Here is a 71,541-nt window from a genome sequence, read left to right as displayed (position 1 = left end):
ATTTTAGATTTGGCTTCTCCCTTCCCCATTGAAATATTGATTCCTATATGTTCTTTTTTCAGCACATCCTTAGCTATTTTGTCAGCCACTTCATTCCCCTTTATCCCGACATGTGCTGGAACCCAACAAAACTGAACCAATATTCCAAGGTTCTTTATATTCAATAAAATATGTCTTGCCTCTATTACCAAGTCCTCTCTTACTGATTTTCCTGTTTCAAAACTGGTTAATACTGCCAAGGAGTCAGTACATATGACAGATCGTAGTGGCTTGATTTCTTCAATCCACCTCAATGCAGTTATTATTCCTGCCAGCTCTATAGAATATATTGATAGGAAATTATTCAATCTATAACCATATTTTTTCTTAAATGTAGGAATATATATCCCAATTCCACAATGACCATCTTGAGGATCTTTTGACCCATCTGTAAATATTTTAATAAAACCATAATATTTAGACAGAAGATGTCTTTGGCTGTATTCTGCAAGGTTTGCTTCATTAGGCTGTTTTGCTTTTTCCTTCAACAGTTCTACATCAATGGATGGCACAGGCAGCATCCATGGAGGAACTGAACTCAACACTAGAGCAGGGCTAAACTTGAAATCTAAAATTCCATACTCTCCTGCTGTATTTGTAATGTGCCATCCAAAACCAGAACTCTTTGAATGGTATTCCCAACATGCATTAAGGATTGTTAAGGCAGGATTATTTACACTTCCTTTAAGTCTCACCCAATATGTTAAGGACAACTTATCAAATCTAAATTTAAGTGGAGTTTCTTCAGCTTCAACTAATAGAGCACAAGTAGGAGTTGTTTTAAACGCTCCTAACGCAATTCTTAAACCTTTAAATTGCACTCTATCAAGTTTCCTGAGAGATGTTGCACATGCAGAACTATATACTATGCATCCATAATCTATATTTGATCTGATTAATGCTTTGTAGATGTTCATTAATGATTGTTTGTCTGCTCCCCATTGCTGCCCAGAAATCATCCTCATAAGATTTAGTACTTTTTTACATTTAGTTTCTACATGAACTATATGATGTTTCCATGTCATTCTTTCATCCATGTAGATTCCAAGATATTTAAACTTATTCACTCTTTCCAGTTGCTGATTATATAACATAATTTTAAAATTCTCTGGAACCTTCCTTCTTGTGAAGAACATTATCTTCGACTTAGGTAAAGAGAATTTAAATCCCCAGTCTAGTCCCCATTGTTCTATTATTTCTATTTCTTTTTGTAACCTTCCAACAATATATGGAACATTCCTCCCTCTTTTCCATACTACAGCATCATCTGCATACAACAGACCTTCACCTCCCTTTTCAAATAAATCATTAATCATAATATTAAATAAAATAGGACTGATAACGCTCCCCTGGGGAATTCCACTTTCCACCACATATTCTTCTGATAACTCATTACCTACTCTGACCCTCAAAGTACGATGAGATAAGAAATCCAAAATGAAATTAAACATCCTCCCATTTATTCCAATCTTTTCCAACTTAATTAATAGACCCTCTCTCCACATGGTGTCATAAGCTTTTTCTATGTCCAGAAAAACGGCTACCATCACCTCCTTCATGACTAGAGACTTTTCAACTTCATTACACAGTTTAACAAGAGCATCTGTTGTTGATTTATTTCTTCTAAATCCTGTTTGGTAACTTTTAAGCAGGGATTTCTTTTCCAAAAAATAATTCAAACGGCCCACAACCAATTTTTCCATAAGCTTTCCTAGGTGTGAAGTTAGAGCTATGGGTCTATAATTACCTGGATTACCAGCATCTTTCCCTGGTTTAGGAAATGGGAGAATTATAGCCTTTTTCCATATCTTAGGTAACTTTCCTTCTTTCCAAATTTCATTAATTAGCTCAAGAATCTTTTCCAGTACTTCCTCAGGAAGTTTCCTGAACATAGCATAGCACAGATTATCACATCCTGGTGAGGAGTAACCTGTATTATTTACTGCCATTTTCAATTCTGACATATTAAAGCCATCATCAAGTATAGACTCAGTTTCAGATTTAGCATTTAAAATACCTTCATTCGCCTTTAAAATTTCCTCTTTCCTTTTTTTAAAACTATCTTCCAAGTGCTCTCCTTTATGTATTTCAGCAAAACATTTCCCCAACATATTAGCCTTTTCCTTATCTGATATAGCTTTACGATTTGTTTCATCAATTAGTACAGGAATATTTGCTGTTTTATATCTACCTGACATCTTTTTTACCATCATCCACATCTTATCTAATCTAGTCTCCCTTCCAATTGTGGAGCAAAACTGCCTCCAAGATTCCCTTTTAACCTCTTTAATTACTTTCCTTGCTAGAGCCTTCTTTCTTTGGTATTCTATAAGATTATCTGTAGTTAAAGTTTTACGCAGTTTTTTCAAAGCTTTATTTCGTTCTTTAATAACTTCTTTACATTTATCATTCCACCATGGAACATTGACTCTTTTCTTCTGGCTTTTACTTATAGGGATGGCCTGACTAGCTGCATTCAAAATGAGGATACTTAAATTATCATTCCTCTGATCTATAGTTTGTTCTACATTTGGAATATTCTTAACCTTTTCATTGCAATTTGTTAAATATTTCTCCCAATCTGCTTTCATAAAATGCCATTTATGATGAATGTAACTTTCTTCAATCTTCAGTTCAACTTCAATTTTACAAAAAATAGGAAAATGGTCACTACCAATACTTGTGTTCTGATCAGTCTCCCATTCACATATACTTGCTATTTTCCTATCAACTAAAGTCAGGTCAATACATGAGGTTTCATTTTTGTATATATTTATTCGTGTTCCACTACCCTTATTTAAACATACTAACATTCTGTCATTCATCATTTCCTCTACAGCCTCCCCATTTAAATCTGTATGTTTACTTCCCCATAAGCTATTGTGTGCATTAAAATCCCCACACCAAATTTCTCTGTGAGACCTTTTAATAATGTTCCTCAGCAACTCATTTGTTAGAGCTTTACATGGATTATAGTAGTTAACAATTGTGTATTTGCCATTATCCCCATTAAAAATTTCAGTCACTATACATTCATGTTCTTTAGCTGTACCCAACTGTCTATATGGTATTCCTTCTCTAATAAAAGTCATACACCCTCCTCCTCTCTCTTTATCCCTGTCATGTCTGATACTGATATAACCTTTTAAAACAAATTCTAACTGTGGTTTTAGCCATGTTTCCTGAATACATATGATATCTGGTTTATTATTTAATTCATGTATATACCTTTTAAACTCCTGTCCATTTGCTATTAGACTTCTTGAATAACGCTCCTTGGTCAGACACCGGTTATTAAAATTCTTCAGTGGATAGTAATATAAATGGGGTTTACAATTTTGAGTTAAAAAAACAAGAGATGGTCACCCATTGTCAGTGTTTGCGATATATAATATCCCTGTAGGTCTATTTTGGTCAGACTAAGATTATGGTTGTGTTGTATTCAGGAGAGTTTCATGTTTATCCATAAGAAGCATTGACAGAAGTCAATACTTCAGGTGGAAGCTGGGGCAATGTCTCTTTTTATTTTATTTTTATTTTTTATTTATGTATGACATCTGGAATATAAAATGTACAGTATACCGCATGCTGTATGAGCTCTTTACCAGTTGGTGGCGGTAAATCGATGTTTTTCAGCTGCCAAGAATACGCCTCGAAGAAGAAGAAGAAGCTGTCGCAGGCGAAGAAGAAGTATATGTGCGTCACACACAGCGGGGACTGAAGCGTCTGTCCATGTGAAGGAGCCATGTTGAGGCACTTTGTAATGCCTTGTTTTTAAAAACGCCATGGGGAATATGTTATCTAACTCTTTCGCTTAACGAAACCCGGGGAGTCTGTAAACCACGCCAAGATGTCGGCGGACGACTTTCAGACGAAGTACTCGTCTTTCATGGAGAACATGATGAAGAGTGCCGTCGAGGAAACCAGGAAACTTTTCGAAACTATGGTGGACGAGCTGAAGGCAGAGATATCCAAAATCAAAAAGGAGAACGAGGACCTTAAAACAAGATGTAGCCAGTTTGAGAAAGCGAAAAGTCAATCGGATGTGTACACCACAGAGAACAGTCCTCGTCCTGGGCAAAGCTGCGGCTCTGAGAAACGCGACACCGCCGTTCAGTGTGGTGAGTTATATAATCCATGTTAGCTACGACAAGATACATAATCCCAACCCGTTTAAATAGCTAATTTCACAACTAGTGGTATCTGCAACACATGTAACAGTTCCTTTCCGGTGTGTCTGCTCATCGGTACCATAGCATAGTCTTATCTGGAGAGTGCGCTCCATAATTGGAGGGAAACCATACTAACGGTCAGTTGGCTTAGGAACAGGGGGCGTAACAACAGTCTCACAGCATTTTGACTGTATTCACCACTAAACTGCTTATTTGCACATTTATATGCATTTAAATTACACAAAATCTTCGCTGTATAAAAGATGGAAGGTTGACAAAAATATAAAGGTTAACACCAGAACAGAAAGCACATAAGACATACCATACTGACTTGTTTCCTGACCCCTCCCTGTACCTGTACCCCAGTCACCCCAGATCACCCTTCACTCTCTGCTCGAACCCCTTAATAATGCCTTGCGAAAATGCAGACCTCCAAGCAGTATTTTAATGGATGGTTGATTAACTATTTACTTAGACTACTAATGATTTTGTTAACTTACAATTAAATATATTTACATATAAATAAGTTAGTTAATAATAACTAAAATAATAATATTTCATGTTTGTAATTAAATGTTCCCTCATAATGGCACATTGAGTCTAACCTAATTAGGAAAGATGCTATATTCTGCCGCTGAAATCCACCTGTGTTGATTACCTGTAAAATGTTGCTTACACCAATTTAGGGCATACTGTTATTGAAGGATCTGTTATTTAGTGTCCTTCCTTAAATAGATTGCTTGTTATACCTATTTGGTATACTGAGTGTAGCTACAAGAAAAGCCATCAATAAAGCGTAATTTATAGTACTGTGGCACATTGAAAGCGTAGCTACGGTGTAGGGGGTTCCGTCGTCGAAAGCATTTATACCTGCCTGAATGAACTTTCTCTATGGCAAAGGCCTTAGTTTGTAAAGTTGTAAAGAGAGGGTCTGTTCAGACTTTGCATAAAGATTCGATCTGGGTAATCCGATCTCGAGTGGCCAGCGTAAAAGACTGGTGGGAACACTCTCAGGGTGCATTGAGACCACATTTGAGAGGTCTGATCAGTGACTACATTTGGGGGTGGTCTGAGTTGCATGTGTCCCCATTTGTCCGCATTAAAGACCCCCTACTCAAGAGGGGTGCTCCTGCGTAAGAAAAAAAGAAAAAAGCCACATTACCCGCTATTATGAATGATTGCCCATAAATGAAAAAGCACTGTGATGTCTGTCCATTACTAATTAGAACCTTTTAAAATATTCTGTCCTTGTAGCTGTTAATTTATTAAGTAATAAATAAATTTAATCAAGACTAAACAAATTAAAGTATTTAATATATAAACAGCTGCGTGTGGTTAAGTACTTATTTCTTCAATCACCGGTGCATTTACCTTTATTACCATAGATTACGGTGTGTATGGAAACATCCAGGGTTGGAGGCATAATTGTGTTTTGTGCAGGTCTAACTAACGTCAGGGCGGAGATCAGTAAAGAATAACGTGTGTGCCAAAGTCATGGCGCCCACACTAAAAACAGTGCTGTTCTCAGTTCTGGAGCAGTGGTAGAGTAGCTCTAATATTCTACTGTGCCACAGATGATGGTGCTTATTTACATACAGAGCCCAAAACTGAGCTTGCATTTGGAAATGCATATTATTACCAGGTCTGAACACACGTACCTAAAGCTGGCCACTTGTGATCGGATTGCTCAGATCACATTAAGGTCATCAAAACCATTTGGTTGTCGGGTCATAGTCAGTTCCCAATGGCACGACTCCAGACCAACTTTCTGCCGCAGGTATTTAGAGGGCTGGGAAAGTTGAGCTGGCTTCCAGGCTACAACAGATGAAGACGTAACTATCACTCTCAGGCACTTACACCTAATGATGTTATGTTCTGAGATGATCATACATAGCAATTGTGATGCTGTGATGCAGCCTTTCCTTTCTTTTTCTTTTTTTAAAACATCCGTTTTATTAGGTACTTGTTAAAACAATTCCCACGCTTTTCAGAACTGGGGTAGGGGTTACTTCACCACTAAGCACATTGTCTTTATTTTGAATTCGGTTACTTGGCTGCATGGAGAGCATGTCATCACCACGTCAACAGGCAGGGGTCTGTATTGAAAATAATTTATTAATACCAGTGCCATTATTGATTCTGACAATCAGTTCAATACTTTATCGATTCCCTTATTGATTTCTCATCAATTTTATGTGGGGCTGGGTGCTGATAGGCATGTCAAGCTGGCTAGCGTTTTATAAAATCCTCTAAACTTGCCTGCATGGTTCTAATGTTATTGTTACCTAGGACATTACTTAAGAGCTGCTTGATTGGGACTCAGTGGCACCGTGAAGCATACTTTTCAAATACATCGCCTGGAAATTAAGCCTTTATTGTACAGGACAATGTTACGACTTAGTGCTGGTGTGTGGACCCTTACTTGGATTAACATTTTACAGACACACAACTACCACTGCTGTCTTTCTTCTGTTTTGGCATAATACTTCTCTTTAAGTTTCCAGCACCGGAGACACACAATTTGACATTGTTTTGTAAAATACAACAGTCAGAAAAACACAAAAGCAAAGAAATTGTTAAGTTTGGTGACATGCGATTCTGATATATCTTGAGTTTTGGCAACGATTCTTAACCGCAACCAGGTTTTGATTCTTATCCCTGGCCCAAGGTGATATTTTGAATTTGCTTCAACTGCACAACTAACTCTCCAAAACCAGAGATATTGAGGTTAATCTTCCATCTGGGAGGAGACTTTTGATGTTTGCTAAAAAAACAACAGAAAAATATAAACTGTTTCAGATAAGTGGTTGCACAAAAAATTTATAGTTTCAGCTCTAGCTCTTTGAAGGCCAAATAGTAACTTCAAATAACATAAACTGACCTAGCACATGTATCATAACACTTGCACGCCAAAAGGTAAAAGCAAATCCAAGCAAACAGCCTGATACAGTTTTACCGTACATACTATCCCGCCACATACTTCAGTGATGTTCAGCTTGAGTTATTATCTTTTTTTTTTTTTTCTCTGAATGATAGTCTGAACGTCAGGGGTTGTACTGTGTTTTTGTGTTTTATTTTCAGACCTAGTCCCTTTCTGCACCATGCTGGTAGAGCAATGTCAACCACTGAGACATTCATCATCACAAAACAAAGAGCAGCAATACGCTTATGAGCAGATGGAATATGGTTTGCAGGATCATAACGCTATCAGTCATGAAGAGGGGAATAATCAGATGGCAATTATACTTGTCAAACAGGAGGTACGTGTGGAGCATATCACCATAACATTATTTAGCCATTTATGTGTTCTCAGAATTTTTGTTACCCCCCATGCAGGAATCACTTAGCAATTCTCCACAGTTTGTCTTCAAGCAAGAGGAAGTTGAGCCCCCTTTGCTCCGTGGTGATAATGCAAGTGAGGAATTTAAACTGTTTAACATATATTGCAAAGTCTTCAATATTTGGCAAGGTTTACTACTGAACCATCCTCAACAGTTTCTTTCAATTCTGTTCATCCCTTATGTTGTTATCACTGCTATGCCTAGGTTCGACACAGACGTCTGTTAGTGGATCTGAAAATGAAGTACCTTTGATCATCAAGGAATGTTCAACGGAAGAAATGATACCTCCTCAAAAAGAAGAAGAGACTGCTATTGTCTTGGAACCACCATGTTTGGGAATGGATAGCAGTTTACAGAGTGTCCCAATCCAGTCACCTAACCCTGAGGATTCACTATTTTTTTCTCTTGCTGCATTAAAAGATGATGTTAAATCTGGTCAAAAGATATCAGTAATAGGAGCACAGGAAGAGCTCCCAGCATCTGAAACGCACCAGCTTGTGCCCCAACAGTGTCAAAGAGATGGTCAAACATCAGTAAAGCTGCAACAATTCGCAGATGTGCACTGTACAGAAGAACAGTTAGCTGGCTCCACACTGGTCAACAAAGAAGTAGAGCGGCAAGACTTAGTTGAAAATGAGAAAATTCAGGCTCCGTCCACTAATGTTTCATGTGCAAGTGAAACATTGAACATGCAGCCAGTGGAGTCTCCAGAAGCAGCATCAGTTCAGCTCAGGGAACCCAGCACCTCTGTTACTCTTCAGGATGCGATGCTGCTCGTTGAAGCAATGAATCAGTCAACAGTGGACAATGAATACTCTCCGCAAAGAATTGCACCAACCTTGACTCACTGTTCTCCCCTTGTGGGTACCTCACAAATGGGGGATAAGGCCCCAGCTGAGACGCAGACACCTCAGCTTCCTGTTGAAACTCAGTTCACAGTAGAGGACACTGTTGTCACTGCTCAGACTAAAGATGACACTTCAGCCAATGATTCTTCAGCCCACTTTGCCATTGCCTTACTAAAACAACAGCACACCATAAATCCTTTCAATACTACTACATTACCAGTGTCATCATCAACTGCTGCAACTCAAACCACTGCACAGTCACATCGCCATCCTCTCATGAAATCAACAGCACCCAGTGTCCCAAGTAAATCAGGGCCTCATACAATAGTTCTTGTACCAAGATTTATGTCTCAAAAAATTGCAGCGTCTCCTCGTGAAATCTCCACCATTGTGTCAGCTGCTGTACAGAATAATGGTTTACTTCCTTCTACTGGACTTGTGTCACCTCCTGAAACACAATCTTTTGCACTACCTGATCTCTCTTCACAGTCGACCACTGCCTCAGCAGATCAACAGTCAGTGAAACCACACCCAAAAATAAATATAGTTTCCAGACAGTTGTCAACTATGCCACCAAAGACACATTTGCCAGAAAATCCTATCACAGAGTCAACAACGCAGTCAGTATCCACATCACAGAAGTTATATGCTCCTGCTTCTAACCTGCAAAAAAAGAATAATGCAACTGCTAACCCAGAGTCTCCCAAACAAACTGTCCCTGTTGGTTTGGTGCCAACATCTAATTTTCCAGAAACTATAGAACAAAACCTCTCTGCAATGGTCAGATTAACTAGACTGCCATTTTCAATATCAACCAAAAGGTCAGTCTCTGTATCAAAACTGCTTTCAGAAAGATATTGTGAATGCTTCACACCAAAGAAGCCATTAAAAAGAACAATCTCACTTATGGAGATGCCACTTTTATCCTCTGACATTTATTCCAGTTTACCAGAAAAACCTACTCTGGTGTGTTTGAATACGTCTTTGATGTCAGAAGAATCAAGTGATATTCAAGAGAAGTCATCACTATCATCTGAAACATGCACCACTTTGGAAGAGGCATCTACACCATCTTCTGTGTCAGTACGAGGCTTGATGAAATCAGCAGAAGTCAGCAGCGTGAGTGAGCCCTTAGCTGAACCCAGTATGGCTGGTGAACCGACTCCTGGTTTGGGCAAGGAAACAATCAGCAGTGAAGTGCAAGAGAAACAATCTGCTGACCTCATAGAGCTAACCTCTATCATGCCCAAAGATGCATCTGACCCTCACCAACAAATGAATAAAACCCAGTTCCTGGCAGAGCTAGCAGTGTCACCAACAGCTCAAGCCCCAAAAAAGGTAAACACCCTTCATGGGGATATATTACAAATTGCACAGATTTGTTCACTATGGCCCAATGTATGGCGAATACTTAAAGGCTGAACAATGAATCATGAGATGGTGTTTGTCTCTTCTGTTTTTCTAACACATCACGGAGACTTAAGTGAAATTGAAGTTTTTTGTGAGTTATATTGAAACACCATATTGAAAATTTAATAGAGTTAAGAGTTTTTTAATTGATGGCCATCCTGTTTTTATGGAATTGAGGTTGTATGAGTTTAATTAATTTCTTCCTTCCATTTTGTTACAGGCCAGATCTAGTGACCTTGCAGATGCTAGAGCTTCTGTCAGTGATACCAGTTCTTGTGACAAGAAAATCTCACAGAAAAACTCTATTATGGCCGGACTGCGGAGTCGCATGAAAACACACTCTCAAGCTAGAAGAAATGAAACAAAATCAGACGCACTCAAAGAAGCTGAAACCAATAGCCCTAAGGAACCTAGAATAAAGAACGACGGTCTAAATGATGTTGAAGATGTATCCTTAAATGAAATTAACAATAACCCATCTTTTATTAGTCCTAGGAGACCTAGACTTTGTAAAGATAGTGTCAGACTAAAGAGGCGTGTTACTGAACCTGCTTCTGTTAGCTCAGAAATGTCAAAAGCTGCTAGTGATTCCAGCCCTTTGAGTTCATGGAGGTCTGATTCAGATAGAGATGGTACAGGCTTCAAAAACAAAAAATTCACATCTGTGAGCCCGAAGAGGTCCAGATCAGCTGAAAGAAGTGGTAGTGCTAAAAAGAGTAAATCAAACTCTGTGAGTCCTAGGGGCTCTATTTCAGGTAGAGCTTTGGCAGGCTCTAAAAATAGGAATTCCAGTTCTGAGCGTCGTAGGAGGCCTAGCTCAACTAACAAAAGTGAATCTCATTCTATCTGTCCCGGAAAGGATAGCTTAACCACAACCAGTGTTATTACTAAAAGAACCAGCAGTATACATTCTTCAAGTGGCAAGTGTTCTGAAATAACTAACAATGGTATTGGTGCTAAAAGGACTGGGTCTCCTGCTAAACCTAGACTAATTCGAGAGAGGATCGGTCCGAAGTTGAGTTTTAGAGTTGCTAATGCTGTAAAGTTAACAGCAAAAGCTAAGACGATAGTTAGAATAAAAAATTCAAATAAATTAAAATTCCAAACATGTCAGACACAACAGAACCAAACCCACTGTGAAGTTGTGAGAAAATGTAAAACTAATGGTGTGTGGTTTCCACCTATAATGGATGACAGCGAAACACCTCTAGAAGAGGAAAATGGGTCATCGCTATTACCCGTTAAGACTGAGACAAGCTCCCACAGTGTTTCTTTCCAGCCGATACTTGTCAGATCATCACCTATTGTATCACCTTTACAGCCACTGTCAGTCATAGGTAGGCATCTGTTGAGGAACCAGTGTGGGGAGTGTGGTCGTATCCTCAGCAGCAGTTCTGCACTAGAGAGCCATGTCAGTCTTCATACAGCATGTCGGCCTTTCTCATGCACACTCTGTGGAAAGAATTTTCCAGACTCCAAAGGTTTGAAACGGCATGGCCGGGTGCACCGCAATGGTAAGATCCATATCTGCCAGCAGTGTGGTAAAGGTTTTGTGTACAGTTTTGGCCTCACCAAACACCTCCAGATGGTGCACAGCAGGATAAAACCTTTTATTTGCCAAATCTGCAACAAGGGATTCTTCACAAAACGAGATGTGGAAGTCCACATACGGAGCCACACTGGAGAGAAACCATTCCATTGTCACCTCTGTGAAAAAAAGTTCATAAGAAGAGTAGAACTAAATGTGCATATACGGTGGCATATTGGAGAGAAGAGACACTGGTGTCCATACTGTGGAAAAGGGTTTTTAGATTCCAATAACCTGAAGAGGCACAAGTATATCCACACAGGGGAGAAACCGCATCCTTGCCCACACTGCCCCAAGCACTTCACACAGACAGGCCACCTGAAGAAGCATGTTAAAAATGTACATAAAATAAAATAAGAGGTTAACATGCAATCTACCACTGCATTCTACTGAGAACACTGATGTTTACAATAAGGTAAAGCATTGTGATAGGAAAATACATTCTGTGAATCAGTTCAGTTTTTCTTCAGCGCTATATATTTGTACAGAAAATGCAAATGGAGAGTTCTTGGCTTTGAGGTTGCATTCATCATGTTTTTGTGACTGCTCAGAGGAGCAACTTGTGTTCATGCCAGGAAGTGCCATAAGAAGATAAATATTATTGTTCATGCGTTTAACATGGAGTTGCATACAGGAGGTGAATAGTTAATTATGAAGACGAAAAGTAGGTTTCTGAAAGCTGCATATGGTTTGTTCAAACCCAAAAATAAGTGATATGTGATGGTAGAGAATGTTACAGGTGTGTGCTGTAGCTATTTCTGTTTGCCTGGCGATTTTGTACTCCATGTTTTCATTTGTTGTCTGGCAACCTTATAGTGAGTAAGAGATTGGGAAGTTGTTGTGCCTATACAAGACATAGTTAATATGTAAATTATTTTTTCATTTCTGTACAGAGTTAGAACAAATGTAATGCAACATGACTAGTCATTTCTAACTGAGGTTGCCTAGGTGAGAGAAGAAACCAAAACAGCTTTCTAAAATCTTGAAGATTTCTGTATGGCAATGTGTGCTTTTCACAGAGAAAAATAAAGACTGGAAACATAAATGAATTTATTATTATTATTATTATTGAAGTTGGGAGAGAGCTGCATATGCCAGAATCTACACATAACAGTAATGTTTGTAATTTTATAATTTTAAAAAACAGACTATGTTGAGACCTCTCCTTTCCCTTAAAGTCTCCCTTTTCTTGATAAAGGTTATTTAAGTATCTATATTTATCTTCATCAATCAGGCACAACTTTATGACCACTGACAGGAGAACTAAATAACATTGACCATCTTGTGGTAATGCAGTCTTCCACTTTTGGATGTGGCATTCGTGTGGCTGTTACTTGGATATGTACCACCCACCTAGACCAGACCCGGCACCCCCACCCTATAGCAATGACACCCCTTAATCGCATCAGCCATGCCCAGCAGGATGCTGGCTGACACGGGCACATGCAAAAACAGTTTTGGAACAACTGAAAAAAACATGAAAAACAGCACAAGGTGTTGGCCTGTCCTCCAAATTCACTAGATCCCAAACTGATCAAGTATCTGTGGGATGCACTGGAACACATCTGATCCACAGACGGCCCTCCCGTCAACCTTTAGGACCCAAAGGCCCCCACTAACAACATTCTGTTGCCAAACATGGGGACACCCTCAGAAGGCCTATGTCCATTCTCTGATGAGCCGAGTTTTGGAGGCACATCGAAGATCTACACAGTATTCAGAAGGCGGTTGTAATGATCAATATGAATTTCCTGACGACACCACCATCATTGGCTGCCTAGCAGGCGATGATGAGATGGCATACAGAGAGGAGGCTAGATTGACTGCCTGGCCCAAAAAAAGTCATCATCTGGATTTAACTAATCAAACAGGTCAGAGCCTCCTATTGGATAATTACAGCATGGGTGATTAGCTTTCAGCGACTAACAAGTTATTTAACCCCAACTGATGCAATGAGTAACTTCTCATTTCTTAAACAACCATGTTGAAAGACACATCCCGTGGTCGTGGAAAAGATGTTAGTCTGTTTGAGAAGGGTCAAATCATTGGCATGAATCAAGCAGAGAAAACATCTAAGGAGATTACAGAAATTACTAAAACTGGGTTAAAAACTGGAAGGATAGTGGGGACCATCGTCTTCGAGGTAGAAATGTGGTCGGAATAAAATCCTGACTGATCGGGATCGACAATCACTTCATGTGGTCTAATGAGTCCAGATTTACCCTGTTCCAGAATGCTGGGGGCATCAGGGTAAGAAGAGAGGCAGATGAAGTGATGCACCCATCATGCCTAGTGCCTACTGTACAAGCCTGTGGGGGCAGTGCTATGATCTGGGGTTGGTGCAGTTGATCAGGTCTAGGTTCAGCAACATTATGTGCCCAAAGAATGAGGTCAGCTGACTACCTGAATATACTGAATGACCAGGTTATTCCATCAATGGATTTTTTTCTTCCCTGATGGCACGGGCATATTCCAAGATGACAATGCCAGGATTCATGGGGCTCAAATTGTGAAAGAGTGGTTCAGGGAGCATGAGACATCATTTTCACACATGGATGGGCCACCACAGAGACCAGACCTTAAACCCATTGAGAATCTTTGATGCACTCTCGAGAGTATCCTGGCTGGGAACATCGCCAATTGGTACAGAAGCTGTACCGCCAATTTGAGTTGGCTCCGTGCATCTGCGCATGCATAATGCTGATTAACAATCACAATTGACCTTTGGCTAAGCCCCGCCCTAGAATGTAGATTGACCAATCACAGCCAAGAGAGCTCCCACAGGGGTCCGACACTTTTTCCACAGCGCTCCATTGAGTTTAACGCAGGCGTCTCATATTTTCGGTCTCGGCAGGCTATACTGTCGGTATATATCCAGCATCCAGGGTATGGATAAGCCCAATGATGTGCGCGCAAAACCCTGTGGAGCTAACCAAAACATCACCGTTACAGCTTAAGTTGCATAGTTGTTGATACGCAAGCACACGCTGAAGAAATACAACGTTATACGTACGTAACGTTAGTCCGTTTGCTTTGTAATAACGATTATAGAAGTGAATAGAGACGTACCCAGCTTTGCATGAACAGTGTTGCTCCTTGATATTGTCAGTCCCAGCCTCCGTCTCCATTAATAGGATATGCGGTGGTTCATTTTTTGACTGTGACCGGTATGCTTTTGCCTCTATTTGGATGCCTTGTTGTTCGTTGCGTTTCACTTGTATGTCCTGAATATAGCCTTCGAACGCATATTGCAGCCCCTTTTGCCTACTTCTATCGGACACTTTATTTGCTGCTTTATAAAAGTTTGACAAAAGTTCAGCAGGAAGAGCTGTCACAGCATAAGCCATGTTGATACCAGAGCCTTATAGATACACAAGTCCAGTTGTCAGCTTGTTCAGCTTGTTTTCTCATATTCTGCAATGTCCCATTAACGACCCAGTCCACCTCCACTGTTAGATGGCTTTCTTTACTCCTCTATCAAGTCATCTGTCTATTCTGGCTAAAATGTAGGTGTCCTCAAAAGAGTGGCCCTTCTGTTTCAATTGTTCAGTGCTGCTTAAAAGTATTTGCAGTTCTGCCACTTTGTTTTTTTTTTTTTTTTTTGGTGCTTTTATTTTGAAGCGCAGTTCTTCCTCATCCGACTTCCTTCTCCTTTCTTATTATAACAACGTTCTCTCGTTGCTCCAGAGTTGGTAAAACATGCAAACAAATTATTTACTCGTCGTATTCTGTGTTGAAACTTGTAAGGACTGTCACTGCGAGGTATGTGTGGAATATAGGCTGCCAGCAGGCTGAGCTCAAACTTAGCACCCTTGGAAGCAGAAGGAGATAGATTAATGGTGTATTCATTGTAAAAAGAATGGTTCATTTTATTTAAAACAGAAGGAAACTGTCATTTTTTATTTAAATAAGAGCTGCAACTTATAATAGTTTAAAAGGCTACTTGCATATAAAATTCATTATTTAAGTTTAAAAATGTAAAAATGATTTATATGTATTGCAGAAATATGGTACTATGGCGTTTGTATTTTTTGTCCATTTTCTAATTTTCACGGTGTCAGAGTACCAGTGGTAAAAAGAGGAGACAATTAAAGTTGCACCAGTCGAAGTTCTCTGCATCTTGTTTGGTCAATCCAAGTGGCCGCTACAGATAGACGTGCTTAAATGTGAATTTACGGTTTCTCCTTCCACAGATTCACAGACAGCCAAAGATTTGTTCCAAACAAGACTTTAACTTTATTTTCACTCATGCAGCAAAATTAACTAAATTCTTTATTAATTTCTTTGACACTTTTATTTAAGCAGAATATATGAGCAAAATCTGGAGAATAATCATCACTAGAGTGTTTCACTCCAAAGCTGACACACATTGTATTGAAATTTAATTGAGAAAGCAGACATTGCAACTAAGCAAAAGCTCTTCAAGACCTAACAATAAAGGCTGATACCAACAGACAAGCCCACAGTGGCAGCAACAGCGTCAGAGCAGGAGGGCCTCCAGAACGAGCAATGGAATGATAACACTTGCCCACATTGCCGAATTTATCTACAGCTACCAACTCAACAATCTGCGAGCAGCATGAGGCTTTGTAGATTGCCTTAACACTGGGAGCACTCAGAGAGGTGTGGGAGAGTTTTCCACTACCCTGATTCAGGAAAATGCTCGCTATCCCGGTGCCGTTTCCATCAGTCAGAAAAGCTGAGAGCTCCCAGTGGAATGGTCCACACTGGGACTCATCACGGGGACAATCATCAGTTAGCACACTGACCACTTTGCACTGTGGTTGATCGAAATTTGTACGTGCAATTGAATGATAACACTTGCCCACATTGCCGACTTTATCTACAGCTACAATCTCAACAATCTTTGAGCAGCAGGAGGCGTTGTAGTTTGCCTTGACATTGGGAGTGGTCAACACTGTGTGGGAGAGATTTCCATTACCCTGCAAGGAAAGAGTCTCTATCCCGGTGCCGTTTCCATCAGTAAGGTTAGCTGAAAGCTGCCAGTAGAAAGATCCACACTGGGACTCATCAAGAGGGCAGTCATCAGCTAGCACGCTGGTTACTTCACACAGTGGCTGAATGAAATCTGTGATCTGGACAAAGAAGAGAAGATAGTTGGGGATTTTGACCATGAATATGCATGAAAGTAATCAACATGGTTCTTTATAGATCAGTAGATGACATTTGTAAGAGCCATATGTGGTTACCTTGGTAACAACAGACAATCTCAGAACAGCATACCGTAAATCCTCTAATAGAGGCCCGGGCCTTTATTTGACTCAAGCGCATCACGGCCCCGGCCTTTATTGGAAGGAGGCCAGAATTAGAGGCAGGCCTCTATTTCTATTTGAGCAAAACAAACTACCAGTAGAATGAATAAAAACAAGATTTTCTGTCTATTTGAACCTATAAAATACTACTTTATTGAAAACGTACAGTGGCTACATAACATGGTAGAACATTAACAACAACAAATACCGGAAATTCACGCTAAATTCCAGTGTAGAAATATGGTAACAAAAACGTAGCAAACATACCGGTAGTGCATTAACAAAAAAATTAAAATTTACTCCTCGTCCTCCTCAGTTTCCTACTCCTCTTCATCTCTCCCTGTATTCTCCTCATCACTTGCGCCAGCCTCTACAACAAGTTCATTACTGTACAGTTCCTCTTTGTCCTCCTCATGTTCTGCTGCGCATCTGTTCTCATCCTCGCGCAGGCGGGCAGCAGTCAGGGCCTGACGTCCAGCAGCGCAGGGCTGTAAAGAACGATATATTTTAGTTTGGCCGTTACAGTGGACAGGCTCGCTCACGAATGGAATTCATGTAATGGTAGAGAGAGAGAGCGAGAGAGAGAGAAAGAGAGAGAGACTGATAGTGATACGTGAGTGCTAATTTCAACATACCTGTCCCTCTCGGAAGCACAGTATGAGGTCGTCCTCACTCCCGTCGGGTTTCACAGACTGCCCACACACTTTGAAGGACTTGATGATCAGGTCCTTGTCCAGCTTGTCCCAAGCAGCGAGAACCCAGTCCACAAGCAGACGGCGAGACGGTGCTTTTAGGTTCCCTCCGCTTGTGTATTGCTTCGTCTGCGTCCCCAGCCATCCACTCATCGTAAGAAGCATGTAGGCTCGCTTTGAAGGGCTGGTTCCACATGACGTCGGGGGCTTGTACATACTTAGTGCAGCCTCCTGGGATCACCGCGGTTGTGATGTTGTAGGGCCTCAATTCCTGTTTGGTAGAGGTGCTGATGTGACAGCGGTAGGCATCCCACACCAGCAGGCGCGGGCGAAAACTGAATTTGCCTACCACTGATTTGAGCCACGCTGTGGTCAAGTTGTCATTCATCCAGCCGTTGACAGATGTGGCGATGACTGCTCTTGAGATCTCTTGCTGCATTGCCTTCACTTCACGGATGGCCCCCCGGAAGACGACAAAAGGCTTGAGTTTAGTGCCATCAGCCTTGGCAGCAAGGACAACAGTGAGATGGCTTTTCTCGTGGCCTGTTGTTTTGAGCGCAACACTCTTCGCGCCTCTTACGTCAATGGTACTGGGAGACACCATATCGAACCAAACGGCAGTCTCATCCATTGCAATTATGTCCTTCTCTAAAATTCCTTTCAAGACGACAGTCTTGCTCACGTAGTCGACGAATGAGACAAGTTTCTCTGTGAGGAGATCTGGGTCCTTCTGAGCAATTGTGGTGCGACGTCGCAATGCAAAGCCATTTCGATTTAAAAACTTTTGCAGCCAACCCCTGCTAGCCAGAAATCGTGCACCTCTGTCATTCACTGTAGGGTATATTTCCAGAGCCTTGTTTCGGATCATTTTTCTCGACACTCGGTTATGACTGTCCCTCATTGAATGGATCCACTCAGAGAGTTCTGTGTCCAACTCCTCGCTAACTTTTTTTCTCCCTCCTCCTGGCAGTCTTGCTCTCTTTTTGTTTGCTGCGGCTAGATCCATTTTCTGCTTTTTCCAGTGTCTAATTCTTTTCGGGTCAATGTTAAAATGTTTAGCAGCTTGCTCCCCAGAGTGCTCTGCAGCATATTCCAGCACGTTCTCCTTGAACTTGATGTCAAATTGTCGTCTCTTCTTTGGCTCTGCAGCTGCCATGGTAAACGTTAGCCGTTAGCGGTGACTGAAGTCTCACGTGCGAGTCAAGAGTGAGGTGATTGACATGACCAGGCTACTAGCTATAGCTATTAGGGGTGCAACGGATCAAAAAACTCACGGATCGGATCGATCCGCAGATCAGAGTCACTGATCGGATCATTTTTCGGATCAGTAAAAAAAATAAAATAAATAAATAGACAAGACAAATGAACACAAGTTTTGTCTTTTTGTTTATTAACACTTAAATTATTAAATTAAAATAAATAAAATCAACTTAAAGTGCACAAGGCATAATATCTTCTTTTTAACATAATTAATGAAAAAATATGGCTACACACCGTCACGGTTTTATCCACTAACCTCATACAGGGGATTTAAATGACGCGGGACGTCATTTAAATCCCGTGGCGAGCGTTCCTCCGGTCGCCATGACTACGCTTGTGTGGACTTAACATGCGCACAATTTTTTAAATTTTTTTTAATCATTCCGCGGATCACGTGTGTTCCGAACCGAAGACATTGATCCGAACGGATCACGGATCAATGATGATCCGTTGCACCACAGATCAAGCATAATGGTGAGGCTGAGGCCTGCCCAGAAAAATGATGGTTCTAATAATAGCCCCCCGGCCACTATTAGAGACCGGCCTTTATTTACCTCCGCTGACAGCGAGACCGGCCAATATTGGAGACCCGGCCAGTAATTGAATACAGGCCTCTATTAGAGGATTTACGGTAATTGGAGTCAACACCACTGGTTGACTTGGTCTCAATGGTCAGAGTGATGTCAGTGCCTGATAGTGTGTTGGCAGGTGGTGTTATAATCAATGTAGCATCAGCATATTCATCAGTTGTCAAGGTGAGGCTGTCAAGAGAAAAGAGAAATACACTTTCAGGTTACTGGAACTGGATTTGTAATGGAAATATTAGATGTAGCGGGAAGGGGATTGGTGTTGAGTAACACCTTTGGTGATAACATGTGCCACTCACCCTAACCATTACTCCCATGAAAGTAAGTAGGGTTTTACAATATAATCCACACAGATTTGACTTTGCCCCAAGCTACAGGAAACTGAGATGAGTCAATAAATTATCCACTTTTATAGTTTTATAGTGTTCATTGGAAGAAACTTGTTTGGCTTGGCACAGGATCACAAGGCTTCTTGGTAAAAAAGTTATAAGTAATAAAGTTAAATGCAGAAATACAATTTGCCAGTCATGTACGTCATCTGAAATACTCAGTGGCTTTCTGAAAAATGCTCAGAAACAAGAAGCCTATTCCGTTGCAACCTGTTTTTGTGCAGTTTAAAACAGGTTGAACTGCTGAACAGACATCAATGATGCCCATAGTCTCCCACGAGAAATCAAAGTAGTGTTTTTTCCCCAGATGCCAAACTATACTTTGAATGTTGGTAACATTTAACAAATGTGTAATTAGATCCTTCTTCTCACCCGGCTGGGTAGGTCATGGAGTAGTTTCTGTCATTTCTGGCGCAGATGGAATACACTTGAACCTTGAGTCATCACATTGAAGGCGAGCGTGAAGGGTTTTCCTGGCTCCAAGCTGCCGTTCACCACAGCCTAGACGTGATAAAGGGAAGAAACAGATGAAGAATTTTGATTTGAATCCTAATGTCCTAAAAACTTCGGTATGGCCACACAGGATGTGAAATGGAAGAAAAACAGACCTTGATATCCACTTTGGAGGTTTGGTTTGATTCTTTGTCAGTTCCTTTCGGAAGGACCACAAACTCCCCCTCAGGTACTGCATCAACAGTCACCAGAATGTCTCCATTGCCCATGTCAGTCAGTTTGCTACTGGTAACAGCCTCTGGTCCAGACACTATTACCAGGCCAGTATCTCCAACTGTAATCAATATCTCCAACTGGACCTTTCCTACCCATTACTGAGAGCATCAGGGTGGTAGGCTGGCCTGGGATTACAGAGGGAAGAGGTGAAAAATCAGTGTAGAGACAGATGAAGAAAATTAAATGATCCATTGTGAATTTAAAAATATGGCAGCTTAAAATGTGATCTCAGTATCTCACTAAACAATTTTACAATCATTAAACATTACTTTCAGTTTCCTTACAAACTGGCAAAAACAATGCAAGATAACAGATCAGAGACGAGATTCTATTACCACTAGATGGTAATATAGCTGCATATTTTGTGCACATGCCTAAGACAACTCATTCAGCACTTAAAGACAATGGAGGCTTTAGTTCTCTTTCTGAGAAGGCTGTCTGATAGTAAGGAAAATGATAATTTTGATGTTTGGATATTGTTAAAACTTCAAAACCTTTTCTGTGGTTGTAATACAGATAAATCAAATACAAATCCCAGGTACCTGGGCACAGAAATAGACACTTCCCTGTCCTTTTCACAACACACAGACACAACATACAAAAAAGGACAACAACGTCTCCACCTGCTCAGGAAACTCAGAACTTTTCAGGTCAGCAAGGAGGTGTTAAACTTGGTTTACCGCTCCCTCATCGAATCAGTTCTCACTTTCAATATCTCTTCCTGGTACAACCAACTCACCATCAAACACAAAACAAGACTGTCACGCATAGTGAATCATGCTGCCAAAATAACTGGCTCCCCCCATCTCCCCCTATCTGAGCTGTACAGCCGCTCTGTGATCAGGAAAGCCAACCTGATCACAGAAGATCCCTCCCACCCCCTCCATCACTCCTTCCAGCTACTACCATCAGGGGCGCTGCCTTGTCCCGCTGGTGCCGGTCGGGTGGGCGATGAGGGCTCCTCTGGCCCTGGCGGGGCCCCGTGCCCCGATCCTCCTCCCGGTTTGGGTCTCTCGGCCGATGTGCTGCTGCTGTGGTTGGGCTGGGTTGCTTTGGGGGGTGTTGAGGTATGGGGCTGACGGGGGCAGAGGCCCACTGGGACGGTTCAGGGCCCTCTAGCTGCAGTCGGTGTGGGCTCTGGTCGGGCCTGCGGTACCTGCCGGCTGTATCGCTGGGGATCTGCTGGATCCGGTGGGGACCTCATTCTGGTAGGGTGGAAGGGGGCGGTCGCGGAGCTTGACCTGGGGGTGCGGGCCGGGGATAGGTGCCATTGGCCCCTTGGATACCACGGACCCACCTCTAGGTGGCCAGGTCCTGGTATGGTGGTAGAGAGCGGTGGTTGGGGGACTGCTTGGGGGGGGGGGAGCGCGGTGGGGTGGGGCCCTGTCGGGATGGGGGGGTCTCTTGGTGCTTGTCTGGCCGGTGTTAGAATGAGGGAGGGTGGGAGTGAGTAAGCTGAGTGCACGGAATGAGTGGGAGAACCTGGTGGAGGGAGTGAATGAGTGAGGAAATGAGAGGAGGGATGAGTGGGATGGATGGAAGTGTATGAGTGAGTGGGTGTGCAAGTAGCTGGCGGGGGAGGGCTGGGTGGGTGGGAGGAAGGGAGGGGGGGTGGGGGTGGGTGCTGCCGGGGTCCCTGGGCGTGTGGCTTGGGCGCGGGGGCGGGTGCTGGCCCATCCCGGGCGGCCGTCTGGGGCGGCCTGGTCCTTGTGGGCGTCGGCTGGGACTCGTGTCTGGTGGGGGTGGGGGGTGCTGCCCTCGGGCTCGTGGGGCCGTGGACCCTGCTCCGTGCCTGTCCCGGGTGGCCGGTTGCCTGGAGAGGTCGGTGGCTGCCTTTCTTGGGCCGCCGGGGCCTGCTCGCCGCAGCTGGGGGGGGGGGGTTCTGGCCGGGGGCCTCCTATGCCACCATCTGGATGGAGGCATGTCCCTCTGTGGTGTGGTGGTGGGGACACGCACCCTGGGGTTGCTGCTGGTGGTCGGGGTCCTGGGGCTTCCTGTTCATCCTCTGCTGTCCTTGGGGGAACGGTTGCACCATCACAGCCATCTTTAAGCCATCTTTAAACACTCTTCACCCTCATTCTGCATGGTGACACAGTCACTGCATCCTCTGGTGAACATTTAAACCGTGTATACAAACCGTGAACATTAAGGACTACTGTGGTTTAGTTATCTGCTGTGTTATACAAACATGTATGTGTAGACTTAAACACGAGTGTATGAAACTTTTGTGCCATGGTTGCTGTCTACTCCAATGTAATCTTTCTCTGTAATCTTTCTCTTTTGTGTGCCTTTCAGTATTGTCAGCTTGCTCTCCGGCCGAGGCCGGGTGATGTTCTTTGTTGTGTTTCTCAACAGGTGTAGCAGTTGCTGCCTGGCGTATCCCTCTTTTTCTCTCCACCCCCCCCCCCTCAACTCTATCTATCTTCTCTTCACTTTCTCTCTCCTTGTCAGGTTCGGCAATATTATGTAAAGGTCCATCCATCAACATGTATAAATAATAAAATAAAATTAGATAAGTTTAACTTAGATTATCAAGAGGAGCCTTATGATCCATAAAGCTCCCCTTGGCAAAACAAAATCTGCTCAGCACAATATAATGAACAGACCATTATTCTGCTTGTTTCGATGCTGGACAGGACAAAAAAAAAAGAAAAAAAAAGTAAATTAACTACATCTGACCTGTGACTTTGAGTGTATATGGTTGTCCGGAGTTGATATTGATCTTCCAGGTTCCTGTCTTTTTTTCGGCGTTGAGACGAATTCTCCTCAAGTTACCAACCGTCTGAATGGTGCCCAGTTTACCAATAGCCTCACTGTTACTTTGGCTCACACCTGTACATTTTACACATGAATTATTTGTTGTGAATATCTACCAGCAAGACTGTCAGACACAAATGTTCTTAATTGATCTCTACTGGAAACGGTGGGAAAACTGAGTTACCAGTGGGGTCTGTCAGTGTGAAAGTTATGGATGTCCCTGTGATGTAGATGGTGATGTTTTTAAGTGATTCATCCAACATGAAGGGGAACGTCTCTTGCTTCCCAGGGTTTCTTGCTCGCTGAAGAACTGTCACCTGAGGGAATAGTCAAATGCATATTTTAACTTTTATTCTTCATACTGGTCAAACCATTTTCATACTGGTCAACCCATTTTGAGTCTTACCAGAGCTGAAGTCGAGGTGTCAAGGATAATGTCTGTGGCCTGTTGCAGCTGTGATTTGGATACCTGAATGGCCTGTCCACCTGAGGCCAGAGCTAAATCCTTGTAGTCTTCAAAGGAAGCTGCTCTGAGTAAACGACGACGTCTCCTGCTAGCCCCAGTCATGAAGAATGAAACCTATGGAGATCAGTTAATGTGGAGATTTTACCCTCAGCCTCCTCACCAAAGTAGATGGTGTGAACTGAGTGTCTGTCAGCATTTACCGTTGACTTGGTACTCCTGATGAGAGCAACAATAGTATCCTTGAGGTGGATATCTTTGGCTGTGGCATCAGTGAAAACATAGATGTGGGACGAGGAAGGAGCTCCAGTGAGAGCTACCTGGATGAATGAAAGGCAGTAGTCTTTACAGGATCCATGGCTTTTTGAAAAATAAACATCCCAAACAATCACAATGCCTGCTCAAATTTTAAGAGCCATTCTTTGTAATACCTGAAGTCCTGACAGGCACATCTCAGGGGTATCACCACCACCATTTGCTGTGAGCTTGGAGATTTCTGTTTTCATTTTATCAGGGTTTGTTGTCCTGATCAAAGGTCCAAAACCTAGATACAAGTAGAAAAAGAAGCTAACCACCAACACTAAGCTGTGGTTCAAACAATTGCACCATCAAGCATTCCATCCATCACAAGTGATGTTGTCATAATTATAATCAGTCTTAGATATAAGATACTGTATAAGAGGTCATTGAATGGCACCAGGATGTAATCAGAGGGCTCATCCTGTGTTCCTTTTTTGCTGTCAATGATTTCGTTAGCAACTGCTCTGGCTTCTTCAGTGTCATCTGACATACTGCCAGTGGTGTCAATCACAAAGCACAGGACAGATGAGCGGGCAATTCCCATCATTCTGCAAGAGAGGACAAGAGACTGTAGAGTAAATGTTTGGTGTACCTTTTATCTTTCATACTTTCGTATAATTTTCATGTCCAATTTGTCGTACCTAAGAAAGTCATTGTTCCCTGCAGCTAAGCGGATGTCCTCCAGAAGCTGGAGGCTGGCAGCTGTGGCTGCATTCACAGCAGCGTTGTGGAGGTCCAAGTTGTCAGAGCGGCGTTCATCTTTGTTGATGCCTCCTCGAGGAACTACTGTGCTAGTGAGATCACCTTTACCTCCGTGGCTACATTTACCTGGTCGACAACAGAATGGAGTGGTCAAACTGCTATCTACTGTACCTGTGACAAAATGGCTTAATTTATTGGACTTGCTGTATCTGCACACTCTGTGAATAAGGACCATTTGGATATGATCTCTGAGATTTAATAATAACATGAGATATGATACCTTTTGGCTTGGAAGCAGAAAAGATTCCCATGTAGCCAGATGTGAGTTTCTTCTCTTCCAGGATGTTGGTGAGGATTGGATTAGGGCATGCTCCAGTGTCACAGTCATAACAGGTGGCAGTGTCCACATCTACACAAGCAAAATGCAGACTATATATATGAGTGGATTCCTCCACTTAAATCAAGTCATCATCTTTTGACAATTAAATTGTCTACATCTTCTCATTTATTTCAATTGTTGTTTATTCTATCCTTTGGATTCATGTGTTGATCTGAAAATAGTGTATACCCACCAGCCAATCAGAATCAAACAGTCTTCAGGTCTGACACAAAAACAAGGCAACTATCTCTGTACTTTGGTCTGCATATATGTGTAGTATAGTCCAGGATAAAGTACACGTATACTGTGTCCTTTATGACATTTCCTCAACCCTCAGAAATATGTGTATGTCGTTTTCGTTCATGGACGGCAGTAACACACACTGACCTGCTAGGTTTTCCAGAGGGAGACTTGGGATTATGAGGTTGTCATATGGCTCTGTGTAGCCCAGTTCCACCCAGTTACTGTGGCTGTAGAAGTCCTGACAGGCCATGGAAACAGATATGTAAGACTCTTATTACTTCCTTTTAACTACTTTATCCCAGACATTTTTATTCCTCCCTTTTCACCTGCAGTGTATGAACCCAGTGTTTCCCTGGCAGCCTTGAAGTTCTCTTCGTGAATGTTAGCCTTAATGGCTACCATGCCCTCTGTGATTAGGCCACATCCCTCCAAGAAGGCCTCAGAGTTGAAGTGGTGTGGAGCACTAAAAGATTTTCACATGTGGAAGCAAATAACATCTGAAGCTAAGCAGCACATTCATTGATTTGTTGTTTTTTCTAAAAAAAAAAATGTTTTTCTCTTTCTACTTTACCTGTTGGCAAAGTCACGGTCTACCATTCCGTTCTGGAAGTAGATTTCTTGAAGGGCAGAGCGAAACTTGCCACCAGACACGTCTCCTGTAGCTGTGGGACCAAGACAGGCCTGGACAATTTGTTCAGGAAAGTTACCCTGGAGGTCAGAGGTAAGAGGTCACTATTCAAATAACAGGAAAAAAGACTTAAAAGGAGGTATGATATCTAAAACATTTAAACAAGAGTAAGTATGAACAAAAAGCTGTTTGCTTCACAATGGTGCCATTAGCCTATCATTCCAGTTCCAGAAGAAAATGACTCCAGTAAGCATCTACTATAAACTCCCACCACTGTTGAAATGAAAAAAAAAAAAAAATGTGGATATACCACAAAGGGAAACTTTATTCAGTGTATATGTAAGTGTCCCTCTCTTACTTTGTATAAAAGCTGACTTAAGACACAAATGTTTCAATGAACATGCCGGTATTTTAAGTGTGCTTGTTTCTCAATGTTGTACAAAAAATTAAATGATGGTTTGTGCAAGACAGCACATTTTTTCCATCTTTCCTCATACCGTAGGTTTGAACTCATGACCTGCTGCGTCAGCCACCGCCCGACATGCCGCCGTCACTTTTTGCAATAGAGCCGTTCCTGTAATGCTGGCATGAGTGGATGTTCCACCCCCGATGGGGACAAAGGCCACGGTGGGTCCTGATAGGGCCATAGATAGGGCCAGCAGGGCTATACCCACCAATGAAGTCATGATTAATCTACAAAGAGACGGGTTAGTATTCAGAAAATTTACTTGATAAATTTGTTTAATTGTTTTATATAGTTTTAGTTATGTCTCATATTGCCAAATGTATCAGGAAGCTATATGAGATTTTTTGTTTTAATAATAGCAATTTCGATGAATATGGCAAGAGAGAAGAGCAAAACATTTCAAACAATAATCAGTTTACACTAGAAACATTTTCTTCATTATACAGGGAGATCATGTTTAGTACACACTTGAAGAATGGGCCACTCCCAGATACCATAATTTACACTTTTGTCCTTTATATGCTTTTCACTCTGATTTCTCAATAACAGTGAGGATGTAAATAATAGATTTAAATCCATATGAATAGATTAAAACGAATGATCAAGAAGCTTTTGTCCCTAAATAGATAGAAAGTGGTTTACAGCAAATAATGTAAATGACCTTTCATTAGATTCAATTGAAAAAAAATTTCTTATCGACAGTAATGCTGATTCCATTCATGACTACATATTACATGTTTTAAATAAATGTTTTAGTTTTTAGTTTTATGAAAATGTCAACAAATACAACTACTAACATCTTAAATAATTATATTATTTAGAAACACTGAAATGCCACAGGAAATACAATCATACCTGGATGTTTCCCAGTTGGGATGCAACGCTTCAGTGGACAGCTGACTTGGTGTATGACGTCTTGTTTCACTTAAGCTTGTTACTTGAACAACCACGAATAAGGCTGTGAGTCCAGTGCCAATAAAATGCCACAATAAACTGTTCATTGACTGGGTTGATTTCTGGCTTCCATCTAGCTTAACTCCTTGTTGCCATACAAATAAAAAAATGTACTGCTATTGTCTGTAAAGCCTGAGACAGCCTTGACAGGATATTGCTCATGCGCACTGTGTGGAAAGACTTTGTCTACAGTTTTGGCCTCATCAAACAACTCCAAAAGGAAGGCAGCATGATTAAAACCTTTTATTTGCCAGGGATTTTTCACAAAACAATATGTGGAAGTCCACATACGGATGTCACACTGCAGAGAACCCACTACATTTTCCCCTCTGAGAAATATAATCACAAGGCAAGTAGAACTAAATGTGCATTTATGGTGGCATACTAAGGAGAAGAGACACTGGTGTCCATACTGCAGAAAAATGTTTAAGACTTCAATAACCTAAAGAGGCACAAATATATCCAGACATTCTCATTTTACAGCTCTGTCACATCACTTCAAATGAACAGTGACCCATAGTTTCAAAAAGCACAAGATCCACTGATATTCAGTTTTCTCTGACTTTTTTTTATACAACTTATATTGTTGGATATGTTTGCATAAGTGTTCAACCCCATCAGCATTATTTAGCACAATAATGTTATTTTCTTTTGAAAAGACGGCCTTTTGTTGCATAAATGTCTATGCATATATATGTGTAAATTGTGTTGTTAAATACATTGCACATACATGTTTGAGCAAGCTGGGCGTACGTGGAAAAAGCCAAAGGACTGTGGTATGCAACATGTCCCGGGCAGCAAAGAGAGCGAGCGAGTGGCTATGGGTACGTAGGAAGCATGCTAGCTGGGGAACTAGCTAAAGGTAAGGATGGCTGCGTGACTTTAGTATGTTTGCAAATCATGATAGATGTGGTCGGTTTGGTTTGTGGTTCAGTCCGCATCAACGGGGTGAACCATGGTAGATTTGTTCGCTTGTTACGGGATTTGTTTGTTTGTTACGTGGTTCAGTCCGCATTAATGGGGCGAACCATGGTAGATTTGTTTGTTTGTTACGTGATTTGTTTGTTTGTTACGTGGTTCAGTCCGCATCAACGGGGTGAATCACAGTAGATTTGTTTGTTTGTTGCGTGGTTCAGTCCGCATCAACGGGGCAAACCACGGTAGATTTCTTTGTTTGTTACGTGGTTCAGTCCGCATTAACGGGGCGAATCATGGTAGATTTTTGGCTAGAGGACTAGACTAATGATTGAAATATTAGTTGTTGAAAGCCTTAAGCCTCCACATGAGCAAGATGGCGCCAGTGTGTTTGTCGGCTTGCCGTCAGCTCAGCCGCCAGCTCCCACTTGTCCGTTTTGCGCTATGTTTGTTTGTATTGGCACTCTTGCTTTGCTGGCGCTGTTCTGTTGCTGCTACATGGACCTATGATCAGCAGACTTTGTTGCGTCTTAGATACGCACTGGTGACCCACACTAGCGGGTCTCCTGTCTCTTGTGACAGATGTCACCCTCCGTTTATCGACCCCACCGTGGAGTGTGTCCTTCGGCTACCTTGCTGCGTCTCTTACCGGAAGAAGCGTCGGAGGCGCCGAGGAAATCGCGGAGGCGTCCGGGTGAAGTTCAGGAGAGGAGCGAGTGTTTCTCCCGCACAACCAGGGCCCTACCAGCTCTCTGCAGCCCATCTAGGTCGGAAAGATCTCTACCTGGCTCGACGTTCGTGGGATCCGAGGTACTCCTTCCATGTATCCATCACCCTGCATCGGCCCCAATCGCCTGTCAGTCCTGCTCGACCCAGGCTGCGTATCCGTAGCGGTGGGGTAAATTCCCTGAACATCCGCCCTTTGGAATATTCTCGACGCCCCCTGGCTGTGGTTCACTCCAATGCAAAACTGGCCCTGGTCAACAGCAGGTCTGTGTCTAACAAGACCTTCGTTCTAAATGACTTTTTCTCTCGTCACAATCTGGATTTCCTGTTTTTAACTGAGACATGGATTGGTGCTGGAGTTGGCCAGTCTTCTGTTTTCGGTGAACTTTGCCCAACCAACTGCTCATTCATTAGCACACCGAGGTGCGTCGGAAGAGGAGGCGGTGTGGCTCTTGTTTTTAGCAATAACTTTAAATTATGGACACTCTCTGTTGGGAGTTTTTCTACTTTCGAACTGCAGTGTGTCATTGTCGAATCTGCTATGGCCCCATTGGTTTGTGTACTGATCTATAGGCCCCCTAAGCCTGACAAAGACTTTATAACCGAGTTCTCTGACTTTCTCTCCCATTTCGTTTCACTGTATGATCGCCTCCTCATACTTGGTGACTTCAATATCCACGTCTGCTGTCCAGACAAACCTATGGTTAGCGAATTCTGTGGTGTAATAGATGTCTTTGGCCTTACGCAACATATAAACAAAGCTACTCATAAACTGGGACATACGCTTGATCTCATTTTATCTTACGGTTTTACCGTTGATAATATTGTGATTGAGGATGCCACTTTCTCTGATCATAAGCCTATTATATTTGACATCACCCTCTCCAGTCCCCTGCGAGCTGCCAGAACCCAAGGCCGTTACTCTCGCCATATTCACTCTCTTACTGCAGCTCAGTTTTCGGATGAATTTCTAAGTAAAACTGTTGCATCTACCATTGCAACAGCGGAATCATCCTCCTCTAGCCCAGATGAATTAGTTACCCTTTTCCACTCATCTTGCTCCTCCATTCTTGACTCTGTAGCTCCTCTCACTTACACCCGCCCCAAATTAAAATCTCATTATTGGCTAGATGAGGCCACACGCTCTCTCAGGCAGGCCTGTCGTAAAGCTGAAAGGAGATGGAAAAAGGATCACCTCACTGTCTCCTTAGAAATGTTTAAATCTGCATTAGCTTCTTTCCAGGCAGCAGCAAAAAAAGCCAGAGCAAAGCATCTCTCTAGTCTGATCAGTAAACACTCAAATAGACCTAAAATTTTATTTAGCACTATAAACTCTGTTATCAACCCCCCAAATTCTCCAGTCCCTGATGTATCCACTGACACCTGTGAGAAATTCCTCAAGTTTTTTACCACCAAAATTGAGAACATTAGATCACTGTTTACCCCCACCTCATCTTTTGCTCCGCCTGATTGCCCAGGTGTACCAGCTATTTTTAACAAATTTCAGCCTATTTCTTTCACTGAATTGAGGGATTTGGTACTGCACATGAATCCTACTACATCACCCCATGATGCCATTCCCTCCTCTATTATAAAGGATGTTTTTGATGCAGTTGGCCCCTCCATTCAGATCATTTTAAATTCATGCCTTGCAACTGGCATTGTCCCGACAATTTTCAAGCATGCGGTTGTCCAACCCTTGCTTAAAAAACACAACCTCGACGCCAATTGCCCAAAAAACTACCGCCCCATCTCCAAGCTTCCTTTTATTTCTAAGGTCCTGGAAAAAGCTGTTCTGTCACAGCTGACTCCCTTTCTGACCACTCACAATATATTAGAACCTTTTCAGTCAGGTTTCAGATCCCTTCATAGCACTGAAACAGCCCTGCTTAAAGTAACTAATGATCTGCTTCTCACACTAGATTCAGGCGATAATGCCATCCTCATACTACTGGATCTTAGTGCCGCTTTCGACACCGTTGATCACAACATCCTCCTCACTCGCCTTGATCAGCAGGTGGGCATTAGAGAGACTGCACTACTCTGGTTCCGTTCCTATCTTAATGACAGGACTTTTTCCGTGTCTATTGGCCAGTTCTCTTCATCATCTGCTCCTGTTTCATATGGGGTCCCTCAGGGGTCCATCTTGGGTCCTATCCTCTTCAGCCTGTATATGCTCCCATTGGGTGACATTATAAGAAAGCATAACATCTCTTTTCACCTCTATGCAGACGACTCACAGCTGTACCTCCCCCTGAAATCCAGGGACTCCATACAATCTCTCCTGGTCTGTCTGGAAGATGTCAAAATTTGGATGGCTAACAACTTCCTCCAGCTAAATAGTGACAAGACGGAAGTTATCATTTTTGGCCCCCCCAAAGCAAGATGCACTGTAGTGCAAAACTTAGATCACCTCATCCCATCTGTTAAACCCTATGCCAGAAACCTGGGTGTCATCCTCGACTCCGACCTCTGCTTTGACAAACAGATTAGTTCTGTTGTCAAAAATAGTTTTTATCAGCTCAGAACAATCTCCCGCCTCAAATCTTTCCTATCTCACAACGACCTTGAGAAAGTCATCCATGCCTTTATTACATCACGGCTGGATTATTGCAACTCCCTCTACCTTGGTCTCCCCCAATCCTCAATTAGACGTTTACAGCTGGTCCAAAATGCAGCTGCGCGTCTTCTAACTGGCACTAGGAGGCGTGAACACATCACCCCCATTTTGGCCTCCTTGCACTGGCTCCCGGTTGTTTTTAGGATTCAGTTTAAAGTTCTATTATTTGTTTTTAAGGCACTAAATGGGCAGGCCCCAACCTACATCACCAATCTTGTACAGCCCTACTCAGTGCAAAGGTCCCTGAGATCCTCAGGTAAAGGGCTTCTCCATGCGCCGCGTTCTCGGCTCAAACAAAGGGGTGATAGGGCTTTTGAAGTTGCTGCTCCACGTTTGTGGAACCAGCTCCCCCTGGATATTAGATCTGCCCCCTCCATTTCTGCCTTCAAATCCAGGCTAAAAACTCACTTCTACTCCCTGGCCTTCCTTGTTCCCTAATCCTGTACTCCTGCTTATTTTCTGTGGTTCCTTTTAATTATGTTTTTATGACTAATGGTCTAATGTGTTTTCTGTATTATTTGTTTTAATCCTTGTTATCCCCTGTACAGCACTTTGGTCAGTTTATGCTGTGTTTAAATGTGCTTTATAAATTAAATTTACTTACTTACTTACTTACTTGTTGATACACATTGAGTGGTGAGGAAAAGGGGGTTGTGCAGTGGCAGTGTGGAGGGGGGTGACTCCAGGACGCTGGAAGTCACTGTTAAGCCTTCTCGAGGTGTTGTGGGCCTAACTTAATGAAACATCGGTGAAGGGAAGTGCCCACTTGAAAACCCCAATGACAAGCTGCATACTGCTGTTGTTTAGGCCAGGTTCCTGATGTCTTCATGTTTCTTGGTAGCTATGGTTAGCTGCTGAGCGGGCCATACAAGCCAGCAGCATTTACTTAGTTCATGTAGATTGTAGGTTAATCATCATATTACATTTTTCTTTTCTTTTTTTTTTTTTGATTGATTAAGTTTATTTAAGTGTCAAACACCATGGTGCCCAGCCCACATGGGCTTATTAGACACTGAAGCAATAATTTACACAATAGTCTCCAGATAGCCACGTACACAGAGATACCCAACATAACACCACTAAAAATAAATACAAAAATAAAAAAGCTTGTTAAACTGGATACAGAATACTTTGTCTTAAATACCAGGCCTTTTCTATAAATTTGGCCAAAGCAAAAACATCATTTTCAAACAGCCAGCACAAAATCTCTCCTTCATATTGCCAAAATATATCAGGGTTTTTTAACTGAATTGATTCAAAAAGTGAGATCCTTAGGTCGCAGTATAAGGGACAGTAAAAAACAAAATGAAATTCATCTTCAACCACTTGGAGGTCACAGAATTCACATAAACGTAAATGTTCAGGTGTACCTTTAAATCGACCCACTTCCACTGCCAGAGGTAAAGTACTAGTTCTCAATTGAGCACAGAGGGACCTCTGCCTTCTCTTTAGATTAAAGGAAATATAAGGTTCTGTAACATAATCATCTTAAACTGAACATAGTTTCTAAGTTTTGGCTTCCTCCATATATCCTGTTTCCATTGCTCTTCATATTTACTTACCAATCTTTGTCTGACAATATTTATATTACATTGTAAATTATTTTGAAACTTTATATGTAAGTCAGACGCAGACAATATTATTGAAATCTCTCTAGACCAGGGGTGATGCCTTGCTCTGTCCCAATTAAAAATTTTCCTAGTTACCCTTTCCTCTGGCAGACTGACAAGACGGTTCCACAATCGCACCATTTCACACCTTTGTTTTACAATACATGGATCCCATCCAGCATCCCCATTAACAGCTACCTTTGCTGCGTATTTATGCACACCAAGAAAACACCTTAAAGCACGATTTTGAACAGAGTTACAGTCTTTTTTGAAAAATACTATTTTTTGCTATTTTAGTTTACTTGTTATACTACATACAAGTATACTTGTAAGTTTGCTTAGCATATTACTTGTAGCATACTATTTATATACTTGAAATATACTTCTTAAAGTATTCTTAAAGTTAACTCATACTGTATGTACACTAGACTGCAATGTATTTACAAAATCACAAGACAACAATGTTGAGAACAACTTTGATATATTTATAGAAGATTTTAAAACATACCATACAGTGTATTTATAAATTTACCTCTTTAACTCATTAAAGAATGTGCATTTCAAAAACAAAGCGCTTTTATGAAATCAAGTCCTTCTTTGCTGAAAAATGAAAGGAAAAAGTCCACATTTGCACGTAAAAATGTCAATTGGAACCAAAAATAAATACCTTGACAGAAACAAAACCGTTACTTGTATGACTTCTTTTCAGTTGCTTGCTTGGCATAGCTTATATTGTTGCATTTCTTTCTTCTGATTCGTCTCACATCTTTCAAAGAGACAGGTTAGCATGGTTAACTTGGCCTGGGCATGGACTGTGAGTGAAAAAACACACATACAAAACATTACTTCAATGTTATTTTTATTCACCATCCACAATTAACACACATGTCAAACAGGCATGAAGGATGGTTTATCAGGTACATTTCTGAACTTAAATGCAATCAGCAAAAACTGCTATAGAGGGAATGCACATACATCACACCCCAACCAGAGTTCTTATGTTGTAAAGTGTGCTCATATGTGCTTATGTTGCCGAGGTTTTTTTCCCGGTCCCACACTGTACTCCCCCAGAGGAGTGTAGTCTGGGGGCTCCTTTTTTTATCCTCCCCTCTCCTCTTGTTTTCCTTCCCCTTTTCCTCCCCCCACTATTGCAATAACCCCATTGCGGGACTAATAAAGGTTTTCTCAATTCAGCTAGACCAGAGGTCTGGGGGGGGGGGGGGGGGTCGCAATTATTTTTTTTCCCCATAAATTTAAATGCCTTTAAATATTTAAATAGACATATAAGTAAGGGGTCCCCGCTCCATCTCTCCATCAATTTGGTCCTTGGCCTGGAAAACGTTGAAGACCCCTGAGCTAGACTGAATATGACTGAGTGGTAACTGTGAGGGCCTGTCCACACAGAAATGCAAAAACGCAGAAACGCAGAAGTTTTGCATCGTTTTGGCCGATCGTCCACACGTATCCTGTAAACGCATAGCCCTAAAACGCACTTTTCTAAAAACAGGTCCCAGGGTAGAGAAATTCGCAAACGCACCTCTTGCGTTTCTGTGTAGACAGACAGAAACGGAGAAAACAATGATGTCATGGCCACACCCCCGAGCAGCCTTCCACCTCCCGCGAAACGTCTCATAACAACATCAACAACAATGGCGGACGACATGCTAGTTTTCCTGCTGGAGAAGATATTGAGCCTATTAGGGTTACTAGGGCAAAATATCACGCTCCTGTGCCACCACGCTGAGCAAAAAAGGCGATTTGTAAACAGCGCTCAAGATTTGTGCGCATGCTCTGCCTCTTCCTCTCCGTTTTTGGTGAATTTCTGAAACTGAAACAGCGCCACCTATAGGCCTGGAATATGAAGTAGCATTTTCGGTCGTGCTGAAACGGATCTGTGTGGATGCGGATATTTCTTGAAACGATGTCATTGAAAACGGAGAGGGAAAAGATCGTTTTCGTACGTGTGGACGTGGCGAGTGGCAAAACACTGGGCAGCATGCCGGCTGTGATGTCACGTGCAAACAACTGGGCTATGACAAAGTGACAGATTAAATCAATGCTATCAAGGTAACTGGGAAGAAATAAAATGCAACAACCACCAAACATTAAAACCTTTGCTGGGAGAAAGGCTGGACTGTCTGACTTTTTTCTGCCTTTAATGTCCCACTTTACCTTCATGTCGTTTTCTCCTCGTCCCTGTTGAGAACAGGACTGTTGTTTTTTCTTTGGAGAACAAGATCGTTAACTGCAAAGGTGGACGCCAATTTGAAATTAGGCTCCCATTGACAGCCAGGTAGGGAGGCGGGAACATGGACCGGAAGTACAATGCGCGACCGTACAGTCTGTGCGCGACACTGTGACTGGAGAAGCCTTCTCAATTAGCTAATCAGAGCTAACATCGCGAAACGTCGTAGAACTAAAAGATATTTGGAGGATTACACAGCAGAGATTCCAAGGACCACCAAGTACAGATGGAAAGTAAAAGTAAGTAACAGATAATGAATTAAGACTGTTATGATTTCATGATGTCTAAGATCAGAACACAGCAGCTAGCTTGCTGCTTACAGTGCAGCAGAGCTTTATGTTCAACAGTTTGCAGAATATTCTATTCCATTACTTTCCACAGGCTGCTGGTGATGTGAGGTTAGCTCCAAGATTATCATGTGTCTAGCTTTACATTAAATGGCCATTTCCAGTTGGATATTTATGTTGTGATCTGCTTTGATATATAAGAAAAATCATCATCTGTTGAAAATGTCAGACTAAAATGCAATGTTTTATTTTCAGTTTATTTAGGGACTATATAAATAACAAGTTGCATTAATTTATAATACATTCAGTTGAGCAACTTTGGCTTAATTCATCAAGTTGTAGCCTAGTTTTGAAGAAAAAAAAAAAATATATATAGTCTGTAATTTTGCACAAAAATGTTGGGATGATTTTATATTAAAAATGCACTCAGTATACCCATAGGGAATGAAATGACTTGAGTAATAATTGGCATTCATATTTGAACACCCCACCTTTCCAGGACAGGACAGAACTACAGGACAAATTACATGAGTCGACCTGTTGTTTTCCACAGAGAAGTTAGAGATGATGTTAACAGTAGGTGCTCCTCCACACCATGCTTTTGGATACTGCCGGTCAACAGGTAAATATACGCAATGACACAGTTTGTCCAAGTTATTACTGGCCTCAAATCTTGAAATATGCTGTTGCCAGGATACATTCCCCATGTATCTGCGTGACTTTCTTATCCTGCTTGATTCAATTTTAAGAATCTTCCCTAAACTGTGCTGTCAGCTCCCCAAGTAGGTATGATCATTACCACATGGTCATCGTTTTGTTAACTACATTTTTCATTCACTTTCCTTTGTTCATGTGTAGAATGATAATAAAGACCAAATTAACATAGAAGAACACTGAAGTAACACTTCCAACAGTGAAGATGGAGACGATGAACTCGACACTGAGAACCCTACCACAAGCAAATTGGATGTGGACATTGCAGACTAAACAAGAGATACAACAGTGCTGTATGCTTGAAAGATGATACATTTTGTTTAATTAATGACTTGGTTATTTTTAAACAAACGTGTTCACATAAAATTTCTGCTTTTTGCTCATGTGCCAAACTATGTTGTGTTTTAGTTGAGGTACTTACTGAATCAGACAGGCCTGTATGTAAAGATTCACAGTACAAAGTACTTTCATATATGAGGATAAAAAAAACTGAAACTGTTAATGCTGTCTGGCCTGACATGATTAAAACTAAATGTGTTCTTGTTGAAACAGATGATGCTGTCTACATAAGACCATTGCCAAACTCTTATGAAAGGGACTAAAACTTGATAAAGTCAAGTTAAATGTTTCTCTGTTTTTGTGTAAGTTTTTAAGGTACATAAAGATAATGCAATTGAGCACACATACCATTTACTGTAAACTTTTTAAGTCCAGCACTATATGATCTTGAACATGTAAGTTTATAACGGGGGTAATACCTTAAAGCAAACTGTGTAGTGAAAAACATTTTTATTCCGCTAAATTACATGTATGCATGAGTCAATGACTTTATCTTATTCTGTACTTGGATCAAGATATACTACGTAATCTTTTGAAAATTTAATGGAGGAAGCAGAAATTGCAACTAAGCAAAAGCTCTTCAAGACCTAACAACAAAGCCCGATACCAACAGACACACCCACAGTGCACAGTGATAGCGTCAGAGCAGGTGGACCTCCAGAACGAGCAATGGAATGATAACACGTGCCCTTATTGCCGAATTTATCTACAGCTACCAACTCAACAATCTGTGAGCAGCATGAGGCTTTGTAGGTTGCCTTGACACTGGGAGCACTCAGAGAGGTGTGGGAGAGTTTTCCACTACCCTGATTCAGGAAAATGCTTGCTATCCCGGTGCCGTTTCCATCAGTAAGGTTAGCTGAGAGCTCCCAGTGGAATGGTCCACACTGGGACTCATCACGTGGGCAGTCATCAGCTAGCACACTGACCACTTCGCACAGTGGTTGATCGAAATCTGTACGTGCAATTGAATGATAACACTTGCCCACATTGCCGTCTTTATCTACAGCTTGAAGCTCAACAATCTTTGAGCAGCATGAGGCGTTGTAGTTTGCCTCGACAATGGGAGCATTCAGCACTGTGTGGGAGAGAGTCCCATTACCCTGATGCAAGGAAAGAGTCTCTATCCCGGTGCCGTTTCCATCAGTAAGGTTAGCCGACAGCTGCCAGTGGAAAGATCCACACTGAGACTCATCAAGAGGGCAGTCACCACTTAGCACATTGACCACTTTGCACTGTGGCTGATCGAAATCTGGAGGTATAATTGAATGATAACATTTGCCTACATTGCCGACTTTATCTACAGCTACAAACTCAACAATCTGTGAGCAGCAGGAGGCGTTGTAGTTTGCCTCGACAATGGGAGCGCTCAGCACTGTGTGGGAGAGATTTCCACTACCCTGATGCAGGGAAAGAGTCTCTATCCCAGTGCCGTTTCCATCAGTAAGGTTAGCTGACAGCTGCCAGTAGAAAGATCCACACTGGAACTTATCAAGAGGGCAGTCATCAGCTAGCACACTGGTTACTTCACACAGTGGCTGAATGAAATCTGTAATCTGGACAAAGAAGAGAAGATAGTTGGGGATTTTGTCCATGAATATACATGAGAGTAATCAACGTGGTTCTTTAGAGATCAGTAGGTCACATTTGTAAGAGTCATATGTGGTTACCTTGGAAACAACAGACAATCTTAGGACAACGTAATTGGAGTCAACACCACTGGACGACTTGGTTTCAATGGTCAGAGTGACGTCAGTGCCTGATAGTGTGTTGGCAGGTGGTGTTATACTCAATGTAGCATTAGCATATTCATCAGTTGTCAAGGTGAGGCTGTCAAGAGAAAAGAGAAATACACTTAAAGGTTACCAGAACTGGATTCATAATGGAAATATGTATTTTAAGGCTGCAGCATCAAATTTCCATTATTTGCAGTAGTGGTCAGCTTGGGGTTGAGTAACACTTTTATACAGAAAATGCTCTAAAAACGTTAGATTGAGCCCTGACCATTCTAGCATGTTGCCTCTTGTCTAGGCGTCATGCTAGACAAGGCCAAGCTGACCTGTTGCACGCATGTCAATGAATTTTCTCATCTAACTCCTTATGAGAAAACAAAGAATAGAACTTCCCCAGATGTCAAACTCTAACAAAAGTGTCTTCTTCTCACCTGCCTGGGTAGGTCATGGGGTAGTTTCTATCATTTCTGGCGCTGATGGAATACACTCCACCAGAACCTTGAGTCATCACACTGAAGGCGAGCATGAAGGGTTTTCCTGGCTCCAAGCTGCCGTCCACCGCAGCCTGACGTGATTAAGGGAAGAAACAGAAGAAGAATTCTGATATGAATCCTAATGTCCTAAAAAGTAAAGTATGGCCACACAGGATGTGAAATGGAAGTTAAAACAGACCTTGATATCCACTTTGGAGACTGACATCTGGGTGGTTGACTGCCTCTGAAATTCACTGTTTGATTCTTTGTCAGTTCCTTTCAGAAGGACCACAAACTCCCCCTCAGGTACTGCATCAACAGTCACCAGAATGTCTCCATTGCCCATATCAGTCATTTTGCTACTGGTAACAGCCTCTGGACCAGACACTATTACCAGGCCAATATCTCCAACTGTAATTGAGGATGGACCTTTCCTACCCATTACTGAGAGCATCAGGGTGGCAGGCTGGCCTGGCATTACAGAGGGAAAAAGCGAAGAATCAGTGTAGAGACAAAGAGATGAAGAAAATTGAATGATCTATTGTGAATTTAAAAATATGGCAGCTTAAAATGTGATCTCAGAATCTCACTGAGGCAAACAATTATGACACATTATTTTCAGTTTCCTTGCAATTTGGCAAAAACAATGCAAGATAACATCAGAGACTAGATTATTTTAGTTTTCACCATTAGATGGTAATATAGCTGCATATTTTGTGCACATGCCTAAGATAACTCATTCACCACTTAAAGAGTTCTCTATCACAGAATGCTGTCTGGATACAGTTCACTGATCCACTACTGTTATGGAACAAGAAAATTTGCTCTATTGCAGACTCTGTACCTGCTCTTGGGCGTCCACTAAGTACTGCATAACCCGGATGAGGTCCCTCGAAGCGTTCCACAAAGTCATAGATGAAGGTAATAGTACTCTGGCCTGGAATCACAATCATTCACAGTTACATACAACAAGGATTTGCTGAGCCTGTTAGTATTCTGACACTTGCGACTTGTATATTAACTACATCTGACCTGTGACTTTGAGTGTATATGGTTGTCTGGAGTTGATATTGATCTTCCAAGTTCCTGTCTTTTTTTCGGCATTGAGACGAATTCTCCTCAAGTTACCAACTGTCTGAATGGTGCCCAGTTTACCAGTGGCCTCACTGCTACTTTGGTTCACACCTGTACATTTTTCGCATGAATTATTTGTTGTGAATATCTACCAGCAAGACAGACAGATACAAATGTTCTTAATTGATCTATACTGGAAACGGTTACCAGTGGGGTCTGTCAGTGTGAAAGTTATGGATGTCCCTGTGATGTAGATGGTGACGTTTTTAAGTGATTCATCCAACATGAAGGGGAACGTCTCTTGCTTCCCAGGGTTTCTTGCTCGCTGAAGAACTGTCACCTGAGGGAATAGTCAAATGCATAATCTAACTATTTATTCTTCATAGTGGTCAAACCATTTAAGGTTTGGTACACGCTTCAGATAAAATATAATTGAGGAGTGGCAGAGTCTTACCAGAGCTGAAGTCGAGGTGTCAAGGATAACGTCTGTAGCCTGTGGCAGCTGTGATTTGGATACCTGAATGGCCTGTCCGCCGGAGGCCAGAGCTAAGTCCTTGTAGTCTTCAAATGAAGCTGCTCTGAGAGAGCGACGACGTCTCCTTCCATACCCAGTCATGAAGAATGAAACCTATGGAGATCAGTTAATGTGGAGATTTTACCCTCAGCCTCCTCACCAAAGTAGACGGTGTGAACTGAGTGTCAGCATTTACCTTTGACTTGGTACTCCTGATGAGGGCAACAATAGTATCCTTGAGATGGATATCTTTGGCTGTGGCATCAGTGAAAACATAGATGTGGGACGAGGAAGGAGCTCCAGTGAGAGCTACCTGGATGAATGAAAGGCAGTAGTCTTTAAAGGATCCATGGCTTTTTAAAAAATAAACATCCCAAACAATCACAATGCCTGCTCAAATTTTAAGAGCCATTCATTGTAATACCTGAAGTCCTGACAGGCACATCTCAGGGGTATCACCGCCACCATTTGCTGTGAGCTTGGAGATTTCTGTTTTCATTTTATCAGGGTTTGTTGTCCTGATCAAAGGTCCAAAACCTAGATACAAGTAGATAAAGAAGCTAAGCACCAACACTAAGCTGTGGTTCAAACAACTGCACCATCAAGCATTCCATCCATCACAACTGATGTTGTCATAATTATAATCTGTCTTAGATATAACATATAAGAGGTCATACTGGGGTCATTGAATGGCACCAGGATGTACTCAGAGGGCTCATCCTGTGTTCCTTTTTTGCTGTCAATGATTTCATTAGCAACTGCTCTGGCTTGATCGATGTCGTCTGACATACTGCCAGTGGTGTCAATCACAAAGCACAGGACAGATGAGCGGGCAATTCCCATCATTCTGAAAGAGAGGACAAGAGACTGTAGAGTAAATGTTTGGTGTACCTTTTATCTTTCATAGTTTCGTATAATTTTCATGTCCAATTTGTCGTACCTAAGAAAGTCATTGTCCCCTGCAGCTAAGCGGATGTCCTCTAGAAGCTGGAGGCTGGCAGCTGTGGCTGCATTCACAGCAGCGTTGTGGAGGTCCAAGTTGTCAGAGCGGCGTTCATCTTTGTTGATGCCTCCTCGAGGAACTACTGTGCTAGTGAGATCACCTTTACCTCCGTGGCTACATTTACCTGGTCGACAACAGAACGGAGTGGTCAAAGTGGGACTTTGTTCAAACTGCTATCTACTTTACCTGTGACAAAATGGCTTAATTTATTGAACTTGCTGTATCTGCACACTCTGTGAATAAGGAGCATTTGGACATGATCTCTGAGATTTAATACCTTTTGGCTTGAAATCAGAGGAGATTCCCATGTAGCCAGATGTGAGTTTCTTCTCTTCCAGGATTTTGGTGAGGATTGGATTAGGGCATGCTCCAGTGTCACAGTCATAACAGGTGGCAGTGTCCACATCTACACAAGCAAAATGCAGACACTATATATAAGTGGATTCCTCCACCTCTCTTGGAATAGCAACAACATTTGTTGTTTTTTTGTCAACTTTGAAATAGTTACTTCTTATATAACTATAAACCATCTTTTAACAATTAAATTGTCTATGTCTTCTCATTTATTTCAATTGTTGTTTATTCTATCCTTTGTATCCCTGTGTAAAATCATCAAAAAGTTCATAATATCAAGGTCAGTTAAAATATGTAATGAATAAAATGTAACAAATACAATATTCTGATAGTATTCTTCTCTGTGACCTGCAGAAGGTGAATATTATGTATATGTCTTGATTTTGAGTTGTAACTTAATGTTATAGTGGAAAGGACCCGAGTGTAATGTGTTTAGCCACCTGCTACGCTAGCGTAACATCTCCTGTTTAGCTATCATAGCCTTAGCATGTTGCTGTTTTCCAATGCTAAAATGGGCTAGCGCTAAGTCAATACGATATGTTGTGATATGTTTTTGGCTTTTAAAATACAGTCGTGGCGGCTGTTAATGTAAATTGCAGAAATTTAAACATAATTAAGATTTATTGCTGTTGTAAAAATACAGAGGTTAAACTGTCGCACAACATATTTTCTCTCATCTTCTTATTAAATAGTAGGGCAAAGGTCCCACAGATAAGGCACAGATGCACCCAGTCTACAGCTCCTTTGTTATGACCAGCTGATTTCGAACAAGGCTGTCTCCCTAACTAGGCTGTCTCTCTGTGACCGTCTCTAGGGCAGGACCTACTGTATAAAAGTGAATGTAACCTTACTATTGGCAGTCGATTCTGTACTTGCTATAGTGCGTGTGTCGACTCCTTGCTGCAAGTACATCTTTAAAACGAGACTCCAGTGTCTCTGTAATTCTTGATAAAAGAATTTCCCTGTTTCAGATATTGAATCTGAGAAAGTTTCAGATATTGTTCTGAGATCAAAGGGAATCATTTTTCTTTACGAACTCGGGCCCAGTCTCATTCTAATAAACTTTTTATTTTATTATCATTAAACAGGAGATCTGGGTTACATATTGTATACCCACCAGCCAATCAGAATCAAACAGTCTTCAGGTCTATCACAGAAACAAGACTCTGTTCTTTGGTCTGCAGATATGTGCAGTATAGTCCAAGATTAAGTACACGTATACTGTGTCCTTTACGACATTTGCCCAATGCTCAGAATTGTGTGTATGTCGTTTTCATTAATGGACAGCAGTAACACACACTCACCTGCTAGGTTTTCCAGAGGGAGACTTGGGATTATGAGGTTGTCATATGGCTCTGTGTAGCCCAGTTCCACCCAGTTACTGTGGCTGTAGAAGTCCTGACAGACCATGGAAACACATATTATGTAAGACTCTTATTACTTCCTTTTAATTTCTTTATCCGAGTCACTTTTATTCCTCCCTTTTCACCTGCAGTGTATGAAGAACTCTACCCAGTGTTTCCCTGGCAGCCTTGAAGTTCTCTTCACGAATGTTAGCCTTAATGGCTACCATGCCCTCTGTGATTAGGACACGTCCCTCCGCGAAGGCCTCAGAGTTGAAGTGGTGTGGAGCACTAAAAGATTTTCACATGTAGAAGGAAATAACATCTGAAGCTAAGCAGCACATTCATTGATTTGTTGTTTTTTCTAAAAAAATGTTTTTCTCTTTCTACTTTACCTGTTGGCAAAGTCACGGTCTACCATTCCGTTCTGGAGGTAGATTTCTTGAAGGGCAGAGCGAAACTTGCCACCAGACACGTCTCCGGTAGCTGTGGGACCAAGACAGGCCTTGACAATTTGTTCAGGAGAGGTACCCTGGAGGTCAGAGGTAAGAGGGCACTATTCAAATAACAGGAAAAAAGACTTGAAAGAAGGTTTGATATCTAAAACATTTAAACAAGAGTAAGTATGAACAAAAAGCTGTTTGCTTCACAGTGGTGCCATTAGCCTATCATTCCCATAAACTTCCACAAGATTTCTCGCTGTCAACGCCAATATTATTCAAATAACAAAATAGTAAAGGTTTGGCCTTAAAAATGGAGATATGAGTGTTGCAGATAATCTGATTAAAAAAATATATATATATGACTGCTGTTTCAGACAAAAATTGCTCTTATAAACCTCTAATACATTCCTCACTGTCTGTGTCTAACAGTTGAAAGGCATATGTTGAGGCTGACTTAAAACACACAAACTAGTTTGCCAAAAAAAAAAAAAAAAAAAGGCGGGGGGGGGGGGGGAGCACTGGGGATGAACATGTCAGTATTTTAAGTGTGCTTGTTTCTCCATGTTGTAGGTGACCATGTTTGTGCTGTCTTGCACATTTTCTTCATCCTTCATCATACCGTAGGTTTGAACTCATGACCTGCTGCCTCGACCACCGCCTGACATGCCTCCGTTACTTTTTGCAACAGAGCCGTTCCTGTAATGCTGACATGAGTCGATGTTCCACCCCCGATGGGGGCAAAGGCCACGGTGGGTCCTGAAAGGGCCATAGCCAGCAGGGCTATACCCACCAATGAAGTCATGATCGATCTACAAAGAGACAGGTTAGAATTCAGAAAAACTACTATTAGTTTAATTGTTTTATTTGGTTTTAATTATGTCTCATATTGCCAAATGTATCAGGAAGCTGTATGAGATTTTTTTATTTTTTTTAATAATAACAGTTTAAATGAGTGACTAGAGAGAAGAGCAAAACATTTCAAACAATATCCAAAAAGGTTCAAAAAAGGCGACTGGACTTGTAAAGTTTTTTGAGAAGACGTTTCACCACTCATCCGAGTAGCTTTTTCAGTTCTAGGCGACTACTCGGAGAGAAGAAGCTACTCGGATGAGTGGTGAAATGTCTTCTCAAGTAAACTCCACAAGTCCATTTGCCTTTTTTGAACCTTTTTCGGATATACCATGACCTGGATGACTAAGAACCTTCACAGACATTTCAAACAATAATCAGTTTACACTATAAAGATTTTCTTCATTATACAGGGAGGTCATGTTTAGTACACACTTGAAGAATGGGCCACTCCCAGATACCATAATTTACACTTTTGTCCTTTAAATGCTTTTCACTCTGATTTCTCTATAACAGTGATGATGTAAATAATGGATTAAAATCCACATGAATAGATTAAAACGAATGATGAAGTTTTTGTCCCTATTAAATAAATTGAAAGTGTTTTACAGCAAATGTAATGTAATGTAAATGACCTTTCATTCGATTCAATTGAAAAAAATCTCTTATCGACAGTACTGCTGATTACATTCATGACTACATATTACATGTTTTAAATCATGTTTTAGTTTTATCACCTTCATGAAAATGTCAACAAATACAGCTACAAACATCTTAAATAATTATATTATTTAGAAACACTGAAATGCCACAGGAAATACGATCATACCTGGATGTTTCCCAGCTGGGATGCAATGCTTCAATGGACAGCTGACTTGGTGTATGACTGGTGTCTTGTTTCACTTAAGGTTGTTACTTGAACAACCACGTATAAGGCTGTGAATCCAGTGCCAATAAAATGCCACAACAAAGTCTTCATTGACTGGGTTGGTTTATGGCTTCGGTCTTTCTTAACTCCTTGTATCCATACAAATAAAAAAATTTATTGCTATTGTCTGTAAAGACTGAGACAGTCTTTAGAGTCTTTAGACAGGGTGTCGGTAATGCACACTGTGTGGAAAGACTTTGTCTACAGTTTTGGCCTCACCAAAAAACTCCAAATGGAAGGCAGCATGATAAAAACCTTTTATTTGCCAGAAATGCCACCAGGGATTTTTCACAAAACAACATGTGGAAGTCCACATACGGAGTCACACTGCAGAGAACCCACTACATTTTCCCCTCTGAGAAATATAATCACAAGGCAAGTAGAACTAAATGTGCATTTATGGTGGCATACTAAGGAGAAGAGACACTGGTTTCCATACTGCAGAAAAATGTTTTAGACTTCAATAACCTGAAGAGGCACAAATATATCCAGACATTCTCATTTTACAGCTCTGTCACATCACTTCAAATGTACAGTGACCCATAGTTTCAGAAAGCACAAGATCCACTGATATTCAGTTTTCAAAAAAGCGGCCTTTTGTTGCATAAATATCTATGAATATATAACTGTAAATTGTGTTGTTAAATACACTGAACATACACTATATTACCAAAAGTATTCGCTCACCTGCCTTTACTCATTCTATGAACTGAAGTGCCATCCCATTCCTAACTCATAGAATTCAATATGATGTCGGTCCACCTTTTGCAGCTATTACAGCTTCAACTCTTCTGGGAAGACTGTCCACAAGGTTGAGGAGAGTGTTTATAGGAATTTTTGACCATTCTTCCAAAAGCGCATTGGTGAGGTCACACACTGATGTTGGTCGAGAAGGCCTGGCTCTCAGTCTCCGCTCTAATTCATCCCAAAGGTGTTCTATCGGGTTCAGGTCAGGACTCTGTGCAGGCCAGTCAAGTTCATCCACACCAGACTCTGTCATCCACGTCTTTATGGACCTTGCTTTGTGCACTGGTGCACAGTCATGTTGGAAGAGGAAGGGGCCCGCTCCAAACTGTTCCCACAAGGTTGGGAGCATGGAATTGTCCAAAATGTTTTGGTATCCTGAAGCATTCAATGTTCCTTTCACTGGAACTAAGGGGCCAAGCCCAGCTCCTGAAAAACAACCCCATACCATAATTCCTCCTCCACCAAATTTCACAGTTGGCACAATGCAATCTGAAATGTACCGTTCTCCTGGCAACCTCCAAACCCAGACTCGTCCATCAGATTGCCAGATGGAAAAGCGTGATTCATCACTCCAGAGAACGCGTCTCCACTGCTCTAGAGGCCAGTGGCGGCGTGCTTTACACCATTGCATCTGACGCCTTGCATTGCACTTGGTGATGTGTGGCTTGGCTGCAGCTGCTCGGCCATGGAAACCCATTCCATGAAGCTCTCTGCGTACTGTACTTGGGCTAATCTGAAGGTCACATGAAGTTTGTAGCTCTGTAGCAATTGACTGTGCAGAAAGTCGGCGACCTCTTTGCACTATGCGCTTCAGCATCCGCTGACCCCTCTCCGTCACTTTACGTGGCCTACCACTTCGTGGCTGAGTTGCTGTTTTTCCCAAACGCTTCCATTTTGTTATAATAGAGCTGACAGTTGACTGTGGAATATTTAGGAGCGAGGAAATTTCACGACTGGATTTGTTGCACAAGTGGCATCCTATGACAGTTCCACGCTGGAATTCACTGAGCTCCTGAGAGCGGCCCATTCTTTCACAAATGTCTTGTTTCACAGTCTGCATGCCTGAGTGCTTGAATTTATACACCTGGGGCCAGGCCAAGTGATTAGAACACCTGATTCTGATCATTTGAATGGGTGAGCGAATACTTTTGGTAATATAGTGTACATGTTAGATGTGTTTAAATTTTAATGTATGGGGTTCTCCCTTCACAGATGCACAGACAGCCAAAGATTTGTTCTAGACAAGACTTTTAATTCATAGTCACAAGAATATTCCCAGACAACTGACTTCATTTAATTTCATTCAACTTCAGCAGACGTTCATCAACAATTTATTAGACATTTTATTAAAGCAGTGTATCTGAACACTCCAAAGCTCAGCTAAATTGTCTATTATTAACTTAAATGCAGAGTGCAGACTTTAAGACCTAACAACAAAGACAGATACAAGCAGACACAGCCACAGTGGCAGCGACAGTGTCAGAGCAGGAGGACCGCCAGAACGTGCAATTGAATGATAACATTTGCCCACATTGCCGACTTTATCTACAGCTACGAGCTCAACAATCTGTGAGCAGCATGAGGCATTGTAGTTTGCCTCGACAATTGGGGCGCTCAGCACTGTGTGGGAGAGATTTCCACTACCCTGATGCAGGGAAAGAGTCTCTATCCCGGTGCCGTTTCCATCAGTAAGGTTAGCTGACAGCTGCCAGTGGAAAGATCCACACTGGGACTCATCAAGAGGGCAGTCATCAGCTAGCACACTGGTTACTTCACACAGTGGCTGAATGAAATCTGTAATCTGGACACAGAAGAGAAGATAGTTGGGGATTTTGTTCATGAATATGCATGAGAGTAATCAACGTGGTTCTTTATAGATCAGTAGGTCACATTTGTAAGAGCCATATCTGGTTACCTTGGTAACAACAGACAATCTCAGAACAGCATAATTGGAGTCAACACCGCTGGACGACTTGGTTTCAATGGTCAGAGTGACGTCAGTGCCTGATAGTGTGTTGGCAGGTGGTGTTATACTCAATGTAGCATTAGCATATTCACCAGTTGTCAAGGTGAGGCTGTCAAGAGAAAAGAGAAATACACTTAAAGGTTACCGGAGCTGGATTTGTAATGGAAATATTAGATGTAGCGGGAAGGGGATTGGTGTTGAATAAAACCTTTGATGATAACATGTGCCACTCACCCTTGAACCATTAATCCCATGAAAGTAAGTAGGGTTTTACAATGTAATCCACACAGATTTGACTTTGACCCAAGATACAAGAAACTGAGATGAGTTAATAAATGATCCACTTCTATATTTTTATGGTTGTCACTGGAAGGAAGTTGTTTGGCCAGTCATGTACGTCATCTGAAATAGTCACTGGCTTTCTCAAAAATGCTCAGAAACAAGAAGCTGATTCCGTTGCAACCTGTTTTTGTGCAGTTTAAAACAGGTTGAACTGCTGAACAGACATCAATGATGCCCATAGTCTCCCACGAGAAATCAAAGTAGTGTTTTTCCCCAGATGCCAAACTATACTTTGAATGTTGGTAACATTTAACAAAAGTGTAATACTAGATCCTTCTTCTCACCTAGTTGGGTAGGTCATGGGGTAGTTTCTGTCATTTCTGGCGCCAATGGAATACACTCCACCAGAACCTTGAGTCATCACACTGAAGGCGAGCATGAAGGGTTTTCCTGGCTCCACACTGCCGTCCACCACAGCCTAGATGTGATAAAGGGAAGAAACAGATGAAGAATTCTGATTTGAATTCTAATGTCCTAAACAGTTCAGTATGGGCACACAGGATGTGAAATGGAAGTTAAAACAAACCTTGATATCCACTTTGGAGACTGACATCTGGGTGGTTGACTGCCTCTGAAATTCACTGTTTGATTCTTTGTCAGTTCCTTTCAGAAGGACCACAAACTCCCCCTCAGGTACTGCATCAACAGTCACCAGAATGTCTCCATTGCCCATATCAGTCATTTTGCTACTGGTAACAGCCTCTGGTCCAGACACTAATACCAGGCCAATATCTCCAACTATAATTGAGGGCGGACCTTTCCTACCCATCACTGAGAGCATCAGGGTGGCAGGCTGGCCTGGGATTACAGAGGGAAGAGGCGAAGAATCAGTGTAGCGACAGATGAAGAAAATTAAATGATCCATTGTGAATTTAAAAATATGGCAGCTTAAAATGTGATCTCAGTATCTCACTAAACAACTTTACAATCATTAAACATTACTTTCAGTTTCCTTACAAACTGGCAAAAACAATGCAAGATAACAGATCAGAGACGAGATTCTATTACCACTAGATGGTAATATAACTGCATATTTTGTGCACATGCCTAAAATAACTCATTCAGCACTTAAAGACAATGGAGGCTTTAGTTCTCTTTCAGAGAAGGCTGTCTGATAGTAAGGAAAATGTTAATTTTGATGTTTGGATATTGTTAAAACTTCAAAACCTGTTCTGTGGTTGTTTAAAAAAAAATACAAATGAATCAAATACAAATCACTACTAGAAATTATTTTTTCAGAGATCTGTGTAATAAGTACCAGGCACAGTTCACTGATCCATTACTGTTATGGAATAAGAAAATTGCTCTTTTGCAGACTCTGTACCTGCTCTTGGGCGTCCACTAAGTACTGCATAACCCGGATGAGGTCCCTCGAAGCGTTCCACAAAGTCATAGATGAAGGTAATAGTACTCTGGCCTGGAATCACAATCATTCACAGTTACACACAACAAGGATGTGATGAGCCTGTTAGTATTCTGACAGTTGCGACTTGTAAATTAATTACATCTGACCTGTGACTTTGAGTGTATATGGTTGTCCAGAGTTGATATTGATCTTCCAGGTTCCTGTCTTTTTTTCAGCGTTGAGACGAATTCTCCTCAAGTTACCAACCGTCTGAATGGTGCCCAGTTGACCAGTGGCCTCACTGTTACTTTGGCTCACACCTGTACATTTTACACATGAATTATTAACTGTGAATATCTACCAGCAAGACTGTCAGACACAAATGTTCTTAATTGATCTATACTGGAAACGGTTACCAGTGGGGTCTGTCAGTGTGAAAGTTATGGATGTCCCTGTGATGTAGATGGTGATGTTTTTAAGTGATTCATCCAACATGAAGGGGAACGTCTCTTGCTTCCCAGTTTTTCTTGCTCGCTGAAGAACTGTCACCTGAGGGAATAGTCAAATGCATATTTTAACTTTTATTCTTCATACTGGTCAAACCATTTTTATACTGGTCAAACCATTTTGAATCTTACCAGAGCTGAAGTCGAGGTGTCAAGGATAACGTCTGTAGCCTGTGGCAGCTGTTTCTTGGATACCTGAATGGCCTGTCCACCTGAGGCCAGAGCTAAGTCCTTGTAGTCTTCAAATGAAGCTGCTCTGAGAGAACGACGACGTCTCCTGCTAGCCCCAGTCATGAAGAATGAAACCTATGGAGATCAGTTAATGTGGAGATTTTACCCTCAGCCTCCTCACCAAAGTAGACGGTGTGAACTGAGTGTCTGTCAGCATTTACCGTTGACTTGGTACTCCTGATGAGAGCAACAATAGTATCTTTGAGGGCGATATCTTTGGCTGTGGCATCAGTGAAAACATAGATGTGGGACGAGGAAGGAGCTCCAGTGAGAGCTACCTGGATGAATGAAAGGCAGTAGTCTTTAAAGGATCCATGGCTTTTTAAAAAATAAACATCCCAAACAATCACAATGCCTGCTCAAATTTTAAGAGCCATTCATTGTAATACCTGAAGTCCTGACAGGCACATCTCAGGGGCATCACCACCACCTTTTGCTGTGAGCTTGGAGATTTCTGTTTTCATTTTATCAGGGCTTGTTGTCCTGATCAAAGGTCCAAAACCTAGATACGAGTAGAAAAAGAAACTGTGGTTCAAACAACTGCACCATCAAGCATTCATCCATCACAACTGATGTTGTCATAATTATAATCAGTCTTAGATATAAGATATAAGATGTCATACTGGGGTCATTGAATGGCACCAGGATGTACTCAGAGGGCTCATCCTGTGTTCCTTTTTTGCTGTCAATGATTTCGTAAGCAACTGCTCTGGCTTCTTCAATGTCATCTGACATACTGCCAGTGGTGTCAATCACAAAGCACAGGACAGATGAGCGGGCAATTCCCATCATTCTGCAAGAGAGGACAAGAGACTGTAGAGTAAATGTTTGGTGTACCTTTTATCTTTCATAGTTTTGTATAATTTTTATGTCCAGTTTGTCATACCTAAGAAAGTCATTGTCCCCTGCAGCTAAGCGGATGTCCTCTAGAAGCTGGAGGCTGGCAGCTGTGGCTGCATTCACAGCAGCGTTATGGAGGTCCAAGTTGTCAGAGCGGCGTTCGTCTTTGTTGATGCCTCCTCGAGGAACTACTGTGCTAGTGAGATCACCTTTACCTCCGTGGCTACATTTACCTGGTCGACAACAGAACGGAGGGGTCAAACTGGGACTTTGTTCAAACTGCTATCTATTTCGCCTGTGACAAAATGGCTTAATTGATTGAACTTGCTGTATCTGCACACTCTGTGAATAAGGAGCATTTGGACATGACCTCTGAGATTTAATAATAACATAAGATATAATACCTTTTGGCTTGGAAGCAGAAAAGATTCCCATGTAGCCAGATGTGAGTTTCTTCTCTTCCAGGATGTTGGTGAGGATTGGATTAGGGCATGCTCCAGTGTCACAGTCATAACAGGTGGCAGTGTCCACATCTACACAAGCAAAATGCAGACTATATATATGAGTGGATTCCTCCACTTAAATCAAGTCATCAACTTTTGACAATTAAATTGTCTACATCTTCTCATTTATTTCAATTGTTGTTTATTCTATCCTTTGGATTCATGTGTTGATCTGAAAATATTGTATACCCACCAGCCAATCAGAATCAAACAGTCTTCAGGTCTGACACAAAAACAAGACAACTATCTCTGTACTTTGGTCTGCAGATATGTGCAATATAGTCCAGGGTAAAGTACATGTATACTGTGTCCTTTATGACATTTGCCCAACCCTTAGAAATGTGTATGTCATTTTTGTTAATGAACACACACTCACCTGCTAGGTTTTCCAGAGGGAGACTTGGGATTATGAGGTTGTCATATGGCTCTGTGTAGCCCAGTTCCACCCAGTTACTGTGGCTGTAGAAGTCCTGAAAGACCATGGAAACACATATGTAAGACTCTTATTGCTTCCTTTTAATTTCTTTATCCTGGTCATTTTTATTCCTCCCTTTTCACCTGCAGTGTATGAAGAACTCTACCCAGTGTTTCCCTGGCAGCCTTGAAGTTCTCTTCGCGAATGTTAGCCTTAATGGCTGCCATGCCCTCTGTGATTAGGCCACGTCCCTCCAAGAAGGCCTCAGAGTTGAAGTGGTGTGGAGCACTAAAAGATTTTCACATGTAGAAGGAAATAACATCTGAAGCTAAGCAGCACATTCATTGATTTGTTGTTTTTTCTAAAAAAATGTTTTTCTCTTTCTACTTTACCTGTTGGCAAAGTCACGGTCCACCATTCCGTTCTGGAAGTAGATTTCTTGAAGGGCAGAGCGAAACTTGCCACCAGACACGTCTCCTGTAGCTGTGGGACCAAGACAGGCCTGGACTAGCTGTTCAGGAAAGTTGCCCTGGAGGTGAGAGGTAAGAGGTCACTATTTAAATAACAGGAAAAAAGACTTAAAAGAAGGTTTGATATCTAAAACATTTAAACAAGAGTAAGTATGAGCAAAAAGCTGTTTGCTTCACAATGGTGCCATTAGCCGATCATTCCCATAAACTTCTACAAGATTCCTCGTAATCAGCACCAATATAATTCATTCATTCATTCATCTTCTGTAACCGCTTGTCCTGTGAAGGCCTGTCATCGGGCGAGAGGCGGGGTACACCGCAGAGAGGTCACCAGTCCATCGCAAGGTTAACACAGAGAGACAGACAACCATTCACATTCACATGCACACCTACGGCCAATTTAGAATCAACAGTGAACCTAACAATCATGTCTTTGTACAGTGGGAGGAAGCCAGAGTACCTGGAGAGAACCTACGCAGACACAGGGAGATCATGCAAACATAAAGGCCCAGTTGGCCCATGGATCCGAACCCCGAACAGTGCTAACCACCACACCACTGTGCAGCCCCAATATTATTCAAATAACCAAATAGAAAAGGCTTGTCCTTAAGAATGGAGATATGAGTGTTGCAGATAATCTCATAATAAAACCTATAACTGCTGTTTCAGACAAAAAACACTCTAATAAACCTCTAATACATTCCTCACTGTCTGTGTCTAACTTTCAAACAGTTGAAAGGCATATGTTCAGACTGACTTAAAACAAACTAGTTTGACAAAAAAAAAGGGGGGGGGGGGGGGGGGTAGCATTGAAGAACATGTCTGTATTTTAATTGTGCTTGTTTCTCCATGTTGTGGGTGACCATGTTTTTGCTTTTTTTTTTTATCTTATCTTCCATCATACCGTAGGTGTGAACTCATGACCTTCTGCCTCGACCACCGCCCGACATGCCTCCGTCACTTTTTGCAATAGAGCCGTTCCTGTAATGCTGACATGAGTGGATGTTCCACCTCCGATGGGGACAAAGGCCACAGTGGGTCCTGATAGGGCCATAGCCAGCAGGGCTATACCCACCAATGAAGTCATGATCGATCTACAAAGAGACAGGTTAGCATCGAGAAAAATTACTAGATAAATGAGTTTAATTGTTTCATTTGGTTTTGTTTTAAGGAACATGAAAAAAAATAAAAAATAAAAAAAAATGGTTTGCTTCCTCATATTGCCAAATATTTCAGGAAATAGATGTGTTGGAAAGAAGAACAAAACATTTCAAACAACAATCAGTTTACATACAACATATATATGACTTTTGTGCTTCATCCATTTCTGGTATTTTTTCCCACAAAGGTTGTTGTTCCATTCCCATTAAAACTGTGCAATGTACTCAACTAAGTCTAATGTGAAGAGTTCATAGGGTGGTGACATTGAGTACACATTTGAAGAATGTGACACTCCCATCTAAACATAACCTACAACTATACTTTTGTCCTTTATATGCTATTGCTTTTTGAGAGTGATGCAAATAATGCATTAAAAGCCATATGAACACATTAAAATAAGTGATCAAGATGCATTCATATAATATGCAACACAAATATTTTATAAATAAATTAAAGTTGGTTAAATAACGTGAAATTCAATTTTAAAAGATGATTATTCTACTGAATACATTCAGGGTTGCATATTATATTTTATTATTTTCATCATTATGAAAATGTCAGGAAAAATATCACGTACGTTTCAAATGATTATTTTTCTTTGGAAACATTTAAAATGCCATTTGGAAATGTGAATAAAGAAATCTGATTTTCAATTGATTTAATACACTTCAGCACTAAATACAACCATACCTTGATGCTTCCCAGCTGTGATGACTCCAGTGCTTCCTAAAGGAGAGTGAAGTGATGACCTATCATCCCTCTACAGCTGAATATATACAGCACTTGTGTACTGTATAGTTGAGGGTGGGAACCTGAGGTCACTCAGACATGCACAGCTCTGAATTCATGAAAAGCTGGACTCTGTTATCAGCACAAAGTCAATAAAGTTGCATCGCAAGGAACATGACGCATCCAGATATACTGGATGTTAGATGTTAGTCTATCTCAAGAATGACCACATTGTGAGTCAAAATGTTTGTTAAAGGTTAAGAACAAAGGTGGGGCATGTTAATGTATAATTAAAGTAGATTGTTCCCAATTCTCAAGTATAAGGCATAGAAGGAAAATAACTCCAATGGTATTATGTACTAATACAATAAAATATTCACTAACTTCATTCACATCAGTTGATCACTTAGTTTGATTATGGCTTAAATTTGGTTTAACTCTTAAATGTATTTTCCATATTCCTGTCCTCATTCCCATTTCCTATTAAAAATATTTTCTGTTCTACTTGTCTCTCTAGACTGTATGGATGATAAATAGGACAGAAAAGCTGACCTGGAATGGAATATACTTATAAGTCTGATTTTCACAGGTTCACAAGGTTTTGCCCTTATCTTTAACTTAAGCATGCATTCACATGTAATATACATATAAAATAAATGTATGTGTTCATATAGCACTAAAAGTATCCACAAAAATGCATTTCAATGTGAGTGAAAAAAAATGACTTTTTTTAAAATACGAAATAAATAGCCTTTGATTGAATTTGTCTCCACATACTCACAATTTACCTTTTTGGCGGATGGTGTAGCATACTCATCTGGACCTTTGTTTTGTTATCCAAATCACTGGATGACAAACCATTGACTAATTGTAATTTATATTTATATTCTTGGAAATATATATACTTGCATCGGTAAGATGACCCTCTGGATATTCAATCAGTGATGTAGTTATCTAGTTCAAACATAAACCTCAGAAGGCATAGTTTCTTGCAGCATTCTGGAAGAATGCTTAGTGCCCTGCCCTAAAAAATTATTTTGCATTTACAATTACAAGAAACCAAGTGAACCTCACCCTATCCATTAGTCCAAAGAGCAGAGAGGGAGGACAAACTGTGCATTAAATGGCCAGATAATAAATCTACGGTTGGTGGTGAAATTGTAAGATGAATTGAAAAAAGGAGCAAACATGTTGGGTTAAAGTGAAAGTAAAGGGTGGGATGGGCCATGGCAAAGAGAAAGAGTAAATAAAAGAACAAAGACAGTGAGAAAAGAGAAACTAAATGGGAAACTGTCAGAATGGTGAGAAGGAATGACAAACTCTGTAATTAAACAAAAAGCACTTTCACAAACTAAAATATGGACATTCAATATACAGAGCAGAAAAATAGCAATTTCATTTCTATGTTTGTAGAAAATCGTTGATGTTTGTAGCCTATGTTGCAAGCTCTTAGCATCATCAATCAATCAATCAGTCAATCAAACTTTATTTGTATAGCATTATTCATACAAAGAAAATGTAGCACAAAGTGCTTTATGCAATAATCCCACTTGCCCCCCCACCCCACCCCAACCGCCACCACCACCACTTCCCCAGTACAGACACGCCCCCACACGTACACAGACACACCCAACAAGAACTGCAAGAGCAAGAACTGTAGAAACCTAAATCGTCAATAAATAAATAAATAAATAGATTCAGTTAGAAAGCCAGACTATAAAGGTAGGTCTTCAGTTTGCTTTAAAAAAATATCAAAACTCTCTGCAGCCCTCAGGTCTTCAGGCAGGCTGTTCCACAGACGGCGACCATAGTGACAAAAGGCTGCCTCACCGTGGGTTTCTGTTCTAACTCCGGGTACCATTAAAAGGCCGCTGCCAGAAGACCTGAGTGCTCCAAGAGGTTCATACGATAAGAGAAACTCTGATAAATAGCTTGGACTAAGACCATTAAGAGCTTTATAAACCAATAAAAGGATCTTAAAATCAATTCGGAAGCAAAATGGAAGCCAATGTAGAGACGTTAAAATGGGTTTAATGTGCGCTCTCTTTCTGGTCCTCGTCAGCACACGGGCAGCTGAGTTTTGTAACAATTGTAAGTGTAAAATATTTTTCTTGGGAAGACCAGAAAGTAGGGCATTGCAGTTGTCAGTCCTGCAAGTAATTAATAACTCTCTCCAAATTCTCTCAACCTCCTTCAGACAGTCGGGAAGCACCTGTGAACCGCCATCTTCAGGTCTTGGCTATTTGGTTTGGGTGGTGCTAAAGCTATCATGTCTTTGAAACAGGTTTTTCTCTCTGCATCAACATACGTTTGGGGATCTCCTGGGAGATTTGAATGAGACCAGAAAATTGTCCTTCTTCATCATTCTGTCAAAGTCCTTTAAATACTGTTTGGCAAACTCCAATAAGACTTCAGTCACCATTTACTTCGGCTAGCTGCTCTGCAATTACACCCTGCTTGATAAAGTTCTGCTGAGAGGATTAGCGCATCTTCACAGAGGACTTCTGTAATTCTCCTGGACTGACCAGTTTGTGGCCTCCCCACTGACCAGGGAACCTCTTGCTCAGTTATTCAGATTGCCCACAAACAGTAAGTCTTGGTTGTTCCAAACTGCTTCCAGTTATAGTGCTCCTACAAGTACTAAAAGCTGTAAAAGTGGTTTTATATCCCTATGTCATAATATTTATTTGCTGGGGTCTACAGATTAGACAGATACCGCCCAGTCATTTAAATTTGCCATAAGTGGACTCCAATCAATGTAGCATGTGCCTGACCCACCACTGGGAGAGTCAAATAAGAGACTTTAGTTTGGAATGTGTTGTTATGGGCTGATGGCAACCAATGACCATTTTGCCCATTCCAAATTAGATCTATGTCACAGTAATATGCTTTTAAAAAGGGATAGGTGTCTTTCTAAATCGACAGCATGTAGTTCCTCAATTGTTTATTGTCTTAGGTTGCTGCACCAGCTCTGAGTCGCTTGTATTTACGTAACCAGCAGATGTAGACAGAGACATTTCCAGTCATTAAGCATCTCAGTTTCAGGCAGACTCTCAGAGGTGCTGTTCATGTTTGAACAGAGGACCACTGTCTTAGTGATTTTGTATTAATTGTGTTTTTTGTTTGTGTGTGTGTGTGTGGTGGGTGCTGTGTATCATCATCAGACAACCTCACAGTACAAGTGTAAGGCCAACAAGTTCACACAAGTCCAGCATTGTCGTGATGTTCAGTCATGTAGTACAAACAGCAACATATCACAGATACCATATTTCTATTTCTGTTACTTTTGTTTTTGATTTGTTTTTTTTTTTGTTTTTCTGTTTCCCTTTTTGCATGCCTCTGTATTTTACCACACCTATCTGAATTTAAGCCAAATTTGCATCCCTGCTGAAACAGTCAGTCTCTTTCATCGGTAAAGTCATCAGCATACAGGGCGGAGCAAAGGCGTCTATGTCTGTGAGCTTCAGTGGGTGTCTCCGGGACATGAGAGCTGTAGAAGGTGACAGAACTGAAGGGATGTGTGTCTCTGTTGGAGAGATAGCCTGACACACAACAGGAATTCATGAAAGGTTTTGACTTTCTCCCTCCTCCGTGAATGTAACCAAACATCTAGGTGAGTGTTACTGAAATGACTAAAATCAGTCCTGTTTGAAGCATCATGACTAACTTTACCTCTCTGCAAACTGTTGCAATAGTTGACAATACTAACTTTCCATGGTTTTGATCTACTTCTTGTATTAAGAAACTTTTTTACACAATTTGAATTGTTATTAACATTTTTCTTGTTGTTCTTTTGTTGCAGACCATCATCTTTCTTTCCCTGCTGTCCTAGCAATAGGTATGTTTGATGTCTTTCCTTTTACATTTAAGTCACCCTTCAGTTTTGTGTGGAATCCAGTCTAATGTGGTACTTTCAGAAGGTGCTTTCAGCATACTCAGCTCTGATTTTTGAAATGAGATACAGGATCTTAGCATGCCTTACAGTATCCTTCTTATGATTTGTGTACACTCGGTTGCCAGTTCATTATTTATATTTGGCTTATAAGAGTCCCACAATGATTCCTGCCTTCGTTATTATCAGTTTTGTGGTCACTGTAGAAGCTTTATTTTATGGTGATTTAGATTATGAGGGGTTTAAAATAACTTGTCCACCTACATTAATATCAGTAACTTAGTGAGTTAGGTGTGCTTTTTTTGTTTTTGAACAATGTTTTTTATTGATTTTCAGTAAGAAATTACAAAACACAGCGGCAAATATCACATCAAGATACACGCTTAGAGTTAGGTGTGCTTAATAAAATGCCAGCTGAGTGTTTATAAAATGAAATGCCGGTAAAGAAACAAATAAGTATGTAACTCAGAGCCAGAAGAGAACAGTATTAAAATGCAGTGCTTCAAATGTGACTCTGTTTATGAAAATACAAAACCACCCAGCTTATCTGTCTATTGAATCTCCCGGGCTTGTTCACCAGCTTCGTGCAAAGTTGCTGACTGACTCTTATCTGTTCTGTGTGGTGCTTGTGCTTCTCATATTGCATATTGCGGGTATTCATGTTTCTAATTTCTGATTATGACTTTCAAAGGTTTACTTCGAAGCACCGGCAGCTTCGTAATGGTTCACAGTTAAGCAGTCATATTTTTGTCATGACTTCACGTACCACATTACATAAAAATAAATCTAACACATGTCTAACTCTAATACTTACTCTGTAGAGCTAGTACTTACTGGTATTTTACTGCATCACCTGACAAATGGTCTGTAATTGGAAAAATATGCTGAACAAGTCAGAAAAGTTTGTGTCAAAATGAGACTCCAAGTTTAGATTCTTTTTGGTCTTATTTATTCTTCAGCCTATAGATCTTGGTTTCCCATGCGTGTGTACATCAGCTGCACATTTTCAAGTTCATCTTGCCGGTCACTTATTTGCTGAGAACGTGGCAAATATGTTTACACTACAAGTGGATTCTTGCAGTTTGCAGTTAGAGCTCTGAAGTTGGTAGACGCTTTATTTTTCTGTCATCTGCTATCAACAAGATCTTTTGTTGAGCAGTCACTGTTTCAAGTTTTTTCAGATTCCTTCCTCAGTGCCCCGATAAAATAAGCCGTGCATTATTACATTATCAAAGCATTGAGTATTTGTCATTTTTTGCAGCTGTGTCTAGGAACTGAGACTCAACAGGTCCTGCAAACCCTGTGACACGCAGCCACTGTCGGCCATGCAGCCCACCGCAATCATTCTGACAACTTCATAGCTAGCAAGTGGTGTCTGCTCCATGTCAGCTAATGCCAGCAACCAACGGCCTTCTAATATACTAATTTAAACTGCAAAGAGTAGTTGAAAGAAATATCATTAAAATACTTCCTGGTTTCCTTACTCTTGTATGCCTTTAAACTGAATTAAAAGAGATCATTTTTCATCATTTTCGGAAAATGATGTAACAATAGAGTAACACACAGATAAGTCCTTGTCCTGTCCGTGTCTGATAACAATGCACTGCTTCCCTTTTGCTTCACTCGGCATGTGAAGTTGCCCAATAGCTGGTATGTGGCTAGACCGCAGCGACAGGCTTTGACATGTTGCCTGCATGTTTTTTTTCTCATTTGGTCTTGTTGCCAGTAAGGAGTAAAGGAAAAGCATTACCCTGTATATTATAATGTTTTTGAAGAATTTAGTAACAATTATGTGCACACGTTCCCAAGAAGTCCATTTCCACTGAAAGTGCTAAAAAAAAATTTACTTATTGCACTGATGTGTCACTATGCAGCTTGTAGAGCATTTAATGAGTGTACAGATGAAAATATAACAATGGAACCATGTAACATGAAGAGGTTGCTCCTCAACAACAAAAACTCCTGTTAAACTCCTTCTAAACCAAAACAAAGTGCATTTCAAAAACATCTGACACGGTGATGATAACTGATACTTTACCACTCCTTTTCCTTCCAGATAGTGGCTAAGTGAAAAGTTTCCATATATGTCTCGCTTGTTAACATTTATTAATCCATTACAAACCTACTTTGCTTCCAAGTACACTGTAATAAATGTCACTGAGCCAGAGGAAGGGCACACCCTGCACAGCTGGCCAGTCTATCACAGGGATGTAATAAATACCTTATCATATATAATTTAGCTGATAATTGTAGAAGCAACATAAAATAATTACAGATAATGAATCTCCTGTTAGTAGTACTTGGCGACAGACGCCTACTGTGTTCTGCTGTGACTCGTTTTTAGCACAACAGTCTCTTCGAGTTGCATTTTTTTTCCAGAAAATGTAAAACAGTAGCATGTCTCAGCCTCAACAGCTCTCGTCAGAGCGTGTTTTGTGTGTTGTGCCAAATACACAAGTGAAATGTCTGTATTTTGTTATGATTTGGTCCTACAGTTTGCAACTTACATTTACTGAGGTTTTCATTATTTACTTTTAACAATGCATCAAGGAAACAGTTTAATGGATGGTTTGTAATTGATCAATTCATTTTAGCAAGCGAGACAAAAACAGAGACATTTGTCTGAGTCACTGTGAGTAATGGGAGTGATAACGCCTCAGCTATCTACAAGCACGAGCACATCTGCCTTTCATAACATCCTCAGCATCATCACTGCATCTCATCATTTTTTCCACAGATGCTCTGAACAAGAGACAACATCGGAAACTGCTGGGGGACACACGTACAAAACGCTGAGCTCATCCATCTCCAGTTCAGTCAACAGCTCCTCAGCGGAGCAGAATGAGCAACCTTGGGCCCAATGGATCACAACCCAACTCAAACATCACACAGGAACAGATCTTCTGTCCCCTGCTTCAGATCATGAGGAACACTCCAGGCACCAACAACACGAAGGTCAATTTGATGGTGGTTTGCTTCCACGGTCTGGTCTCCTGCATAGGGATTTTGGAGAACGCCCTGATCATCTGGGTGGTGGGCTTCCGTCTGAGACACCGCACTGTGGCCTCCGTCTGGGTGCTCAACTTGGCCATGTCTGACTTCCTGGCTACCCTGACACTGCCGCTCTTCACGACCTACCTTAACGCCCCACATAGCTGGGAGATGGGCGACCCGCTTTGCAAAGCACAGGCTTCCATCTTTTTCTTAAACATGTTTGTGTCAGCCTTCTTGCTGGCTGCCATTTCACTGGACCGCTTGCTTCTGGTGGCTAAGCCAGTGTGGAGCCAGAATCATCGGTCAGTGGCAGGGGCGTGGAAGGTGTGTATATTGGGCTGGTTGTGGGCAGCAGTTAACACATTACCTTACACCCTGTTCCGCTCAGTGATTGAGAAAAGGGATCAGAGGAGGCTGTGCTATCATAATTTTGCCTTGTATTTATCTCCTGATGCCGCACTGGATAGAGAGTGCAACAAGAGGCAGACAGTGACAGCCATCTCCAAGCTGCTGCTGGCATTCCTGTTCCCTCTGGTGGTGATTGCAGGGAGCTACATCAAAATAGGTCTGAGCCTGAGGAGCAGGAACATGAGGAGGAAGCAGAGTACCAGCAGAATAGCTGATACGCTCATCGCATCAAACAGAGACACGGAATCAGAGAATCCAAATATCCTCACGGCCACAAAAACTACCCATTTCCTTCTCAAGCCTCCGACCTCTGGGCCATCTTTGATCTTGACAGAAAGTACCTCATCCCCAAACACAGCCAGCGGTCACAGCCAGCTTTCACAGAGTTTCACCAAAATGGTTACATCGTTGATTGCAGTGTTTGCACTGTGCTGGGCTCCTTATCACGTCATCTGCCTGATTGAAGTGACAGCCCATTATAAAAGAGAAAATCTCAAACTGGTGATGGTGGGACTGCCCATAGCAACAACCTTTGCTTTCTTAAATCCAGTATTGAACCCCATTCTGTACGCCTTTAGCTGCCCACACTTCTGGGTAAGAATACGACAAAGTCTGGGAGCAGTCTTTGATGGATTGGTAGAGGAAAGAGGCGGCTTACTGGCCGTCCCAAGCAAGAGCATAAGAGCTCATATTAGACGGAAGAGCAGTCGGGATGTAGACCTTGCTATGCCAGGGTCACGAAAAGATTCATGTGCGCCCGGTCAGTCACATGACACCCATCCACCCATCCCATCACCTTTGCTCCCTGAACGCCTCAGAGACAGTCACATGGAGCATACAAGATGTTCAAAATCTGATGTGGAGAATAGCTGAGACACTTTGGGTTATTGGCTTCTTACTTAGTAAAATGCTTGTTTTATATTTTTTCATGTCATGACTGTGACATGTGCTAGCTCAATGGAAGCCCTTAGACCTGTCATGTAAAGCATTTGACTAGTACAAAAGGTAAAGGTTTGATATAGAATTTGTAGCCTTTGGGGCAGCCCGAAATATCCCAAAATCGATTTGGTTCATGCAAATAAATTTAGACAAACACTGGTTTGCCCAGAGATGAAACCTTACTGACTTTTGCTTTTCCCCTTGTGTCACTTGTGATGGCATGTTCCCCTGCATTTCATCCAGTGCCATCATTTGGTAACCATTTTTTGATCACGGCTGAAACGGTATATTTAATAACTTTTAGATTTAAGTAGATTGAATTGCTGTTATCATCACATAGAAAGGTTGAAACAAGAAACTTTCAGTCATTATAAGACGAAAGTAAAGTATCTTAACATAATATGCATGTATCTTGTTAAAAAGCGACAAAACATATAAGAATTATAACAATAAACCTTTATAACATAGCATGCTAGCATGGCAGAATACAGGCCTCCTGTCTTTACCAGCTAGCACACCTACAGCACCAGTTAATCTGCTTGCATGCAATCTGCCAGAGCACCCTGACAGGCCCCAGAAAGGTCCCAGCTTCTAACTAAGAATCTTCATCTCGTGGTAACGTGACAAAGCCAACCATGTGAGAGTGCTAACCACTGCACTTCCTTTTGTCCTAATTGTTATACTAGCAAGCAACCATGCCGACCTAAGATGTAAACATGGTAAAAAACTGTATCACTGTCTTTGTGAGCAGGTTTAGCTTGCTCATATTAGCATTTAGCTCACGGCCCTCTGAGAAGTTGAACAGTAGTTCAACTGGATGCACTAGCAAGGTTCAACAACGTTGTAGTGAATTTTCCATCATAACTTTCATGAAGACTGCGTCTCTGTTTGTCCATTAGAGCAAATACTTTTGTGTTTTGTACAAATGAGGCAATACCAGCACTGACTTAGTCATTTGACTAAGATGGGTGCGCATGGAAAACTCAGCTTAATTCATTGCAGCCTCACAAGTTAAGTTTCACGATGTTCTTTCTGTTAGTATATTATCTATGATCCTACAGCAATATGTTCATTTTGACAACATGTAAATGTTTTTTGTTTTTGTTTTTTTCACAGCACTGAATGGCACCGCTCACTGCTCTAAATTAGTTTTTTTTCTATATCCTAAATTAATAAAAAAAAAAAAAACAAACAAAAAAAAATAATAAAACATTTTACATGACCGCAGTATCCTCTTGGTTTTTCGGTCCCCTTCAAATTATCTTTTTTTTTAAAAAAAACACCAGTGACATGAATATATGAAATATTGAGTAGATTTATTCCCTCAAAATATTCAAATGAAACACCAAAAAGGGAAAAGCAGACGCAAACTGTGACAAGAGGGCTCAAGCACGCAGGGATTTTATTATTATTTATTGGATCTAAATCACAAGCCAGACCATTAGACGCTTCTGTTGATTGGTTGCTGTTGTTATACAGATTCTGTCCACAAGAGGGCAGTGTAGCATTGACTACATACACAGTCCTGAAACGATAGAGTGGGATTATTCTATTCAGGTCCTGTAATCAAGGTGCACTTCAAATCTGGACCGCTGAACCACCTTTCTGAATGATTGGATTTAATCATATCTGATATCCATTTTGATTGACTGTCTCACTGTCACCATCACATTTGTCTGGTTCCATCCCACTCAATTGGACACACACACACATTCACAGAGTGAGGTATAATGTAGGTCACAGTGGCATGGGATTACCATGGAGGTAGTTGTAATTTGGAGAGAATATTAGAGAGTGAAGATCCAGAATATAAAGACAGAGCAGGATTAAACCTAACGGGTCAGACTGACACACAAAGTTCCACTTTCCTTGCAGCCATTCACTTCCAGCAGATTATCATACTCTCCCTCTCTCACCCCCGTTTAGATCACGTCTATGTCTCTGTCTCTTTCTGTATTCATCTGTTTCTTTCTGTATGTTTCTGTGGACGCACAGTGATGCCTATTAGTTTAAATTCATTTGAGGAACATACTAACAAATGAATAAAAGAGGAAGGAGATAAGAAGAGAGAAAAAAGTTTTGACAGAGGTTGATAATTGATTTCACAACCAGCAAGATCCCAGAACACGGATATCTTAACAAATACATTTGATGAAATTCACGTGCAATAAGAGTTTTTAGTGCAGTTTTTAGTGTGCTTTAAATAAAAAATGTGGTGTGAGTAAAATAACATTTTATTTAGATATCTTTTTTGTTATTAGTTCACATTAATTTGCACGGGTGGTTTCAGCTCTTTAGTAACAAATTAATGTATTTTTATGTGACTGTCATTTAAGCTGACACCTCCAAATTAAATTTTATACAGTCTCTGAGACATGGAGTGATGAGTGAATTGAAGAGGGGGGAAAAAATCCTTGCAGCTTTTAGCTGAATGGTCCTAATATCTCCCAGCGCAATTCAGAAAATGTCTCTCGAGGGACCTGAATGGAACGATATAACTGCAATAAAGATTAGAGTTTACTAACACTTTTAGTACATTTTGCTGATAACTGTTAGTTGTAATTTATTAGTTTTATATAGAATTTTGAAACTGTGTTATTAGTAGGTTTACTAGAGTGAATGATAAAGGGAGTGGTTGTGTTTCTGATAACTGCTGTGGGACTGCTCAGTTTCTACCGATGCGATAAATTTGTTTTCATCAAAACCACTGAGAGGAGAAGTAAAAAACATTGATCATCTTGTGACAATACAATGTTCTGCTGGGAAATGTTTGGACCTGGCATTCATGTGGATGTTTCTTTGACATGTACCACCCACCCCACCTAGACCAGACCAGACACGCCCACTCCATAGCAATGACACTCCTTGATTTCAGCAGCCATCCCCAGCAGGATGCAGCCTGACACAGACACTAACAACATTCTGTTGCCCGACACCACATGACACATTCAGAAGGCCCATGTCCACTCTCTGATGACTCAGAATATTAATTTACACACATACACACAAAGGTTAATATAAGGTATATAATCTATAAAAAGGTGGCTGCATATATATAGTAAACTACACATATATATAGAATGTATATAATGCAACAGGTTGATACTGTTATCAACCTGTCATCATTATTATCATATACATATGTTGATGTCAGTATTAGACTTACCTCTCTTGCGTTCCACAATGACACCAAGATTCTTGTAGGTCTCACAAACCTTATGAATGAATTTCAAAACAAAGCCTGTATGTCAGACTGTCAGAGTGATCTTAAACAGTTCTGAAAGCAGACTCCAAAAAAACAATAGTTCTGTGTTACATAGCATGTCGGTGCATGTTAACCTTTTGGCTGTGACTTGCTCTGTCCTTTATAGGAAATGGGAGTGATCAGTCGGTACTGCTTGCGTTCGCACTGAACAGTCAAACTTTCTGCTCAGGGTATTTCCCTAACTTGTGGATTTCCATGTATTGAGTAATGTGTAGATTACACTTATCTATTAATACTGGTTTCTTTATAAAGTCTTATTTTAGACTGCAGTCAGCATAGGCACTGAGGACTCAAGAATGACATTGTTTGGAATAAAATAACACAATGAGAGGTTGCATTGCATAAAACCTTTGCTGAGCAACAGTGATATGATGTTTTTGATCTTCTGCTAAATGTCACTGAAGTTTGTCATCATTGTGACGTATCGGTTCAGGAGTTCGCATCATCCCTCGTCCATGGCTGAGGTGCCTTGAGCAAGCCCCTAATGCCCCAAATTGCTCCATAAACTGCTGTGTAAATGAATGGATGGGTCAAATCCAGATGAAGAATTTTCCCACGTGGGATCAATAAGAGAATAATAATAATAAACATTACCTCAGTGAATCTACATTAGTAAAAAACTGCACATTCACTCATACCATTCAATAAAATATACTAATATTAATCATACTTAGAATTAACATAACTAAAGTTTGCTAACATCAATTGCCACTTCACTAACAAGACCACGCCTCATGATTTCAAAGAAGTTTATTTGACCAGGTTAAAGGGAAGGGAAAGGGTCGAGGGGTCGAGGGGTCCGGGGGTTCGAAGGTCCGGGGATCCGAGGGGTCGAGGGGTCGAGGGACGGAAATTGAGTCGAGAATGATGGTCCTTGGGCGACGAGACGTAGGAACCCAGGGAGAGAGATTCAGGGTGGGGGCATATCTCTGGAGACGTCGGCTCCTTGACCCCCTGGTTCCTGCAAAGAGATTGTAAAGGAGAAGAGAGAACAGAGAGGGTCTGGGTGGAGGGGTTTGAGAACTGAGTCAGACGGACGAGGAGAGGTTAGGTGCATATATATATAGGCAGGTGCGGGTAATTGGGTGTTTGAGGCGTGGTCATGTTCCTGAACCTTAGTTATTTAACTTCATTTCACTAACAAGACCACGCCTCATGATTTCAAAGAAGTTTATTTGACCAGGTTAAAGGGAAGGGAAAGGGTCGAGGGGTCGAGGGGTCCGGGGGTTCGAAGGTCCAGGGATCCGAGGGGTCGAGGGGTCGAGGGGTCGAGGGACGGAAATTGAGTCGAGAATGATGGTCCTTGGGCGACGAGACGTAGGAACCCAGGGAGAGAGATTCAGGGTGGGGGCATATCTCTGGAGACGTCGGCTCCTTGACCCCCAAAAGAGTTTGCTGAGGTGAGTTGGTGATGGGCTTTTCTGATGTCGTCCGGGTGGTTATGGATGTAGCTATGGTAAGCTTGTGATGTCCATCTTCCTAGTATTTTAATGAGATGGTCGGGTATGCCTCGGCTGGTAGCGGTGGACGCGGCTCCGATGCGGAAAGAATGGCCGGAGTATCGATCATACGGAAGCCCGGATCTGGCCAATACCTGGCGAAAATGGTGGTGAAACCAGAACCGTGTAGCTACTCCGCCTAATTCAGTGGTGAATAGTGGATCGAGAGGGGATGCGTGGAGGGCTAGTCTGGCGTGCACGTGTTTTTGCAAGGGTTCGAACGGGCTTAGAAAAGAGTCAAGACGGAAGAGGTAGATGGGACTTGAGAGTCCCAACTGGTCGGTCTTGCTTCTTTTGAGGTTGAACACGAAGGAGTCTGGAGGGTAGAAAGAAATGTCTGAGAGACTGGCGTGGCGGGATGGATCGTACGAGGATGAGGAAGCGGTGAATTCAGAACATCGCAGGAATCCAAAAAAAGCTAGAAGAAACATTGCTTCGAGAGTAGAATCGATGTTGGGGGACAAGTAACCTGCTCTGAGGGTTTGAATACAACGAGTCAGCATGTCCACTGTAAGGGCTAGCCGTTTTGGAGCTATCTGGGGTTCTGCCTTGCGTAAACCTTTAATCAACATGCTGATGTGAGAATGGGAAATTGTAGGGCAAGGCGCACCGGTAATCAATTTAATGAAGAAATTGATGCCGCTGATGTAGACTTGGATGGTAGAGGTTTTGATTTTTTGGATAGAATGGGCGTATGTTATGAAGCTGGTAAATGAGGCAACGTCTAAGGAAGGGAAAGGCAGATGGAGAGCCGCGTGGAAAGCTTTGAAGCAGTTCCAACCGGTGAAGTATGAGGAAAGCGTGGCGGGTGAAAGGCTGTTCAAGATAAATTCTTGTGACGCTGAAGCGAGGTGGTGGAGTTGAGGTCTCATATGAAGATGGTGGCCGAAAACGGTGGGACCGAAGTAGGATGCGGATCCGAATATGGAGCTAAGATTTTGAATTTCTGGAAAGAAAAACGAGACAGTGAATCAGCAATTGCGTTCATGTGACCTGGGACATGACTTGCACGAATGATGAATTGGTGTTGAGCTGAGATGAGAGTGAGTCTGCGCATGAATTGCATTATTTCAAGGGATTTGGAACGGCCTTTATTTATGATGTTGGTGGTGGCGATATTGTCGGAGTGTATGAGGATAACCTTTTTTGACCACTCGTGCCCCCAAAGAAGGGCTGCAATGACAATGGGGTATAATTCGTACAGGGCAGAGGAATGGGACATTGAGGACATTTCTGGCGGCCATTGAGAAGCGAACCAGCGTCCCCTGTAGTATCCGCCAAATCCGACGGAGGGAGCGGCGTCTGTGTAGAGCTGGATATCGTCGGGCTGGGAGACGAAGTCATCATAAAAGAAAGAAATGCCATTCCAAGAAGACAGAAAATGATGCCACATTTTAAGTTCTGTTTTGCTGGCTGGGTCGAGGGTGATGGAATCGAGGAAGGAAGGGGCGGCGGAGGCTAGTGACAAGAGGTGCGAGAGGAAAGATCGACCTTGGGGAATGATGCGAATGGCATAGTTAAGGTGGCCGAGAAGGGAGAGAAGCTGCCGTTTTGAACAGCTGGGGGCTAGGAGGAAATTGGAAATAATCAGAGAAATACGGTGGAGTTTTTCTGATGGCAAGGAGGCTTGGAATGAGTTAGAGTTCAGAGTAATGCCGAGGAACTCTAGGGAGGTGCAGGGACCTTCTGTTTTCTCTTTCGAAAGGGGAATGCCTAGATCTGTGAAAGCAGATGTGAGTGTGGTGAGACCGTGGGATGGGGGTGAGGATGAAGGCGTGATGGTAAGGAAGTCATCCAGCAGATGTACGATGAACGGGAGTTTGTGGTTGTTGATGAGGATCCAGCAGAGGGCCTCTGAAAGGGAGTCGAATATTTTTGGGCTGCTTTTGCAGCCGAAGGTGAGGCGAACTGCAAAGTAGTATGACCCTTTCCATGCTACCCCGAAAAACCTCCAGAAGTCAGGCCGTATAGGCAAGACTTTGAAGGCACTGGTGATGTCGGCTTTGGCCAACCAGGCCCCGCGACCGGCGAGGCGGATGAGGCTGATGGCATGATCGATTGAGGCGTAACGCATGGAGAAGTCTGCGCTTGGGATGAGGCTATTGATGCTGGGTGTAGAGGAGCCGTGGGGGGAAGAAAGGTCGATGATGAGCCTCTTTTTACCGGAATATTTCCTGGTAGCTATGCCTATAGGGCTGATTCGGAAGATGGAAAAGGGGGGATAGGAGAATGGGCCTATCATGAAACCCTCTTTAACTTCTTTGGCTAGCAATGTATCAACTATGTTTGGTTCTGCGATAGCTGACTGGAGATTGGGAGCAGAGAATGATGAATGTGGAAGTACCTCCAGGCCTGGGTGAAAACCGTGGGTGAAGCCGTAAATCAGAAAATTGACAAAGGAGCGGTTTGGATGGTTTCTGAGGGCTGAGTTGAGGGCGTCGATGTTAATGGGTGTTTTGAGGAACTGGTTTAGTCAGGATTTTTGTTTGGTGGGGTTATGGGGACAACTGGGTCGAGAATGGGCGCCGCCGCAGAAGGAGCAGGTGTGTAGGAATCGGCAACTGGAAAATCTACAACCTAGGTCGTTGAAGTTATTACAGACCGTTCTGCCGCTCTGGAAGAGTAAGGGTCTTCCTCTTCTGTCTACGCCCTGGGGAATGGAGTCGTTGTTAAAAGTTGGATTCGTGCTGGAAGGGTAAGAATAGGATGGGGTGATGGGAGGAGGGGGGGCGGCTGGGGAGGTTTGAGAAAATGTGGACTGGGGCCGTATGTTTGGAGCCGAAGGAGGAGGGAGAGGTGCGACGACGACGCAGGCTGTGGCTGGGTGCGATGGAGCTCCGCAAAGGGAGCAGGAGATGGCAGGGCGAGAAGCAAACACTCTACAGTAAAGTTCGGAGTCCAGGGTGCCCCAGTAAGTGCCCAGGTTGAACTGTTGTAGTCTGCTTGCTGCCTGGGAAGCGAAAAGAATGTGGTAATGGTAAAAGCCGGTACCTCCGAATCTTAAAGCAAGGTCTAGAATTATGGACATGTAATCGTCGAGTTCTGCTCTGCGGTCTGGGAATGATGAGGATAGAACATCTCTATAAAGGGAAAAAGCTAGAGCGAATTCGGTGGGTGTAATTTCTCTTGATCTTTGCGGAAATTCTTGTATCAGAATTCCCGGGCCTTGGGGGGTGGAAAGCTCCCTGGTGAATGTATTGTTGTGCAGTGAGGGTTGGATGAGTTGGGCTAGATCTACATAATTACCCTGGAGGATTTGCTGTCGTAGAGCAGTGGAGATGGGAGAAGGACGTGGTGTTAGAGTCGGGCGGGTGGCTGGAATAGCGGTAGCCAGGGTGAAGCTGATGGCCGGCGTGCTGATGGTTGGAATAGAGGAAGTTGCTGCTGTGGAAGGAATTGGAGGCAAAAGAAATGTAGAGGGTCGTTGGGGTCGGGGGTTAGGGATAGGGATGGGGAGGGGGAGGGAGGGTAAGAGGGGTGTGTTAGTAGGAAGCAGGTTCGAGTTAAGAGAAGGGTCCCCATGGCTGGCGGTTGCTGAGGTGGAGGTGTTTGGATGGGATGACGAAGAGGGAATTGTTGAAGTCGAAGGTGCCGTGTTGAAAATGGATGAAGGAAAGGAAGAAATGTTGGAATGGTGGGAAGTATGGGTAAGGGATGGAATGGAAGAAGAGAACAAGTTCAGCGATTGATGTGGAGGTGGAACGATTACGACCTGACTCTGGCTGGATCCGGCTGGAGGCACTAGGACCCGACCTTGTGCTGCGGGCTGCGTGATGGCGTCATGATGTGCGGCGGTGGTGGCGTGTCGGGCTCCGGCCGGAAGACCTGTGTCGATCCGCGTTGTTCGTATGGTGGAGGATGTGGAGTGTTGGAGTAGGTCGAAAAGTTTTGTCTTGTTG

General features: G+C 41.8%; 4 protein-coding genes and 1 pseudogene across 5 annotated transcripts; 2 read left to right on the top strand and 3 right to left on the bottom strand.

Moving 5' to 3' along the window:
• Positions 1-3,309: 3,309 nt before the first annotated feature.
• Positions 3,310-7,804, top strand: LOC311494660 (uncharacterized protein; the record flags this gene model as incomplete). The annotated part of the gene is made up of 4 exons (XM_084553829.1): positions 3,310-4,160; positions 7,293-7,471; positions 7,525-7,626; positions 7,757-7,804. The coding sequence occupies exons 1-4, from the start codon at positions 3,890-3,892 to the stop codon at positions 7,802-7,804; spliced, it is 600 nt and encodes a 199-aa protein (XP_084409955.1). The 5' UTR covers positions 3,310-3,889.
• Positions 7,805-15,802: 7,998 nt separating this feature from the next.
• Positions 15,803-26,486, bottom strand: LOC311494656 (annotated as a pseudogene). Its single transcript has 21 exons — positions 26,298-26,486; positions 25,744-25,880; positions 25,499-25,635; positions 25,317-25,410; positions 24,831-24,959; positions 24,490-24,676; positions 24,221-24,396; positions 23,980-24,092; positions 23,752-23,868; positions 23,492-23,665; positions 23,270-23,402; positions 23,008-23,160; positions 22,285-22,341; positions 21,485-21,810; positions 21,235-21,403; positions 20,208-20,362; positions 19,972-20,100; positions 19,254-19,384; positions 16,609-16,652; positions 16,264-16,494; positions 15,803-15,966 (listed from the first exon to the last, which is right to left on the bottom strand). The product of its transcript is annotated as an uncharacterized misc_RNA (transcript).
• A 9,570-nt stretch (positions 26,487-36,056) lies between these two features.
• Positions 36,057-44,393, bottom strand: LOC311505864 (uncharacterized protein). The gene is made up of 17 exons (XM_084569664.1): positions 44,233-44,393; positions 43,566-43,702; positions 43,317-43,461; positions 43,132-43,225; positions 41,751-41,879; positions 41,411-41,597; positions 41,148-41,317; positions 40,895-41,007; positions 40,667-40,783; positions 40,411-40,584; positions 40,164-40,296; positions 39,908-40,067; positions 39,727-39,812; positions 39,082-39,353; positions 38,841-38,974; positions 38,347-38,506; positions 36,057-38,232 (listed from the first exon to the last, which is right to left on the bottom strand). The coding sequence occupies exons 1-17, from the start codon at positions 44,380-44,382 to the stop codon at positions 37,264-37,266; spliced, it is 3,330 nt and encodes a 1,109-aa protein (XP_084425790.1). The 5' UTR covers positions 44,383-44,393; the 3' UTR covers positions 36,057-37,263.
• A 3,056-nt stretch (positions 44,394-47,449) lies between these two features.
• LOC311502029 (von Willebrand factor A domain-containing protein 7-like) lies at positions 47,450-54,281 on the bottom strand. The gene is made up of 17 exons (XM_084564142.1): positions 53,660-54,281; positions 52,678-52,814; positions 52,429-52,573; positions 52,247-52,340; positions 51,772-51,900; positions 51,414-51,600; positions 51,151-51,320; positions 50,917-51,029; positions 50,689-50,805; positions 50,429-50,602; positions 50,207-50,339; positions 49,951-50,110; positions 49,770-49,855; positions 48,972-49,243; positions 48,730-48,863; positions 48,053-48,212; positions 47,450-47,938 (listed from the first exon to the last, which is right to left on the bottom strand). Exons 1-17 carry the CDS (start codon positions 53,972-53,974, stop codon positions 47,558-47,560), a joined length of 2,907 nt encoding a protein of 968 aa, XP_084420268.1. The 5' UTR covers positions 53,975-54,281; the 3' UTR covers positions 47,450-47,557.
• A 2,531-nt stretch (positions 54,282-56,812) lies between these two features.
• On the top strand, positions 56,813-64,108 carry LOC311502017 (prostaglandin D2 receptor 2-like). The gene is made up of 3 exons (XM_084564130.1): positions 56,813-58,258; positions 58,448-58,483; positions 61,275-64,108. The coding sequence occupies exon 3, from the start codon at positions 61,379-61,381 to the stop codon at positions 62,810-62,812; it is 1,434 nt and encodes a 477-aa protein (XP_084420256.1). The 5' UTR covers positions 56,813-58,258; positions 58,448-58,483; positions 61,275-61,378; the 3' UTR covers positions 62,813-64,108.
• Positions 64,109-71,541: the final 7,433 nt, after the last annotated feature.

This window comes from Chelon labrosus, assembly GCF_963514085.1.
Source record: "Chelon labrosus genome assembly, chromosome: 2".
Classification (NCBI taxonomy): Eukaryota; Metazoa; Chordata; class Actinopteri; order Mugiliformes; family Mugilidae; genus Chelon; species Chelon labrosus.
The sequence above is the reverse complement of the archived record's forward strand: the minus strand, read 5'-3'. Positions and strand labels throughout refer to the sequence as shown.

Coding starts and splice junctions, on each gene's coding strand:
- LOC311505864 (XM_084569664.1), bottom strand. CDS start 44,382: ATGGCCCTTTCAGGACCCACCGTGGCCTTTGCCCCCATCGGGGGTGGA. Junction 43,226..43,316: donor GAGTTCTTCATACACTGCAG/GTGAAAAGGGAG, acceptor ATGGTCTGTCAG/GACTTCTACAGCCACAGTAA. Junction 41,008..41,147: donor GGTGCCATTCAATGACCCCA/GTATGACCTCTT, acceptor ACTTGTATCTAG/GTTTTGGACCTTTGATCAGG.
- LOC311502029 (XM_084564142.1), bottom strand. CDS start 53,974: ATGAGGAAGCAAACCATTTTTTTTTATTTTTTATTTTTTTTCATGTTC. Junction 49,856..49,950: donor CTCAAAGTCACAGGTCAGAT/GTAATTAATTTA, acceptor TCCAGGCCAGAG/TACTATTACCTTCATCTATG. Junction 48,213..48,729: donor CCCATGACCTACCCAACTAG/GTGAGAAGAAGG, acceptor TTCTCTTGACAG/CCTCACCTTGACAACTGGTG.
- LOC311502017 (XM_084564130.1), top strand. CDS start 61,379: ATGAGCAACCTTGGGCCCAATGGATCACAACCCAACTCAAACATCACA.